Source organism: Babylonia areolata, chromosome 21, assembly GCF_041734735.1.
Source record: "Babylonia areolata isolate BAREFJ2019XMU chromosome 21, ASM4173473v1, whole genome shotgun sequence".
In the NCBI taxonomy this organism is placed as follows: Eukaryota; Metazoa; Mollusca; class Gastropoda; order Neogastropoda; family Buccinidae; genus Babylonia; species Babylonia areolata.
The window spans coordinates 20741887-20813975 of record NC_134896.1 but is presented as its reverse complement, the minus strand read 5'-3'; the positions used below and the strand labels follow the sequence as shown (position 1 = coordinate 20813975).

The following is a 72089-nucleotide window of genomic DNA, read 5'->3' as shown; positions in this document are numbered from 1 at the left end:
AGCACATGCAGTTGATGACCAAGAGTGCTCATTTCATAGGACTGGTAGTTATGCACTTACAGTTAGATGACTGATTACTCTTTGTTTAAAAAAACTAAAAAAAGGAATTGAATTACACTTGCTATACCGTGACCCATTGGTGCAGACTGCTACATGGTTTAAATTCCTGACCTGTGCAAAATACTACTTGGCCAGAGTTGGGAAATCTAAAGTAGTTGCATAATGTTCCTTGGCACAGTGTTGTAGTAGTAGTATAACTTCTCCAGGGTGGATAAGGGTTGGGATGGATAGAGAGAGATAGTAGGAGGTGAGGCGGGGGAGTTTCCAACAATATAGCAAATGATTGCATCATTTCAGAAGGGTTCTTGTTTATTTTGTTGTTGTTGTTTTGCTTGTTTGGTGTTACTGCTTTGTTATTCTTTTTTGACTGAAAGCAAAAGTATTTTCTCCATTTAAAAAAAAATCAGTCTTGAATTCTGAAGAAGGCCATAGCAATAAGAGTATTGATTTACCCTTCACCACTGTTAGTGGAAGTTTTCTTTTAACAGTGAAATTCTTCTTCTTCTTCTCCCTCTTCTTCTGTATTCATGTTCTGCAAATGTCCCAAGTTTACTCCTATGTTTGAGTCGGTTTTTACACGTACAACCATTTTTACCCTGTCATGGAGGCAATCCATTTTTCCATTTTTAGGGTTGTGCAGGCTTGGTTTGTTCTTGTTTCCATAACCCGCTGAATGCTGACGTCGACTATGGGATGTTTAGTGTGTGGATTTGATCTCCTGCATGTGTGTACCATGCGCCTAAAAGGGGTTCAGACTCTAGCAGGTCTGACTGCACATCTTTTGAACTTGGAGATCAGAAAAATCTCCACCGTTAACCCACCAGGTGCTGAGACCAGGATTCACTCCCAGGAGTCCTGTCAATGTCTTCAGTGTCGGCAGATTCATGGGGGTGTGTGGTGGCAGTCTCCACTCTGGGAGGGACGCTCACTCAGTCTGGCTCTGCAACTAAACCATTATTGTTGTTAGTAAGGGGCTTAGTAGGTGGTGTCCTAAGGACGTTAAATCAGAACAGGCACCACTGAACACCACCGAAGTGACTCAGCAGCAGTGCAGGGTCTCCTCAGGTGTGTGGCCTCCTGGCGACCTAATATCGATGGTTCCCTGTGGACTGCCGACACTGGAACTGTGACGGACGAACCTGGGTGTGGTCGTGTATGGGGGAATCTAAATGAGCAGCGTAGGAGTAATGCCACTGAAACAGTGCAGTTGATGGGCCAGCAAAAAAAAAAAAAAGGATTCACTTCCAGCACCCTAGGGGTTTCAATGTGCAGTATTTTAACCACTTGGCTGTTGTGCCCTTCACAGTGAGATGAATTATTTTTTCTTTTCCAGGGCAGAAATTCCCCAGCAAAAGCTTGGAAGTGAGCATGACAGCCACTGTCTATCTGGGTGACAAATCCAAAAGTGTCTGCCCCACCTCACCTGAAGACCAGTTCTGTGTCGACCTCAACTCCTACTGCCAGGTGGGTCTTGGTGGGATTTGTGTGTCTGTGTGTGTGTGTGTGTGTCTGTGTGTGTGCGCGCGTGCATGTGTGTCCATAGGTCCAGTGCTCAGCTATATATCACAGATTGATATAAGTTTACAGTTGGGCCAACAGCAAAGTGAGAGCTGTATTATCAATGGTTTCTCTGTCGCAATGGGAAATCATTTACAGCTTAGTCTTTTGTGAAGGACTATGACTCTGAAACTAGGAGGCAAAATTGCACTGGTTCTTAGTGTTGCAGCCTTGGGGGCTAGTTGGCCTTTTGGGAACCATCCCAACGCCAACTGTCCTGAAACCCTCTTGGCTCAGAGAGTGGGGATGTAAGTTGGGCAAGACACTCTCAACAATAATCAAATTCTAGCCCAGATAGTTGGGACAGCAGTTGCCTCCTCTGCTGTTCTGATGGTCGTAGTCAAACACAACTTACTATCATACTATACATACATACTGCATACTGTGTGTGTCCATGCACACATGTGTGTATGTGTGTGTGTGTGTGAATGTGTGTGTGTACATGCATCTGCATTAGTGTGTGCATGCTTGTGAGTGTTAGTGTATGGCTGTGTGGATATGTCTACTTGTCTAGATGTTTAGATTTTTTTTCTTTGAAGTCAGTTTGTGAATGCAGGCTTGTTAAGGATATGGGTATGTGTTCTGAGGGGGGGGGGGTGTATGTGTGGGAAGTGTGAGTGTGTCTGTCCTTAAGAATTTGCACATTATTTGAAGTAGCTTTCCTGATTGTGATACATAATAATTGTAGTTTTCTGATAGTTTGTTATGTGGGAAAGGGCTGGAGAAATTTAATAAGTGATTTAGTGCTATTTTGAGATCATCCACCCATTGTGGTTATTTAGTTCTTTAGTTCTTTTATTACAAATTAATTATTTTAACTCTTTTTTTTTACACATTGCCCAGCCAAGCAACTGTGAATGGGTCACTTAGTCTGACTCAAGCAATGGCATATGCATTTTTGGTTTCAGCTACTTTTTATTTGTAGTTATTGCCTTCGCCCACCTGAAGCAAATTTGAAGGGAGATGGAAGGGAGCGGATGCGCTCAGTTGAGCACCTGGTAATGGTTTGCGTGTTTTCTGTTTCAGCTGTATTTTATGGTGCCGGAATTCACTCATACTGGTTGCCATATTGATTCACGGTCTGTTCAGGTCTCTCCTGCTGCCAAGTTCAAACTGACTACAGGTGTGTGTGTGTGTGTGTGTGTGTGTGTGTGTGTGTGTGTGAACATGTGGAATAAAAAAAAATATTAAGAAAAAACAAACAAAAACACTTGTGTGTGTTTTGCCTACATTGAATAGATGAAAATCTGTGTTGATGAATGTGTGTGTCTTTGGGTAAGCATGTTTATCTTCAGTCACAAAACGATTCACAAAACAAATAATACGTGAATGAAAAAGCTATCTCTTTGACATGATAAATGACAAATTTGTGGGGGACAGACGACCATTGTGTGGAAAGTTGGCTGTAGGCTTGTGAAAGAAGGAGCCAAGCTGTGGCATTGCATAGGGGTTCGCAATGAGCGGCATGATGGGTGTGCCAGTGTTGAAACCTGACATTAAGATGCTCTGTTGTAAGTTCTAAAAGCTCTGGGTTTTCTGAGTGATCTTGATTCAAGATCAGAGTCACAGCTGGGATGTCAGTTTTGTTAGGAGTGAGTGCTGGAAAGGAGTGCTGGGGAAGATTACTTTTTGTCGGGTTGGATTCTGTACATTGATACATGAGTATTTATACCAGCGATGTATAAGCGCTTTGAGGTGTTGAAAAGTGCTGTATTAATGTAGGATTGATGATTGTGTCATGACAGGTCGAGAATACAAGTCGAACGACTACAAAATCTGGAATTCTCTTGGAGAAGCCTTGGTGGTCAAGAGATAATCATTGCATGAAGGTCATTCCTGCTACTGCCAGTTCAAATTCTTTCCCTTTAAACTGCTGTGAGAATAAGAAAGAAGAAAGAGTGTAGGACAGTGAATAGAGACAGTTTGATTTACAGTATAATTACACAATAGCAGTTGTTTTGATATAAAGACTTCTTTTTTTATGTGGTAATCGCTGTCACAGTATCACAGATTAGAGAAAACACACACACAAATTTACACACAGAATGAATTCAAACAAAACTGTATTAGTGCAAGCATAAAATGTGTGTGTGTTCAAAATGAATATTGTATACTGTGACACTGAGAACAGATTTGCATTGGGACTGATAATCTAAGAAAAGAAAAAAGTGTATCCTTCACTCTTGTTTTGGAGTTCAGCATTCTTTGAGAATAAAAAAAAGAAGTAAGTATATAGCTTTGGAGGAAACCCAAGTCATAGCAAGCACAACAGATGGCTTTCTCCTTTGGAAGGTGTTTCAGATGGCCCCATTTGCTGCCTTTAAAGGACTTCAACTCCCTCATCCCCAACTTTCCCTCTCACCACCATTCCCCCACCATCCCCCGCCACGACCCTGATTTTTTTTCACCAGCATCTGTTTTACTTACTGGTGATCAGATTGTAAAAAAGCAACAGCAAAGAACAAATAGCAAACGCACAAAATTGCATTCATTCATGCATTATTCTTTGTGTGTTTTTGTAGTTGTCGGCAGGTGTTCACTTGTGCCTGTGTTTTTCTTGCTGTACGATGCATCCTGTGGCTTTGTCTCTTTCACTCTTTCCCTTGTTCATTGTGTGTATGTGCATGTTCACGTGAAGCGATTGCAATTACTTCAGTCAGAAGTGGGATTTTTTTTTTATCATTGTTCCTTCTTTGCAGAAAACTTGTTACTTTTTATTATCATTTGGAACAGCATCTTTTGAAATTCTTTCCATGACGGAAAAGTTGTTCATCTGCACTGGTTTTGTTCCATTGTCACCTTATTGCCCTAAGAAAGATGCTGTTGCACTTTGTATTAAACACAGATTTGTTTCATTCTGGTTTTGCATTGGGAATAATTCTTGTACCTTTGGATTATATAGGTAATGATATAGAAAAAGGGCGATCTGTTTTTTGTTTTGAAGATTGATGAACTGTATAAACATACCCCCACCCTTAAAAAATTATAATATAAAAAGAAAGGACAGGAAAAAAAGAAGGTAAACTTCATTCTTTGTTTCTTTTGGTGATAAACATTCCATATAAAGACTCTGTGGAAGAGTACTTTGTGACTTTAGAAGGAGGTGGGGGGTGGGGATGGGGGTTAGGTAAGAGATACTTTAAAGATTTGTTTTGATTTGCAAACTGTTGAAGGTTTACTGCGAAACAAAAAGGGTAAGGTTTGTTGTGGCATGAAAAAATGCAGTAATCCTTGAACCACAAGAACATTAATAGCATGAGTCTTTAGTCTTTGTTCAATGGAAAAAAATTTGATGCTATGTGTTTGTATGTTTGTGTATGTATGTATATATGTGTATGTGCACACTTGAGTGTGTGGATGCATGTGTGTATTTGTGGGCATGTGCTGCACACTAGTCACTTGTAACACGTGTAAGTTTATTCATTTATACATATTGGCCAGCTGCAACCATTGTTGTACTTGTAACTGTTTCAACCATTTCTCATTACAATAGACCTGTCAACAATTCATCGTCCTGTTTCTGAACTTTTTGTCTTTTTCACTTGCATTTCTTTCCCAATTACATTTCTTTCATTCTTTTTATGTTACTGATTTTGATTCAAGATAATGTTTGTCAAGAATGCAGTGAAGTCCAAGATATTGTCACTTTCACATCCACTGCATCTTGCGGGTGCTGGGGTGGTATATTTTTAGCAGCTGTTTAATTTTAGCCCACGGTCTTAACAGATTTGTTCCAAGAGCTGATTTCTGTTCTTCCATTGGTACCTTTTGCAACCTGCATCTGTGGGAGTGTATAGAATATCAGACAGGGTTAGTGTTATTTCTATTTTGGCTGCCTTAAGGGCAAGCAAGATTAATTTTGGACCTTGATTCCTAAGATTGTTGGCAACTCATTTACTTGGAGAAACCAGCGTTGTATGCCATGTAATTGTTTCAGTCCCAACAGCTTGATTATTTGCTTATCTCTTTTTCTGTCGCTGTGGTGAAAATGAATTAATGTGTGAATGGATTGTCAGCAAATTGGTGAGCTGGGATGGGGAGAGGAATCATGTTTACTGTTGTGTTTTGATAATGATTTGCCATGTTAATGCTCTTTGTGTTGTGATATTTCCAATTTGTCTTTTTTTTCCTTCTTATGAATGGGTGCAATAAATCATATTTTTGCAATCATTTTGTGTGTGTGTGTGTGTGTGTGTGTGTGTGTGTGTGTGTGTGTGTGTGTGAGTACATGTGCATGTGCATGTTGTTTAGTCTTTTTGTATTTCTTGATATTGTCACTGAGTGACATGCAAGTGTTCAGTATAAACAAAGTAGGATTCTGCATCATTTAAAAACTGAGGCAAGATAAAGGTTAATCTTACGAAATCACTCTGCATTCTTTGACAGACCTCTGTAAAACGTAAACAATGACCATGCAGGTACTGCGACCACAGTTTGTTGTCCTTTGCTTGACAGACTTGGACATTCCTTTTTTTTTTCTCAGCCAGCTGACTGGATATGGTGGTACACACAGGCACACTCAAGTTTCAAGCTTTAATTATCCTTTCACTCCTATTGCAGTATGGAGGATTACTGCAAAAATATTCTTTTCATGCCCAGAACAAACATTTCCAAATACACAACAATGTCACATTAAAGTTGAGAAAACACAAATGTCTTTTAACTCCAAAAGTGTAGCTAGGCAACATTTGCAAATCTAATCATCTTACTTACAGCTAAAATGAAATTTTGCCTCCTCTGAGCATATCACAAAAATTAAAAACCAATTTTGGAGACAAATATTTTTTTAGTAATAATATTATATCTATTTCGTAACTGATCATAAATGGGACATTCCATAAAATGAAACTCATCCCCAATCACAGACATGTTACAAACCTTACAAAGACGTACCTCTCGTGGTATGCCTTTGTTTCTCCCTGTTTCTTTTTCCAGCTTACGATTACTACTTTGAAATCTGAAGAAACTGATAACGTAATTATCACACACACACACACATGCACACTACTTCTTCTGTGTTTGTGGGCTGCAACTCCAGCATTCACTTGTATGTACTTGAGTGGGTTTTTACATGTGTGATCTTTTTTACCCTACCATGTGAGCAGCCATACTCCGTTTTCAGGGGTGTGCATGCAGGGTATGGTCTTGTTTCTGTAACCCATCAAACTCTGACATGGATTACAGGATTTTTGACCTTTGCGTATTTGATCTTGTGCTTGCATGTACACACAAAGGGAGTTCAGGCACAAGCAGGTCTGCACTAATGTTGGCCTGGGAGATCTAAAAAAAAAATCTCAACCCTTTACCTACCAGGCGCCGTTTCAGAGATTCGAACCTGGACCATCAGATTGAAAGTCAATTACTTTAAACACTCTGCTATTGCACCTGTCACACATGCACACAAACACAGGTGATGTGTGACACACCACTTGCACAACTATCGCTATATAAACATGAAAATGCACCAACTGACACAATGACCCATGTTTTTAATGCATAAACATCAGTACGCCACCACGCCTCACATACCTCATCTTACCCTCTTTCTCCCTCTCAGCTGTTTTCCATCACTGCTTTTAAAGTTACTCCATGGCCGGCCCAACAGGCTGGCCAATTTATATATCAAAATCATTGCTGTATATTCACCTGAATGATTATGTGATTGACATCGCTCTAACATCTCCAAAATTCAGAACAGAAATGAATGCAGAGACGCTTCCACACCAAGGCAGTGACCACCTCCCGGTAGTTTTCAGTCTACAGAAACTGTCAGATAAACGCTGTATGAAACCGCGTGATCCATTTCAGTATGAAACCAAAGAGACAACCGTCATCGAAAAATTAAGACGCAGAAGAAACAAAAGAGCGGCACCGAACAGGATGCAAACTATTCAGCCCCCATGGTGGAATACCGACACAGAGAGAGCCTGGATAGAAAAACATGCGGTTGTCAAACTTTGGCAAAAAGAAAGAGCAAAACCATCTCCGGACAAAGATATTGAAACAAAAATGAAAGAAAAAAACTAAACAGTTTGAAACCATTGCTCAAGAGGCCAAAAATGACAAGTGGAAACAGTTTTGCGAGGCACTCAGTTATGACTCAACATTGACAGAGTTCTGGCAATTTTATCGTCGCATGGAAGGGAAAACGTGCACAACAACAACCCCAGACATGGCAGTAGACACTGACGGAACCAAGCTTAAGACAAACGAAGAAAAAGGATCCGCCCTGCTCAAACGTTTCACACAACAGAGCGATCAAAGAAACTTACATGAGAAAAAGAAATACGTTGAGGAGTTAAACCAAACCCTTATGCAAACTGGACCTGATGATGACTTGACAATGAAGCAATAGCTAAATGCAAGAAAGAATCTGCCCCTGGCCCAAAGTTCGCTACTCGGACATCAAGGAACTATCGGAAGAAAACAGAAGCAAACTTTTCAATCTATATCAAAACAGTTTCCACAATGGACATGTGCCGGAGGACTGGACACACAGCTTCTTAAAACCCATACCAAAACCAGGAAAGGACCATCATCAGGTAAGCGGCTACCGGATCCTAACCATGCAAAACATCGCTGGAAAGCTCATGGAACGCATGATAGCCAGGAAACTTGCAAGGGATCTTGAACACAGGCACATTCTCCCTTCAAATCAAGGTGGTTACAGAACAGGCAAGTCCACATGGGAAAATGCAGCTGCTTTTGCATATGAGGTGTATGAAGGATTTCAAAGGAAAGAAGAAACACTAGCAGTAGCAATCGACCTTGAAGATGCCTACAATAAAGTCCAGTTTGCACACCTCGTGGAGCTGCTACTAAGGTATGGAGTAAGTTTGACACTGACAAAATGGATAGCAGCAGCGCTTCAGGAAAGAACCGTCGTCCTACGCCTCGGAGATTGGATGTCTGCACCTTCTAAACTATCCATGGGACTGCCACAAGGGTCTCCGCTCTCTCCTGTCCTCTACAATGTCTACACGAAGGGCCTTGCAGACTTAAACAACGATGGAATAGCTCGGGTGCTTACTCTTGCGGATGATGGCCTGGTCTTCAAAACTTCGAAAGATGCTCAGGAAAGAACCAAAGCCGTCCAGAAACAACTAAACAATATTGCTCAATGGTGCAAAGACACAGGATCTTCCATCAATCCAGCGAAAGCCCAAACGTTGCTGTGCACCCTGAACAACAGAACCGCAAGCAAAGCACCACCTTCTGTGTCATTCGATGGGATTCAGATCGAGAAAACTGAATGCCTACGCTACCTAGGAATACACTTCGACAGGATGCTGACCTTCAGAAAACATACGGAAAATACTGTTCTCAAATGCAAAAAAGGCCTTTCAGTCTTAAAGGCAATGGCAACCAAAGGTATTGAACAACGCCACCTCTTCCTGCTATACCAATCACTCATCCTCAGTATGATCGACTACGGACTTGGGCTAACAACACCGTCTCAAAGCAACCTCTTAAAATTAGAAAGAGTTCAAAATGAAGCTATGAGGCTGATCCTTGGAACAGCAAAAGACACGCCCACAGAAACCATGCGATGCCTGCTTGACCTTCCTTCAGTGCAGGCCAGAAACAAGTTAGAACAGGTCAAGACCTACTTCAAAGCATTAGAAAACCCTCAAAACCCACTGCATGATGCAGTCAAACAACCAAAAGGCAGCCGTCTAGGACGAGGAAGATCATGGATGGGGCAAGCAGAAGACACAATCCAGCTAGTATGCCGACTACAAGACCTGAAAGAAACAAAAGAATGGGAGAAAAACCCCGAAAACCTCAACCATCTATTCAACACAGCCATTTCACCCACTCTAGGAGGACATTGTCAGGAATGGCCAGAGGGCAAAACTGATGCGGAAGTGAAGCTACTCATAGAAGAAAACAGTAAAGAAGAGGACATCATCATATACACAGATGGCTCAGTCACCAAAAACCAATCCGGTTGGGGATTCACTGCGAAACAAAATGGAAAAACAGTTAGGGAAGAGAATGCTGCCTACAAAGTCACAACCTCCAGCCTAACGATGGAAGTTGAAGCTGTGACACATGCCCTCCAGTGGCTATCGTCCATCCATACGCCCGGAAACCAACATGCCATGATTCTAACAGACTCAATGAACCTCATACAGAAAATTGAAAACGGAATGGGAAGCCCAGAGTGGCATAAGGCAATGCGCAACTTTCAGATTAAAAAACTCACATGGTCATACTGCCCGGGACATGCAGGAGTTATGGGAAATGAGCGAGCTGACAGACTTGCTGGTAACGTAACACCAACGAGCGGCCTACATCTAGGAAAATCGGAAATCCTCAGAAAAGTCAAAGAAAATAAAAAAGAACAGGTACAAGGCCATCACACCATCGATCGCCTCAAAGAAATAAAAGCAGAGAGATGGAGCGGCCGTAAGTCTAATCAAACATTTCCAAACCAACATTGCGCAAATTTCTTCAAAACGGAACAGAGTCTCTGTGGGCTTTTCCAAATACAATAGACTGAGCAACACACTAGACGCCACGTTCTTGGCATCAGAGATCTTTTCCCATCCCTCTTGCGGCCAGTCAGTGGCAGCCTCTGTGCGTGTGTGTATGTGTGTGTTTGTGTGTATGTGTGGGTCTGTGTTTTTGAGTGCGTTTGTGCATGCGTGAGAGTGTAAGTGTACACAAGTGCCAGGAGAGTTCTGTGCATGTGTGTGTGTATGTGTGTGTGCCACGTGTGTGTGTGTGGGGGGGGGGGGGGGGGGGGGGGGGGGGGAGGGGGAGGTGGGGGTGCGGGGAGGAGGTGGGGTAGAGGATGAGGTATGTGAGTGTATGCATGCCTACACTGTGGTCTGAGTAACAGGATATTGGAACGTATATATTACATATATATCTTTGTATATATGTGTGTGGGGTTGGTGGTGGGAGATATGGGCGTGTGTGTGTGTGCTTGTACAAGTAAGCGTTTGTGTGTGTGTGTGTGTGTGTGTGTGTGTGTGTGTGTGTGTGTGTGTGTGTGTGTGTGTCGTATGTGCGTGTGTGTTTGTGTGTGTGTGTGTGTGTGTGTGCCATGGAAGCTGCGATACATAGACCAGAAATGAGTGTGTGGAGGAGGGGGGTAGAGGAGGTGCAGGGTAATGTGTGTGTGTGTGTGTGTGTGTGTGTGTGTGTGTCACTGGTGTTGCAGCTCATGTACATTTATATGTATTTGACTGTGCTTTCATAACTGTGAAACTGCATGCTTGGTGCATGTCTGTTATGCATGTGTGGGTGTATGTGTGAATGTGTGTCTTCATGTTTTACATTTATTTGCTTATTTATCATCATTGTTGTCTTATTTATTTATTTATTTATTTATTTTATTATTATTTTATTATTATTACCATTACTACTACCTTTTTTATATCATAATTATTATTTATGTATTTACTTATTTATTTATGTAAGCGTATCTATTATTTATTCACCTTTTTTTTTTTTTTTTTTTTTTTCAAGACCTGACTAAGCGCGTTGGGTTACACTGCTGGTCAGGCATCTGCTTGGCAGATGTGGTGTAGCGTATATGGATTTGTCCGAACGCAGTGACGCCTCCTTGAGCTACTGAAACTGAAACTGAACTCACCTGACGGAAGCACAAGTGTTTGAGACAAAATCATCGCTTTGTAAGTTACATCGATCATGGGCCTATTCATATGGTAAACTTATGGTATGACGCGGATGTCCAGCTGACAGAAGAACAAGTGTTTGCAACGACAACAATAATAAAAGTCTTTTTACTGAACTGAAGCATCAAGCTTGGATAATTTTGTCAGTGTGTGTGCACAGTGTGAGTGTGTGTGTGTGTGTGTGTGTGCGCGTGCGTGCCTCATCGTGTGTGTGTGTGTGTGTGTGTTATGTTTGTGTGTGTGCCAACGTGTGCGTGTGTGTGTCAGTGTGTGTGGCTGCGTGCGCGCATGGTCTTTTATATACATACATACATATATACTGGCATACTAGTACATACATGCATATATATATATATATATATATATATATATATATATATATATACTTCATATTTGTGGGTGTACGTGTGTGTGTGTTTACCTGTTTTTTGTAAATCTCTTTGAGCTCCAGTAGGGAATGGGCGCCTATATATTCACATTATCCTCTCTCTCTCTCACACACACACACACATACAAACGCTGTTGGCAAAATGACTAGGATTTTAAACCCAAAGAAAGTAACACTGTTTTTGTTGTTGTTTTTGATCATTTCAACTTTAATTTGCTATTTGTACTCTAGCAGGAGCCTATGGCAGCCACAGAAGAAACTGACTGCCCATCGATGTTGTCCAACATGAACTCCATCAGAAGCATTATCTGGTTGCAATCATGCGCATTTTTCCAACTAAAAATACTGTGTGACGTACATGGATCAGTTCGCATGCACTGGCAACACAGTAACCCGGATGTGTGCAAGTGTGTCATGGAATTTTAGAGAAATGGCGGCCGATGCAACACAAACAAAATTGCAGGCGGTACTTCCCGGTGAAATAACTGAAACATATCCGGATGTCTTCAACATCAAAGGCATGCCGGAACAACCGTTGGAGAAGAAACCAGGGCAACTGCCAGATCGTATGATCAAGCAGTTTTTTGAAAAGGTCAGTGTTAGTCATCCCCCCCCGAACTCCATCGACACAGGGCTGACAACCTGAGATATTAGAATCTATGTTCAGTGTAATCGCACTTTAGCAGCCTCAATTCCTTGACCTTGACCTTGGCGTTGTAGATGTTTGAGGCCCAATGGGCCAGTTCATCTTTCCAATTTCACGTACATTTTAAGTGGCATGCGTGGCACTGGTACGTGTGGCAAATACTTTGTGTTTTGGAAAAGATACGATTGAAAAGAAGGACCTTCAGATGGTATAAGAAGTATAGGACGACTGAAAATTATAATGCTTATGCACGTGCTCGAAATCAGGTTAAGAGGGCATTACGAAAAGCTACCAAGGGAAAAGGTCAATTGCACCCGGAGAGCGCGATGAGCCACGATCGTGGCTTTCCCGGTAAAGTGCGATGGGCCACGATCGTGGCTCTGTTTACATAAGGTCCGACATCGTAGGCTATACTCGGCAGCCTTCGTAAAACTGCCTCGTTCTGGTGTTACTGCCTCACTGCTTGTGTTTGCACAAAATTTGACCGAGTTTATAAGTCCAGATCTTCGTATTTTTTGTAAACAATGAATGACACTGAAGTTGACAAAGCTCAGGAAATGAGTGACCTTGTCACCAGTGATGATTCGTTTGCTGACAGGGATTCTGGTGAAAACGGCTTTGTTATTTTGACACTTGGGCATGCTGGCTTGCTTGTTGTTCATTCAGTTTTGTGTCTCCAGTCACAAAAACTGGGGGGTGGGTGATGTGGGTGGGGAGGGGTGGTAAAGTGGGTTAGGCATGGGTCTATTGCGATTTCTTGACCAAATCAAGCTAGAAAACTGGAAATTATTTTGATTTAAAGCATTCTTGCTGCTTTTGAAAGCAACATTAGCTAAAAGAAGACATTTATTTCCGTTTTTGCCTGTGATTGCATAAAGTATTGTAGATGTGCGCATGCGTGGCGTCGGTGGGTGTGTCTCAAACAAATAATACATTGCTTATAATTTCATTGTTTCAGTTGTATTCATATCATGATTCTGCAGCCAGAACATTTTTTGTACAGTTTAATTCCAGTTTTGAGATTTTGACTCTGTAAAAGATTTGAAAATACCTATAAACATTGTGGTTGACGTTTTTGGAAAACAAGTGTGCAAAATTTGTTTATTATATCCTATGGAATATCTCCAACTACATACAAGGTGCAGCCTTTTTCTTACTTTTATCTGATTCTTCATTCACTCTACTTTCCAAAAATATATAGGTTTACCTATTTATTCTTACTGATAAGCATACAAATGCCCCAAATCAGAGCACAGGTAGCGGAGGCAAACTATCCCTTTGTTTTAAGCATAATTTCTGTATGTATGTTTTATTATATCCAGCACTTTGAGGGTTAAGAGGGCATTACGAAAAGCTACCAAGGAAAAAGAGATGTCTATTGCAAAGAAGATTTAAAGTGACCCAAAGAGACTGTTTAATTATATTGCATCACAAACTAAACCAAAGGAGATTATTCCGAACTTAAGAACACCTGGTGGAACTTTAACTAACAATGACAAAGAAAAGGCTGAGGTCCTAAATTTGTTTTTCTCTAGTGTTTTCACAGTGGAAGATGTCACCAATGTTCCTTCTTTTGAGTCAGAATGCAAGGCTTCAACAGATTATGTTGAAGTTTCAGAAAAGATTATTAGTGACAAACTTTCACAGTTAAAGGTAAATAAATCCAATGGTCCTGATGGAATGCACCCTTATTTGCTAAAAGAATTGCATAATAGTTTAGCTATTCCCTTAAAGATTCTGTTTGTTAAGACTGTATCATATGGTAAGATCCCACAGGCATGGAAAGTAGCACAAGTAAAACCAATATTTAAGAAAGGTAACAAATAAGACCCTGGAAACTATCGACCAGTAAGTTTGACATCAGTTGTATGTAAAGTTTTTGAAGGTTTCATACGTGATACTTTGAATAAACATTTGATTGATAACGACTTACTGTCTGATTATCAGTTTGGCTTTACCAGTGGTAGATCCTGTGTGACTCAGTTGCTGAATACTGTACATGACTGGATGCAGTCACTTGAAAACAATAAACCAATGGATGTAATTTATCTGGACTTAGAGAAGGCGTTTGATAAAGTTCCACATAATAGGTTAATTGCTAAATTGCAAGGGTACGGTATTTGCGGTAAATTGTTGGAATGGATAAAAGACTTCTTAGATGAGAGAACACAGTACGTATCAGTAGGGACTGAGTCATCGTGTCCTGTTAAGGTGAGTGGTGGTGTTCCCCAAGGCAGTCTTGGGGCCCACACTCTTTGTATATTATATAAATGACATGCCTGACATACTAGACTGTTTTGTGAAAATCTTTGCAGACGATACAAAGATATATGAGGAAGTAGATTATGATGTTAGTAGATTGAAATTCCAAGTTAGTATTGATAATTTAGTACACTGGACTGATAGATGGCAAATTAAATTTAATAACAATAAATGTAAAGTTTTACACGTAGGCAGAAATAATCCACATTATAAGTATTATATGAATGGTACGGACTTGCAGGAGACTTCACCGGAGAGAGATCTTGGAGTCATTGTTGACTCTGGTCTCTCTTTTGATGTTCATGTTAATGAAACCATTAAAAAAGCCAATAGATTGACCGGAATGCTAGTCTTTACTAACAGAGTAACAAATGTTTGGAACAATTTGTCACAAGATGTTGTTTCCGCAGGAACAGTGAATACATTTAAAAATTATCTTGATATTCATTTGAAAAATTTTAAATACAAAACTCGTTTACATATTTATTGATTTTTCAAGCATTGCGCACTCAATGTTGAAAAATGCATCAGACATATGTGGGGACTCTCTTTTTCTTCCCCACATCAAGCGGGCAAAAGGCCTCGTCAGGCCTGCACGCCTTGATATGATATGATATGATATGATAAATACTAATATGATTTCTAAATAATCAGGACTGACAAGTTGGAGTGTAGACACTCGCCAAATCTGTCCAATGAGCGTCGAGCCTGCCTTTGAAGCTGTTCATGGATGGCGCTCTGACCACAAAATCTGGGAGGTCATTCCACATGTTGACCACCCGCTGCGAACATCCAACCTACAATGTTGTTTGTTGATCCTGAGACTGTTTCCTCTTGTTGCGCGGTCACTAATGATCTCGAACTTCGGCCGATCAGAATCGTAGATCCCGTGTATGTATTTATACATATCAATCATATCGCCTCTATTTCTGCGATGCTCAAGAGTAGGTAGTCCCAGGATCGCCAGCCTCTCAGGGTACGGCTTGTCTCTCAGTGATGCCAACAGCTTGGTTGCTCGTCGTTGCACGTCCTCCACTTCACTACAAAGGGTTTTGTGGTGCGGCTGCCACACAGAGTGGCCATACTCCAGGATAGGACGCACAAGGCTCTTATAAAGCTGGACAAAGAGGTCGTTGCTGAGGAAGTCAAAAGTGCGCCGGATGATGCCAACAGCTCTATTGGCTTTTGCAGTACTTTTTGCTACATGTTCCTTAAAGCATAACTTGTTGTCGACATAGACGCCAAGGTCTTTCTCATGTTCATGCTCCTCCAGCACTATTGTGCCCTGTATTCCATCTTGCATGGTGTATTTCACTTCTGACCTTTTGTTACCGAGTTTCAGGATGCTGCATTTTTGCTGATGAAAGCGAAGTAGCCAATCCTGCGACCACTGCTGTAGTTTGTCGAGGTCATCTTGCAAGACAGTCGTGGCTCCTGGGATGTCACTGCGGGTGTACAGTTTTGTGTCATTTGCAAACAGTTTCACTTCACTGGTGCAAATTTTTGTGATTTTTCTCCGTTCATGACTACTCGCTGCTGCCTGCCTGTCAAAAATGTCCAGATCCAGTTGAAGACCTTGCCTTGGATGCCATACGCTGCAAGGTTCATGAGGAGACGTCGATGGGGCACGGAGTCGAATGCCTTCATGAAGTCCATGTATATGATATCGACGCTGCCTCCTGCATCTAGAATCTCTGTCCAGGTGTCCATAACATTCAGTAACTGCGTAACACAGGATCTCCCATGCACGAAAGCGTGCTGCTGCTTGCTGATAAGTTGATTTTCAACCAGGTGCATGATGACCTTTTCTCTGATGAGTTTTTCCATCACCTTACAGAGTATGCATGTGAGGCTGACCAGCCTGTAGTTACGTGGTTGTAGGTGGCTACCTTTTTTGAAGATAGGAGAAACAGTTGCTTTTCTCCAATCCCGTTGAACTTGTCCATCTTCAGCTCTGTGGTCACCGTATGGCACCATGCGGAAAGCGACCCTTGCCCATAACCGAAGCAGTTAACGTTGAAGTGTTTTGAAAAAACACGGGGTGCTGGAGATGGGGTGTGGGGCATGTAGTCCAGGGCAGATAAAAAAAAAAATGGTCAAAATGTGTGCAACAAAACCGTTCTCTTCACGATAAAATGGAATAAATCATACTGATCACACTGATATAAAGTTGACTGCTGTAGGAGGGCAGGAACATAATTAGATTTTGGTTTTTAATAATTGTTTGTCACACTTCTGGCCATGAGAGAGCCCCTTTCAGAGTCGCAAGGCAAGAGCAAGCCAGGGATACGCAAGCGCAGTATAACGGATCGCCAGAGGAAAGCGTTTGGCTCGTTACAGTACTTGTGACTGACTGCTGCCGCGCTGATGCTGTCCTATACCTCCGTTAGTAGGACACTGCGGCAAATGACAGATACCGTACAGAAAATAAGAGAACTCTTTGGGGTCAAAAGGAAACAAACATTTTTAATTTCATCTATTATATTCTAAATTGGTAGAAAACACAAATTTGCTTTTATGAATGTTTTACAGTTTCTTACCATGACATTTCATAAAGAATGAAATCAGTATTATACTGACAGCAAAGGTGAATTTACAAAGGCAGCACGGGATCATTTTGTTCATAAGAACAATTATGTTGACATTTTACGCAGTGCACAACTTGGAAATACTTCATGCTCTGCTTATTAATTTGTAGTATATGAATATCTAAATACGTGTTAACTAGGTTTGTTTCAATGAACATTGTCGGAGCACTGTCCAGACAATTAATTCAGAAAGCATGGAAGGCAGATGATGACAAAATCGACCAACATCATGTCTTGATGTAGAAAGAACGGTATGAAATATATATTTTTCTTTGGAAATGAAGCAGTATTTGCAAATGTGACTCACGAATCCTGGCGCAGTAGACACGTCAGTTTAGCGTGGAAAAGAAAATATATCTGGCTCTAGTATGGTGGCGGCAAACTGAGGTGCATCAGATAGTCATGAAGAGCAAAGACTGTCTGGAAGATGAAAATGGGTCAGTCTCCAAAACTTTGTTCGAAATGGGGTCTCTCAGTCTGATTCAGTATAAACATGTGTTTACAATAATTATTCAAATGTTCTGCATGTTATCAGGATTAATTTTCAGTTCCGCTTTTCTGTGTTACTTCTGTGCATGTAAACGACCCGATAAAAATATACATTTAAACAAAATTAGAACTGTTTTCACATAAATCATGTGGATTCATCACGGGAAAGCGTAAATCAGTTTAACAAACACCCTTCAATCGTGTTTGTTTGAACACAGATTCAGAGAATGTGTTGTTTCCAACAGTGTGTGAAATGTAGATATATATATGTTACATGAAACTTGAAATCTGCGATATGTTCATTTGCACCCCGTGGTTGCTATATTTAAAAAAAAAAAAAACTGTGTATGTTAATTTTGTCATTGTTATGGTTTGTTTGTACATTTTTCTCACATCCGATTAAGTTTAGACACGGCAGTCACTGTTTCTGACACATGGCGAGATGCGGTAATATTTGGATACTGGCGTAAGATTTCGAACCATGTCAGTGCATGTAGTTCGGTAAGACTGCTTTCAGTTGAAGACTTGTTGCATCAAAAGTTCCAAACTACAAAATTCAAAGTAGAAAATCACCCCCTTAAATTATCTTGGTTCTGGCTTTTGCTGTCTTGTGAAGTTTTACTGATCATGAAATGATGTAGTTTATCAGTTTACAAGACAGACGAAGTGTGGAATGAAAAAAATTGTTGTATCCGAAAGACGTTATTCCCTACGCATGCTTATTGTTTTGCAGAATTTGATTGGAACAGCCACATTTTACATCAAACAAGTTCTGAAAATCAAACTCTACATTGATTGTGAATGAATTTCTTAAAATTAATTAAGTTTGAAGCATTTCACGTTTAGTAGTGCTTGAGATGAAGTCCAGTGTCACATTCGTACACGGAACACATGTTCTTTGGTTCTGCTTTACGCAGATAATAAAATTCCTTATTTTTAGTTGTTGTTTGTTGTTGTTGTTTGGTTTGGTTTTTCTGATAGTCTTACATTTATTACATTTTGTTTTTCTGCAGTCCTATATATGTGTTCACTGTGAGGACATGATTAGTGTTCACTGTGAGGACATGATAACACTAATCAGTTTTCTGTTGATTGATCGAATAGAAAGATACAAAGAATCCTGTGTTTTGATCACAATTCTTCAGATAAAGAGGAAAACTTTTGCCAAGTGGTATAAATCATACAATTCCCATTTCATAATAAGATGAACAATAGTACATTAAACAGTTAAACACTGGGGAGAATTGATGTGAAAATGGAGTGCCTGCAGTGTTCTGAAAAATAAAATCATCCAGGGTGGGGAAGTTAGTTAAGTATTTTGGGTTCCATGTTACATGTGTCATAAGGTTTTAGGTAATCATTGATAAAATACATAATTTTGCACAGGCTTTGTTTGAATGGATTGCATTGGCTACTGAAGGATCGCTTGATATATTCATTACTATCATTATTATAAATCCTGTAATTCAAACATCTGTGTCGGGAAAGTTAGTTCTGGTAACTTGGATTCAATGTTACACATGTTACAACAAAGTTTTACATAATCATTAATAAAATTTATGATCCGCTGTTATCATTATGATTATTATTTATGTCCCACGCTAAATTGACGTCTACTGCGCCAGGGTTCGTGAGTCACATTTGCAAATACCGGTTCATTTCCAAAGAAAAATATATATTTCATACCGTTTTTTTCACATCAAGACATGATGTTCAATTTTGCCATCATCTGCTCTCCATACTTTATGAATTTATTGTCTGGACAGAGCGCCCATAAGTTTCATTGAAACCAAACCGGGTTAACACATATTTAGATATTTATATTCTACACGTTAATAAGCAGATCATGGAGTATATCCAAGTTGTGCATTGCATAAAATATCAACAAAATTGTACTTATGAACTAAATGATCCTGTGCTGCCTTCGTAAATTCACTTTTGCAGTCGGTATAATACCGATTTCATTCTTTATGATATGTCATGAATGGTAAGAAACTGGGAAACATTCATAAAAGCGGATTTGCGTCTTCTACCAATTTAGTATAAAATACACGAACTTGAAAATGTTTGTTTCCTTTTGACCCCAGAGAGTTCTGTTCCTAGCTTTCTGTTCAGAATCAGTTGTCTGCCACAGTGACCTGTTCACAGATCAGCATCAGCATGGCAGCAGTCAGTCACATGTACTGTACCGCGCTGAACGCTTTCCTCTGGCGACCCCTTGTACCGCACTTGCGTAACCTTCGCATGTTCTTGCCTTGTGACTCTTTGTAAGGTGCTCTGACACAGGCAGAAGTAATAAAAGCATTCGATTCTGGACATTAAAAATCAAAATCTACTTATGTTCCCGCCCCCCTATAGTGGTCAACTTTATATCAGTGTGATCAGTATGATTTATTCTATTTTACTGTAAAAAGAACGGTTTTGTTGCACACATTTTGACCAAATGCAAATTTTAATCTAAATTCCCTGGCCTAATAGAGATAAGACTCTAAAAGAATAAAAGAGGCAAGAAGCTTTTTGACTTTAATGGGGTACGTTGTAGGAGCCAGGTCGGCTATATAAATACAACGAGGGGTGTGGGAGGTACACTAGTGTACCTTATTCTTGAACCAAGCATGTGAAATGGTGGGATGAGGTTTCTGGATCAACTAACTGCTCAAACCATTATTATTCAGAGTAGTATTAACGAAGCATAACAGCAGCAATTTATACTTAATTTATACTTATTTTCTTTATATAACTGGTGTAAAAAAGGATGCGCCTAAGCTGCACTGGTTTGTTCATACAATCATAGCCACCCAACCATGAAGAGATAAACCAGGATATTTTGTTTTGTGTTCCTTTGTGTTAGGTTTTGGTAAAGTCCCACTTTAATATCCTAAACTCAGGTACCTATTTCAATGTCAATTTTCATGCATATATGAATGGAAATTACCAATAGTAAATGTTGTGGCCCATTTTCAGTGGTTTTGACTATATTTAGGGTTATTGTGCCTGATTTTGATAAAGATTCAGTCTCTAAACTAATGTGCAGCCATCTTGCTATACAGGTCCGAAAAATGGTCGACAATGACACATTCGTTCAGTCTGTTCTATGCCAGTCAGAGATCAAGCTGTTCCTTCCATTACTGGTCAGAGTCAGAGATCAAGCTGTTCCTTCCATTACTGGTCAGAGTCAGAGATCAAGCTGTTCCTTCCATTACTGGTCAGAGATCAAGCTGTTCCTTCCATTACTGGTCCCCAAAACCATGTAAAGGCAAACTAAAAACATGGTAGTTTGCTACAAGTGTTGTTTCATGTTCAAAATATAGGTCATTTCACGTTGTATATGTTTTGCCCAAAATTTATAGCTTCAGGTACATCTTAAAGCATAATTGTGATCATAGTAATCTATAGTGCCAAAAGGTTATAAAAAAAAAAAAAAAAAAAAAAAAAAAAAAAAAAAAAGGATACAATTCACAACATATCTAGATTTCTGCTCGTGTTTTAGTGTTTTGAATTTTCTTGACTGTGCAACTTTTATGCATTTTTTTCCAATGCCTAGAATTTATAGCTTGAGTTACATCTTAATGCATAATTGTGATAATAGTAATCCATAGTACCAAAAGCTTTTTTTTGAAAAAAGGATACAATTCACAGCATATCTAGATTTCCACTTCAGTTTTATTGCTTTGAATTTTCTTGACTGTGCAGCTTTTAATACATTTAAAAAATTTTTTTTTTTTTTTTACCTATCAAGTATTTTTATATCTATATTCTTTACACTTTTTTAAAAACACTTTATTTTTAACTATTTCAATGTTCCTGTAAATTTCCTCATAAAACTTGATGTCATGCACTGCTTTTCCTTGTATGTCACAGATTAACAGACAACCAATTGAGGTACAAGTTGTGATTATTTCTTTCTCTTGTTTTCTTCTCCATGTCAGTTTATAATTATACAGAAATTTACAGATTTTGAAAAACAAAAGTCTCATTACCATGACATGGTAATGAGAGATGATGATGACTATGTATGTGTGCTTTCTGTGTGTGTTTATGTGTATTTGTGTGAATTTGTGCATGTGTGTGCCCCATGATATGCACATAAATAGATCAACATGTTTATCCTTTCATTCTGTCACTGTTCAAATTCTGAAATTCCAAGTTTGACTTTCACAAACATCCTTATTTTTGACTCACTTGTGTAAACAAAATGAGTCTGTGTTTTAACCCAGTGTTTGGTTGTCTGTGTGTGTCTGAGTGTCTGATTGTCCAAAGTAAAACTAAAAGGTAGGATGTGTTTGAAGACATCATGACCTCATGTTTTTTGTTCACAATTAAAAGGAAAGAAACCCAAATTCTGGACAGAACACTGACAGTGATACAAACTACACCATTGACATGTTTACTGTATATAAATATTCTAAAGTGGACACTGAATTGACTGGAATGAACATAAAAGAAAAATTGAATTAATTGTTTTCTATCAGCCTGTTGTAGACTGGTTTGTGCAGATCTAGAGTCAACCATGTGTTAGTATGTGCTTGAAGGAGATTGCAAGGTTTCATGTGTCATGTGGAAATAAAAGAATAATCTAGATATAATAAAACACAAAAAGCATGATTTTACATCAGGACAATCAGATCTTTTTATACTCCAAGAAGAAAGTGTCAACATTGTTTTAAGTTTTAGATTTAGTCATTTGACATCAGATGTGCCACAGTCTTGGGGATTAGTCTGCTTGCATCCAACTGAACATGACTAGTTTGACCCCTCTCCCATGCCTTTTTTTTTTAATTATTTTTTTCTCCCAAGCTTATCTTATATATCATATTTAATGCAGAGCACTTTTCAGTGAATTTAAAAAAAAAAATTTTCTCCTCATAATTCCTTTACTGGATAAAGTGTGAAGCACAAGTGAGTCTTGAAGGCTTTGCCTCTTGTTATTATTGTGTACAATTATTTTATACATATATATCTACCAGTGCATAATACAGTTTAACACAGCTGTTGAACAGGGAGAGTATCAGTACATGGGAGTATCAAACCAACTCTGAAGAAAACAGCATTTTACTTGCTCATAATTGGCATGTAGTGTGAAGGTAAAAAATCTGGCTATTTAAAGTGAATACAAATGTGGAAAATGAATAGCACACCTTCAGGGATTGTGGCATAAAAGCAATCAAATACAAAGTTGATCATATGTCCAAGGCCAGTCACTGATGTCCACTTTTTTGTGCTCAAGAATTTGGGACATTTTGTTTTCTATTCCAATTATGTTGAATGAGTCCCTACTCATGATGCTGCTGCTGTGGGGATCCATTTAGGTTTGGGACTTCTTGACATGGCTGTGCTCTCATTTCTATTCTGGCCTGAGAGATATAAACACCTGCATTGTTGGTAAGGAAATCTTAGCATCAATTGCAAAGATAGATCTGTTAAGTGGTGTGTGTGTGTGTGTGTGTGTGTTTGTGTGACTTTGAATTAAACACAAAGACAGTTTACCTCAGTGTACTTATTTGTGGATTTTTGTTTTCAGGGGTATGTGATTGTGGAATCATTTTTCAAGAAAGAAGAATTGGATGCTTGTCGTGAATCAATTGAAGTGTTGGTGGATGATCTTGCAAACTTGCTGTACAATGGAAAAAAGATAAAAAGTAAGTCCCTGTGTTTGGAATGGTCAATAGAAGAGAGGGAAAGAAAGAAACTGTTGGCATTATTTTTGCACTTGTGGATGGAGAGAGACAGAGTGTTTGTGTGTGCATGTGTGTTTTGGATGTGTGCATATCATGTTTGCATGTATGTGTGTGTGTGTTAGTATGTGTGTGTATGTTCACATTTATGTCTGTGTAAACACACACACACATGTTCAGTTGCTGTGTTTCTTCTTCTCAACAGATTTGTACAAAGACTACGGTCTGTTTGAAAGATTGACACACATTGAGAAGGAATTTCCTGGTGCTAATATCATCCTCCATAAACAAGGAAAACTGACTCAGGTGAGGGATTTTCACTTCTGCTGTTTTTTGGGTTTTTTTTTTTTTTTTTTTTTTTTTAATGCATTTTGCAGGTCTGTGTAAATAATAAGATTTTATCACAATGAAAATATCTTTTGCGTGTGTGTGCATGTGTGTGTGTTGAGTATGCTATCATTTTTGTTAGCATGGTGTGTGTGTGTGTGTGTGTTTTGGAATGGGCTGTGATTTTGCCCACAAATACTTTTGTTTCATACAGCTCAAATACAATTACAGAACAAAATACAGTCTTGGCAAAGCACTACAGAACAAAATAGAGTCTTGGCAAAGACATGCCACAAAAAGATAAACAAACAGTATGTTTCTTTTTTAGCGACACAAAACTCTTAAATCTTTAATGAAAACAGACTTGCATTTTCTTACAGCAATAGACTAAAATGAAGCAAACATGTGACAGGCTTTCAGAGACCTGTGGTCAAGCCCACGTCTGTTGAATGTGGTGGAGCAACTGATAGGACCTGACATCATGGGTCACCCTGTGTGGAACCTGCGCACCAAAACGCCATGCAACGAAGCCACAACAGTCCCTTGGCACCAAGGTCTCTACTCCAAATAACAGAGTTGTTTCCTTCTTCTCATTTGGGACTTGCTCCTGTCACATTCATTTATCACGGTTGTGTGGGTGCAGGTGTGCATATATATATTTGTATATATGTGTGTGGGGTTGGGGGTGGGGGATATGGGCGTATGTACAAGTAAGTGTGTGTGTGTGTGCCGTGGAAGCTGCGATACGTAGCCTAGAAATGAGTGTGTGGAGAAGCGGGGTTGGGGGGGGGGGGGGGGGGGGGGTGCAGGGTAATGTGTGTGTGTGTGTTGGGGCTCATGTATGTTTATGTGCATTTGATTGTACTTTCATATCTGTGAAACTGTGTGTTTGTTGCACATCTGTTATGCATGCGTGAATGTGTGTCTGCATTTTTTACGTATATTTGCTTATTTATCATCATTGTTGTCCTTTTTTTTTTTTTGTGCGCTTAGAGTTGACTTCATCAAGATTTTGCGCCTTATAAATAGTATTATTATTAGTAGTAGTTTGTTTTGTTTTTGTTTTGTTTTTTTATTTTTTATTATTATTTTTTTTGTTATTTTATTTTATTTTATTTTTTATTCAATTTTTTTCTCAAGGCCTGACTAAGTGTGTTGGGTTACACTGCTGGTCAGGCATCTGCTTGGCAGATGTGGTGTAGCACATATATGGATTTGACCGAACGCAGTGACGCCTCCTTGAGCTATTGATACTGATACTGATACTGTGTCTATGTATGGGATTTGACAAGTATTTCCATTATTACCCCACTAATTTGGCAGCCATACTCTGTTTTCGAGGCTGTGCGTGCTGGGTATGTTCCACCTGTTTTTATTTTCATAACCCACCGAACACTGATGAGGATTACAGGTTCTTTAACATGTGTTTTGTATTCCCATGGAGCGAGTTCAGGCACTTGCAGGTCAGCACATGTGTTGACTCAGGAGACCAGAAAAATCTCCACCTTAACGCAGCTGAGATTGGAATTACAAAATATCTTTTATCTCTCAAACTTTTTCAACTGCTTTCTGAGCACTTTAGATCAGCCTACCAGTGATACAGTAACTGTAGATTTTTTAGTGACCTGACTGAAGTTTTTGCATTTGAAAATTGAGGGAAAAAAATTTTAGTTTTTTCAGTTGATTTTTCTTGGTGCAGCACTGTAGCAGGGTCCATACAAGTTTAGAAAGAAAAGTAAAAATTGGCATAATAATAATAATAATAATAACGATAGTATTTATATAACGCTGAATCTTGTGCAGAGACAAGTCTAAGCGCTTTCACACCAGTCATTTACACACATGCATAACTCTAAAACTGAAGACAAGGAAGAGGCAGTGGAGGGAGGCTATCTTGTGAAGAGGTGGGTTTTAAGGCCAGACTTGAAAGAGTTGAGTGTGGAGACCTGACGAAGTGAAAGAGGAAGTTCATTCCAAATGCAAGGTCCAGAGACAGAAAAAGAACGGCGTCCAACAGTCATTAAAAGTGTTTTAAAAAATTATTCAGGTTTGTAAACGTTTCTAATCTTTCCTGTCATCACTGAAAACAACATCGTTTCTATCAGTGACTGATAAAGCACATAAGCAAAATGTTCCACCTGAATTCAGATTTAAGTCAGATAATGATTATCACTCACCTGTTGCCTTCACACGCAGTCATGTGAATATTAGGTATGAACATATTAGCTGGCATTTAGATGTATGCTGTGGCCGGCATCAGATGTGTGTGGTTTCAGCTGTAGCACCAGTCATGTTTTGTGTGTTTGGGTGTGAGTATGAACTGTATCTTATATGTTTGAACTTAAAAACATCACTCCTGGTGAGTCTAAAGTTTATTATTAAAAATAATAACAAGGGATGGCCTAGAGGTAATGCGTCTGCCTAGGAAGCGAGAGAATCTGAGCACGCTGGTTCAAATCACAGCTCAGTTGCCGATATTTTCTCCCCCTCCACTAGACCTTGAGTGGTGGTCTGGATGCTAGTCATTCGAATGAGACGATAAACCGAGGTCCCGTGTGCAGCATGCACTTAGTGCACTTTAAAGAACACACGGCAACAAAGGGGTTGTTCCTGGCAAAATTCTGTAGAAAAATCCACTTCGATAGGAAAAACAAATAAAACTGCACACAGGAAAAAATACAGAAAAAAAAGGGTGGTGCTGTAGAGTAGTGACATGCTGTCCCTGGGGTGAGCAGCCCGAATTTCACACGGAGAAATCTGTTGTATCTAATGCAAATATAAAAACAAAAAAAAAGAAAGAAAGGATCTCATGAATGAAATAACAGTTCTCATCTTTGTAACAGACAGTTGTTCAGTGCCAGCACTCAAAATAGGCTACTGAGCATTTCTTTCAGATTCCTAGCATGATAGTTTTACAGTTTTGACTTTGAGGGTTTTGAAAAAAGTTAAGATTTTGTGATTAAAAACCTGTGTTAACCCTCTTTAATTTGCAATTTGGCTGAAACATTTTTGAAAACATTTGTTGAACCCAGCTTAGGTGCAAAGCCATGATTTTTAACATTGAAATCAAAGTGGGCATCATCTGAAGGCTATAGCCACTCAGCTGCTAGTGAATTCTTATAAGTAAACGTGTCAGATTTTCACTGTGCACATTTTTTTCACAATATATGCTCAGATTTCTTTGGCAAATTTATTGATATTTTGTAGTTAATTACATAAGTAGTATGAATTAAATCTGTCATAAGACCTCTGGATCTAGTTACTTTTTCCTTCTCATAAAATAGGAGATTCTAACTCTTAGCTTTATGCATGTCTGCAGATTGTGCCTATCTAGATACCAGATCCTATGATGTTCTTCAGCCAACAGCTTGGATTCCTCTTCTGGATGCAAACAAGGAAAATGGATGCATGGAGGTAAGTCTGCTGCCAAACTGGGTCACACAAATGGTATTATGTTAATGATAATGACAGTGTGTATACAATATTTCTGGAAAGGACTGAGTCAGTAGTCCACTGACACTGAACTTTGGAAAGACAAAGATGTGAAGTAACTTGTCTACCAGCTGTGGCAAAGAGGTCAAGGTCGGGCACTGAAGGCACTGGGTAGGTGCATATTCAAACCCCATCAGAGGCAAACATCAGTGTGGGATTTGGAGCCTGTGGCCAGCTCCTACCCAAAGTTCAGTATGTTATGGGCTGAAGTGAGAAGACTAAGACCATTCTGTGCAGTGCCATCCACTTCACTGATGTACTTTGGAAGAGATGCTCCAATTTCCTGATCATCGCTGTAAGTGTCGCGTATCTCTTGGACCTGGTTGACACTTGGACATTTTCTGAATAAAAGCGTACAGCTTTGTCACTTAGTCCCAAACCTAAATTGAATAGCAGCAGAGCATCACTTTCATTCTCATTTATCCTCACATACAGAAATATTGTCTGAAAGTCTGGCCATTCATGCCATGCTGGCATGGTGACCTGTTTCATTTTCCCTTCACTTCCATGCTTGTGGTGTTTTTCTGTCATCAGTGTCAGCAGATTCATTGGAGATGTAATTGGTTATTGGAGGGTGGTGGTAATTGTCTCTTCTGGAATGATGCTCACTTAGTTTGGTTTCAAGATAATGCAGTTATTGTCATCAGCAGATGTGCTTAGTAGATGGTGCACTGTGTATGTTGAATCAGAAAAGACACGTCTAATGGAGGATCAAGATCAGGTGTGTGATGTTGATGTCATGGAAACAGTGCTGACAATCAGGCAGCCAAAAAACAAAACAAAAAAAATTACATATGACAAGAACAGAGAGAATACTTGATTGTTGTATGCAGTGGACACCAGCTGACAATACAATTTCTGTTTTCTTGTATACATGTACGAGTTATGTTTTGTATATATATACTTGTGACTTTATATGTGTGTGTATGTATGTAAGTGCAGTTATGTGTTGTGTGTGTGTGCTTGCATGTGTGTGAGTGTGTATATTTGTGAATGTGTGTGCATGTGAGTCTGTGTGTGGAGGAGGAGGAATTTTGTTAAATGTCCCTTCATTCGTGTTGGTGATTATAGACATTTTGTGAAAGATTATGATATCACATTTGAATGTTATCATTCAAAGGTAGAAGAGGAGGGGGGGGGGGGGGGGCAGGAGTGGAGTTGAATGGTGAGTTGGGGGAAACATGGTAGATGAATGTTGGAATTAAAGGTGAAGATTTCAAATAAATATATAGAATTACAGTTAAAGAAAATTACTTACTGGACTTAGTAAAAGAGACATTGTCAGTTTAGGAAGAGAAACAACTGATAATGAATGTAAAAAGTAAAAAAATATCAGTGTTGCTAGTGACTTGTGAAGAGGCACTTTCATGCAGGTAAGGTTTCTTCAACTCATAGTCAGAAATTATATACTCTTTTGTAATATTACTGAAACAAAAACAAATGCACATGAGTGTATGTGTGTGTGTGTGTGTGTGTGTGTGAATGTGTATGATCATGTTTGTGTATCTGTGTGTGTGTGTGTGTGAATGTGTATTATCATGTTTGTGTATCTGTGTATCTCTGTGTGTGTGTGTGTGTGTGTCCTGTGTACCTACACCACATTTGAAAAGAGCAGTGGGTGGTGGGGATGGAAGCTTTACGTCATACGGAGAAACTGAACTGAGTCATATAAGGAAAATGCATTGCCATTGATGAACAAGTTTAAACTGAATTCACGGTACCTTGCTGCTGCTGCTGCTGCTTCCTTTTATTTTTTAATTAAAAAAAAAAAAATTGGGAGGTCAGTGGTTTGAAAAAGGAAAAAGAAATACCGGACACACAGACGCACACATGCTCATATATCCTGTCTGTCTGTCTAAAACATAGGAAAAAGAATTGTTTATCACATGCTGTTATTGAAATGAACAATTGATTAATTTTCTTTTATTTTTATGTTTAGGTTGCGGTTGGTGGGCATCTGAAAGGCAAGGTGGCCAAACACCAGTGTTGCTGGGGAGCCACGTGGTATGTTCAGCTGCTGGAAGAGGAAATGGTTAAAACCCTTGGTGAGAAGCAGTCAGCATTTGTTCCAACCTCTCCTGTACCTACTTACTGAGAGGATTTTGTTGCTGTTTTGTTGTTGTTGTTGTTGTTGCTGCTGCTGCAGTGTGTTCTCAGCAGTCAGTATTTATTCCAACTTCTCCTGTACCTACTTACTGAGAGGATTTTGTTGTCATTGTTGCTGCAATGTATTCTCAGCAGTCAGTATTTGTTCCAGCTCCTGTATTTACTGAGAGGATTTCGTTATTTTTGTTGTTGTTGTTGCAATGTATTATTTTACTTCCTTGTCTCAAGGAATATCTGTGTGAGAGGTGGGCCTATCTCCCCATAGGGTTATGATAATCATAGTGATTTGTGCTGTTGTTTTTTCATGTCTTTCGTAGTTTGCTTTTTTCTTTTTCTTTTTTTTTAGGTGGAATTATAAATGTTTTTTTGTTTTTTTTGTTTTTGTTTTTTGTTTTTTTGCTGCCCCATCATCTGCACCATTTTAGTGGCATTACTCCCACGCTGCTCATTTAGATTTCCCCATACACGGCCACACACAGTTCCAGCGTCGGCAGGGAACCATCGGTGTTAGGTCGCCAGGAGGCCACACGCCAGAGGAGACCCTGCACTGCTGCTGAGTCACTTCAGTGGTGTTCAGTGGTGCCTGTACTGATTTAACGTACTCAGGACACCACCTACTAAGCCCTCTACTAATGACAATAATGGCTTAGTCGCGGAGCCAGACTGAGTGAGTGTCCCTCCCAGAGTGGAGACCACCACCACGTCCCTCAAACAACAGCCTCCCATGAATCTGCCAACACTGAAGATATTGACAGGACTCACCCCAAGCACAGAAGTGGAGGGGTATCGAAACTGAGGTCACCATGAGAGCAGGGCATGAAAGGCTACAGAGTTTGATACTTTTGTTTATATTGATGATGATGGAGGAGGACGATGACGATGTTGCTATGGAGGTCCATTTTGGTTTGGGACTGTGTGACAAGGCTGTACTCTACGCTTCCTGTCATAATGATATCCTGGCATTAACCAGGCCTGAGAGATACAGACACTTGCAGTGTTGGTCTGGTAATTAGAGCAGCACACCTAAAGACTTATCCTTGAAGTGGATAACACTCGACTGTGTGGTCCCAATCTCCCCATTTAAGCCCACAGCACACTCAACTCTGGGTAGGAGCCAGCCACGGGCCAAAAAACCCACCTCCGCTGGGATTCAAACCCACGTCCTTCCAGCTGTCAGTCCGTGACGCTAACCACTTTGCCACGGTAGCTGGTTATAATTGATTATTGGTCTTGTCTTTTAATCATTTATTTCCTTTTATTGTTCCTTTCAGGTATTGACATGGACAAAGATGTCCAACTGTGCTGTGTCCCGTATGGTGGAATGCTTTTGATTAACAATCTGATTCCGCACAGAAGGTAAAGCTTTATGCCCAAAGACGTGTTTGATAATAAAATAATATACAGAATTTATTTTTCCCCAGAATTGTAGCTGTGGTTGATTGTTGAATCCTGACAGCTGTGATAAGTAAGTGGCTAAAGTATTAGACATTTGCTCTGTGCACATTGGATTTGTTTCACAGGAAGTGCTTGGTTGGTCAGCATAATTATATGCAGAGCTGCCAGTGCCTTAACTGACTTTGTGTGTATACTCACACAGAAGGTCAAGTACACACATTAAACATCCCTTAAATGATGTAGGCATCAGGTGGGTAATGTAAAGATTAATACATTCAGCATGCCTACCATCACAAAATGGAGAATTGTTGTCTAAATAGAGGGGTAAAAATAGTGAAACACATGAAAGCCTACTCATAGATATGAGTGAATGTGTGAGTTCCAGTCCACAAGTAGAAAAAGAATGAACAGATCCAGAACCTCTGCTTTAAATGAAGAGTTTCCAAAGCCACCAATACTTGAAAGATATCAGTCACTCGATCAGTCAATACATCTTTACTGAATCCATTCACAGAGATTACATTGGGTATTCACAGGGCTGTTATTTTACATTGAACATGACAGGTGCAAAAAATGCAAACCACAAAAATAAAGGTGGAGAAATAAGACTAAACAACTGCATCCCTCAAGGCATCAAGCATATCATCATCAAACACCATCCCAAGAATGCACTTTGTGATAGATGGGAACAAATCAGCTGTTTTTACCCATATTGCAGTACAGATCAAGATACCTGGCTGGTACAGATTACTTGGGATGTGACTGACTGCTAGTGATCAGTATTTTTGTTTTGCTGCAGTGTGAACCATATTCAGAGAGTAAATTAATGGACATTTTTTGGCATTGTGTTTATTTATCTGTTTGTTTCTCTATTTGTTAATGAAATAATTTGTAAATTTATTATTTCTTGATTTGTTTGTTTATTTTGCGTGCATTTTGTAAGATCTGAATTGGGACATCCAAACAGACATGATGGTTGAAAATACTTCTGCGTATTTTATCTCATTTTAAACGAGTAAATTCAGTTTTATTAGTTTCTTTGATTTATTAATGTATTTGTCCTTTCTTTAATCAATCCTTTTCTATATCTTTATTTCTTTATCTGACTTTACCAGTTGTAAATTACATGAATAATCCCCCCATACCCCCACCCCACCTCCACACCCCGCCCCCACTACCCTCTCCCCCTCCACCTTCCCTTGCCGTCAGTTTACCCAACCTGTCAGATCAGATTCGGTGGAGCCTTGACTTGCGCTGGCAGCGTCCCAATCTCCCTGTGGGTTTCTACGACCTGAAGGAGGGAGTGCTGATGAGGACGAAAGAGAATCCAGACATGAAAATTGACTGGGACTGTTTTGACAGCGTGGATCGCCACAACATGGCTTTGAAGGCAGTGGCCAAGGACTGTGCTGTGAGAGGCTCTACAAATTCATCTAGACATGCATCTGTGGCATACATTTTCAGAATTACATTTTGCGTCTGCATGTGATTAGATATACAGACAGACGTATACATAGCAAGAGACTGACACACAAACGTAGCACAGACACTCAGACGTATACATAGCAGAGACGGAGACATGCATTATCTGAGTTTCTTCAACTCAAAACATATGTATGGATATACTTAAAACATAACACACAACAGATAGATATGTATATATAGATATATATAACTTTCAAAAATGTAAGCTAAAGCATCACTTCTAGATTACATGTTGATATTCAACTTAGAATGACATTTTTCTTCATGAAGGAAATGTTTTATTTAACAAGAAATGTACTACTACTTTGATCTTTAGAATTTGATTTTTCTTCATAAAGGAAAGTATTCTTTTAACAGTAGATCAAGTACTATTTTGATCTTTAGGGAAATATTTTTCTTCATATTGGAAAGTATTCTTTTAATGATAGGTCTACTACTATTTTGATATTTGGAAAATTATTTTTCTTCATAACAAATGTTTTTATTCATTCTCCATTCAATCAGGAAGAAGAGAACCCTGAATTCGACACAACTATCCAAGGTCCATGGATGAGAAAGTGGGAGTTGGTCCATATGAACAGACACACTGACGCACTGGAAGAGGACAAGCTGACTTGGCACAAAAGCTAAATCCTGGAAATTGTACTTACTTGCAAAACCTTTTTTTTTTTCAAATGGAAGTTCCTTTTTTTGTGTGTGGTGATCAGGGGAAAATGCAAATGAAAGGTAGAATTACAAACCATTGCTCTGGCCTTAGCACTTGGACAGGTTCATGACCCAAAGTGTCAACTCATGTAAATCATGTTTTTAACTGTTGTTTGCATTGGTGTGTGTGTGTGTGTATGTATATATATATATATATATATATATATATATATATGTGTGTGTGTGTGTGTGTATAATATTCAGATTTGTTACTGAGTTGTTCACCTCTCAGGTCTAAGGGGTCTGTGCCACACAAAAATAAGCAAAACACACACATGGACACACACAGAAAGAAAAAGTAAAAAATATAGCTGGTGCAATGTAAAACATTATTCGGACAAAAGAATCAAAAGTAACTAAAAATAACCACAACTTGTTTCGTAATTGTTCGTGTTTATCGTTGCCATATGCAGGGTTTGTTTTAGAGGTATGCCATTACCAATAAAAAATGGAAAGACGGGGTCATTGGGCACACTAGTGACAAATTTTAATTGTGAAAATGGCCCTAAACACCATTGAAATTTAGTTCCCTCTTTAGAAGTTGAACAGAAGGATATGTTGAACATCAATTTGAGGCTCCTTAATGGGCTGAATTTGACGAAAAATAATGTTGAAATGCGTCATCCAGAGATGCCTTTTAAGGAATTTCTTTTTTCCTCCAACATATTGTGGCTAAAATTTTGAGTCCTAGCAACAGCATGTATTCAGCTTCTTGGTGAAAAAAAGACTTCATTGATGGTGACTCAATGCAAAATATTGAAGGTTTTGCCTTGGAATTTTATGCCATTATTTTTATCTGGTCAGCAAATGCTTGGACTTCAAGGCAGCTTTCTTTTCATGATATGCGTTGAACTTAATGCTTTTGCCTTAGTAGTTTTTATATTTGCAATTTCTTTGGTTGTTTTTAATATGTAATTGTTAGATATGTTTAAACTGACAATGTTGAAGAGCATCTTCACTCTTTTAAGTGAATCTGTTTTCCATTCATTTTATGACTTATTTCATGAGTATCATGTGATTTATTATGTTTTAGAAATTGACATTGTTGAAGAGTACCATCTGGTCTTTTTTAAGTGAATCTCTGTTTTTCATTCAATTTATGACTCTTTTTTCATAAGTGTCTTATTGTGATTTTTGATTTGTCTTGGTGATGGGGAAAAAATGTCATTCACTATATTTTTACCTGAAAGAAAAGTTGAATACATGATTCTTTTTCTTGTTGATTTTTATGCTATAATTTATAATGGAATATACATGATAGTGAAACTTGGACAGAACACTTTTACATTGTATATGTGAACCAGTAGAATTCTTTATGCCCTTTTTAGTGACCTGCATATAATGACGAAATATTATAGATAGTGGTGTGAACAGCTTACTGAATTCTGAGTGAATTGAATTGCTTTGAATCAGCCATATTTGCTAAATAAAGTTGTCACGTTCATGATAAGTTAATGTTGTTTTTGTTCTGTATTGCCTTGTCCTGTCCCATTTAGTTCTTACATGCACACACACAAACACACATGACCATCTCTGCACCTATCTCTTGATGTCATCTTAGATGAACAGACTATAAATAAATAAAATTTATCTGTGTCACACACACATACACACACACACACACACACACAACTGGCGCCATGGCAGTTGGCAGAATTTAAAAGTTAAAAGTTCTAGAGAACTAAAACGGGGCCATGTTTTCAGTGAACAGCTGGTCCAACCACGCTTGTAGAACATCTGATAAGAGCAGCATCCATTGCTGCTGGGCCAGACTCAAAGCCATCAAATATAACAGTACATCATTGGTGTTGTCAACATATCATATACTTTGTAGATGGTTAACACTTTTCATGTCAACTCCAAGAGGACCATGATCCAGTTTGACCATCTCTTTACCACCTTCTGCCAGTGGAGGGTCATTCTTTACCATGTCTCTCATAGTTGGTCCATTGACTAAAACAGAAGTGGATGAAATCCTGAAAGAAATGACAATAAAATCCTGTGAACTTGATCCTATACCAGCCTCCGTCTTTTCCCAATGTGTCTCACAGCTTCTCCCCACAATCACCAATATTGTCAACTCATCCTTTCTTACTGGAACGTTTCCATCCACTTTCAAAACTGCAATCGTCCAGCCTCTTCTGAAGAAACCCAACCTTGATGCAAATATTTTGAAAAATTATCGACCAGTTTCTAACCTTTCTTTCCTGCCCAAACTCCTTGAAAAATCTGTCCTGAAGCAGCTCAACAACCACCTTTGTTTCAACAATCTCCTTCGCCCTTTTCAGTCTTCATATCTTCATATCGTGCTGACCACAGCACCGAAACCACTCTCCTTCACATTCTGAACAATCTACTGCTAGCATCCGACTCGGGGGGGGGGGGGGGGGGGGGGAATTTCCCTTCTCACTCTCGACTTGTCAGCTGCCTTTGACACGATACACCATTCAATCCTCCTTTCCTGTCTTCATTTACATTTGGCATCAACGGCACTGTTCTCAACTGGTTCAAATCTTATCTCACTGATCGATTCCAGTCTGTCATCATCAATAATTTCCAGTCTGAACCTGTTAAAATCAAACATCACAGGGATCTGTTTTAGGCCCAGTTCTCTTCACACTGTACACTGCTCCTCTCACTGAAATTATCAACCACCACAATGTCAGTCATCATTCCAATGCTGATGATACTCAACTTCAGAAGAGTGATACCCCTGAAAAATTGTCCTCGCTCTTGCAAGAAACATCTTAATGCTTCCTGGACATTCAAAACTGGATGACTCTTACAAGTTACAATTGAATGCAGACAAAACCGAAGCAATGATCATAGAACTAAACAAAAACTCTCTTCCATCTCAGCTGACAAAATCAAACTTGGCAGAATATCCATCCCTCTTTCCAGCTCAGTCAGTAACCTCGGCGTTGTTCTTGACAACACACTGTCCATGCAAAAATTTATTAGTCAGACATGTCAATCCTGCTACTGTCAATTGCGACGCATCAGTTCCATTTGGAAATATCTGTCCACCAATGCAACATCTAGACTTGTCGTTTCTCTCATTGACTACTGTAACTCCCTATTGTCTGGTTTGCCTGCTTCATCCATTCAGTCCCTTCAGCGCATACAAAACTCTGCTACCCAACTCATCCTCAGAAAGAAAAGATCTGAACACATAACTCCTATTTTGCAACATCTCCATTGGCACCCTGTCTCACACAGAATAAAGTATAAGATCAGCACTCTATGTTATAAATGTATTGAAAGGTGTGTGTTTTGCATGTGGAAGCAGGATTTGAGTTTTGATTGTATGGGGTGAGTTTGTGAAGTGATTTCACAGCCTGGGTCCGGTCAACAATTTGTCTCTCTCACAAAATAATAATTTGAAATGCAGAATGGAGTTTACAATAAATTCATTTCTACTCTTATAACAATGCTGGTGCAAATCATCTAACGTGTTATCAAGAGGGGTGACCCCAGTTAATCAGAATGACAAAAATGGATTAAAAGTGGTGGTGGTGTGTCCATCGAGATCGATGATGACTATCGTTGTCATCCAGCTGGGGGATGGGGGGAGGGTGGTGGTGGGGTGTGGGGGGGAGGATGCTCATGAATCTATCTGTGAATGCGCAGATGGCTGAATAGTCCAATCTGCGCACGAAATGTTCGCTGACAGTTGGGGCAGACAAAGACAGGCATACCATTGTCAGGGAGCTTGTTTGCCCGTGACTTTCTGGCCTGCCTCTTCTGAACAGCTGCAGAAGTCCTGTTGGCCTCGCACAACTTGGCGCCTTTGTGCACAGCAGCGCACCATTTGTCACGGTCCACTGCAGATTCCTCCCAGGAGTCAGGGTTGATATCAAACGCTTTCAGAGAGACTTTCAGAGTATCTCTGAAGTGCTTCTTCTGACCTCCGTGTGATCTCTTCCCTTGTTGCAGCTCGCCAAGAAGAGCCTTTTGGGCAGCCGATGGTCTGGCATGCGCGCCACGTGTCCAGCCCAGCGAAGCTGGGACTTCATCAGGATGGTGAAGATGCTGGGAAGGGTGGCTTTTGCGAGCACCTCTGTGTCTGGGGTCCTGTCTTGCCACTTGATGTTCAGTAGCTTCCTGAGGCATGTTGTGTGGAAGTGGTTCAGCTTCTTGGCATGTCGTTGGTACACTGTCCAAGTTTCGCAGGCGTACAGTAGTGTGGGGAGAACTACTGCTCTGTAGACCTTTAACTTGGTCTCAAGACTAATGCCTCTTCTGTTCCAGACATTTGCACTGAGTCTGCCAAAAGTTGCGCTTGCTCTTGCAATCCTGACGTTCACTTCATCGTCGATGGTCGCATTTCGTGACAGTGTGCTGCCAAGGTATGTGAACCGCTCCACCGCACTGAGTCTCTGACCGTTGACTGTGATGTTGGGCTCAACGTAGGGTTTCCCTGGGGCTGGCTGATGAAGAACTTCAGTTTTCCTCGTGCTGATGGTAAGGCCGAAGTTCCTGCTGGCAGTGGCAAACTTGTCGACGCTGAGTTGCATGTTAGCTTCAGATCCAGCGTTGTGGGCACAATCATCAGCAAACAAAAAGTCTCTGATGATGTCTGTCATGACCTTCGTTTTTGCTTGAAGCCTTCTGAGGTTAAACAGCTTGCCATCTGTTCGGTACTTTAGGCCGATTCCATCATCGCCATCTCTGAAGGCATCAGTAAGCATTGCAGAGAACATGAGGCTGAACAGCGTTGGAGCCACGACGCAGCCTTGCTTGACACCATTTGTGACAGCAAAAGGAGCAGATGTTTCGCCATTGTCCTGGACTCGAGCCTGCATGCCTTCATGGAATTGGCCGACCAAGGAAATAAATTTCCTAGGGCATCCGTACTTGGCCATGATCTTCCACAGTCCCTCTCTACTCATGGTGTCGAAGGCCTTAGTGAGGTCGACATAGGTGGAGAACAGATCAGCATTTTGCTCCTGACATTTCTCTTGCAGCTGCCTTGCAGCAAACACCATGTCGGTGGTTCCGCGCTCTTTCCGGAATCCACATTGGCTCTCAGGCAAATGACCTTGGTCAAGGTGTGCTGTGAGGCGGTTTAGTAGGATCCTGGCAAGTATCTTGCCTGCGATGGAGAGCAAGGAAATGCCCCGATGGTTATCACAGGCTTGCCGGTTCCCCTTTCGCTTGTACAAGTGAATGATAGATGCATCTTTGAAATCCTTGGGGATCGTCTCTTCTTTCCACATGAGTGAGTACAGCTGATGGAGCTTCTCAGTCAGCACAGTGCCTCCATCCTTGTAGACCTCTGCTGGTATGGAGTCTGAGCCAGGTGCTTTGCCACTGGATAGCAGACAGATTGCTTTCTGGGTCTCAAGAGGTGTTGGCGGATCGTCCAGTGCTTCGTTGATGGGGACTTGTGGGAGACGGTCTATGGCTTCATCATTTATGAAGGAAGGGCGATTTAAGACACTGTTAAAGTGCTCAGCCCAGCGTTCGAGAATGTTCTCCTTCTCGGTGATCAAGGTATTCCCATCTGCACTGAGGAGGGGGGATGATCCTGAGGATGTGGGGCCGTAGACTTCTTTTAAGGCATCATAGAACCTCTTCATATCGTGCCAGTCAGCATATCCCTGGATCTCATCAGCTTTGTCACTCAGCCACTTATCCTGCATCTGGCGTAACTTTTGCTGAACAGTCCTGCAGATGGCATCGTACGCATCCTTTTTTGATGTGGACTTTGGGTTTCTCAGGTAGGCTTGATGCAGACGGCGTTTCTCATCCAGAAGCTGCTTGATTTCATCACAGTTTTCATCAAACCAGTCTTTGTGCTTTCTGGTCATGGGTCCCAGAGTCTCTGAAGCTGTACTATAGATCAGCTCACGCAGGGTCCTCCAGTCAGACTCCACATTCTGGTTGTCCAGAGAGGCGGATTCCAGACGATCTTCCAGCAGCTCCACAAAGGACTGTTTGATGGTGATGTTTTTCAGCTTAGCGATGTTAAGCCGTTTTGGAGCCTTCTGGCCTTGGGGGCGTCTCTTGGGATGGATTCGAATATTCAGCTTCGAGACTACAAGGCGATGGTCTGTCCAACACTCGGCGCCGCACATGGTCTTTGTTACACGTACATCTTGCCTATCCCTTTTCCTGACGATGACATAATCGATGAGATGCCAATGCTTTGAGCGAGGGTGCATCCATGACGTCCTGTTACAGATAGGGAGGCAGAAAACTGTGTTGGTTATCAGCAGTTCGTGCTCTGCACAGGTCTGAAGCAAAAGCAATCTATTTGGGTTGCAGTGGCCCACACCGTGCTTTCCAATCACTCCATCCCAGGAGATGTAGTCAGAGCCAACTCTAGCATTGAAGTCCCCAAGAATGATGAGCTTATCTGCTTTAGGGATAGCAGCAATGACAGAGTGAAGGTCCTCGTAGAACTTCGCCTTCACTTCATCCGGGTTGGTCATGGTTGGGGCGTAGGCACTGACAATGGTGAGGTGCTTCTGGCCAGATGCCAGTGGGAGTTTCATGGTCATAAGCCTATCGTTGACTCCCTTTGGGATTCCAGCTAGCTTGCTGACAAGTGCTGTTTTTACTGCAAAACCAACGCCAGCCTCACGTCGCTCTTCGCTTCCTCGTCCACTCCAGAAGAAGGTGTAACCAGATCCCTGTTCACAGAGCTCGCCTTCGCCTGCAAGCCGAGTCTCACTCAAGGCTGCGATGTCAATGTTGTATCTGGCGAGATCGGATGCAACTAGTGCCGTTCTCCTTTGGGGTCTGTCCGCGTTATCTCTGTCCAGGAGAGTCCTTATGTTCCAAGCACCAATGGTGAGAGGAACGATCCTTGTTTTTTTCTTTTCTTTCTTGTTTCGACCGCTGATGTAGGGTCCCCGCCAGCCGCGGTATACTGGCCAGGGTGATATGGAGCAGGCTATTTTTAGGGCACCTTTTCTAGCCCCTTCCTCATGCCAGGGAGGTGAGCAGTGCATTCCTAAAGAGGGCTGCTCAGACGCCCAGACGGCTGCCGAGCTCCATCGCTGCTCCTGTCGACGAAGAACGACCCTATGGCCTGAGCCGCCTGCGTGCAGGTCTGCGGCTGCGACTGCCAGTGTACCCACACCTGTCGTTTCGTCGCTCGCCTGTCGCCACAGGACTTGGGGGTGATGAAATGATGAAGGATGAAAGGTCATTTTGGATGACTGATGACTTGCGCGATGAGTTTGTTTAAGTGAAGAGGAGTTGCGCAACGCCGACCTCACTCTCTCGTCCGGGTCCACCAATTTCCAGTGGCAAGACTAAGTCGAGACGACTGGAGGATGAGCACGGATGCAGTGGATGACCAAGATATCCTTTCGGTGTCTCATCTTGCTCTCTGCACTCCACAGTGCGTTGCTATAACCGCCTTCCTCTCCGTTGAACCGATAGGTTTCTTCCGCAGATTCTGCCGGATCCAGACTACGCATGCATGGGTAGACACACCCCAGGGGCCAACTGCGTGTGGCATGCACACAGCACGGTGGAGCTAGATGGCCGTCGGTGGCTCTCCTGAGCCAACGCCCTTTTATGGATCTCCATAAGGGTGTCTAGCCACTCGCCTCACCAGTCCCGGAAGGGAGCGGTGGGAGTGCCGGTTTAGTCGCCGGCAACCCGACCCTGAACAGGTTGTACTGGATTACAGGTTACCAGTAGCAGATCTAATGACCTGACCTGACTACAGGATTAAAAGTAATAAAGTGGAAAGCAACAACAACAACAACAAAAAGACAAATAAAACACCCCAAAACCCAGAATATTTGTATATAAGTGTATGTGTTATAGTCAGTCGTGTTTGACTGTGACCATCAGAACAGCAGAGAAGGTAACTGCTGTCCCGACTATCTGGAGAGTGCCTTGCCCAGCTTCCATCCCCACTCTCTCGGCCAAGAGGGTTTTAGGACAGTCGGCCTTGGGATGGTTCCCAAAAGCCAACTAGACTCAAAAGCTGCAGCATTAAGAGCCAATGCAATTTTGCCTCCTAATTTGAGAGTCACAGTCCTTCACAAAAGACTAACCTGTGAGTGATGTCCCATTGCAATGGAGAAGCCATTACTGTATTTACCAACATACACACTACCGGAGATTAACAACTTCCAGTCAATTAAGTTAATCCCCATGCGCTCAGCTGAGTGAGCATTTTCTTAAATTCTGACCTATCAAATTAGTTCATTCATAACATCAATATTTATGATTATTCCTATAATAACATAATAGAAATAATGCCAATGATAATAAAATGATAATTACAATGAGAAGAATTTTGTGATAAATAACCAAAACCAGAATGAGATACAAATATATATATATATATATATATATATATATATATATATATATATATATATATATATATATATATCACCCTTTGCATCGACATGCATACCAAATTTTACAACACATCATTCCATATTATGCATTACCTCCTATGTGTCACTTCATCCAAAACAAGCGCTACTAACTCAATGAACTGGATAATTCTTTAAAAAATATTAACCGTATTTTTTGAGGGTTTCACGACTCGGAATAGATACTGTAAATGAAGCGAAGAACATTGACCAAAATCTCTACCAAACTATGTTATGAAACAAAAGACTGTTTAACTCTCTCCATACGAACGGCGAAAGAGAAGACGTTACAAGCGTTTCACCCCAGTTACCACCATCAAAATATTGCAAGCGGAAGGCTCTTGTACTGAAGAGGTGAATGTTGAAAAAGAATACCACAATTCTGACGACGGAAGCTAAAGGTTGGGTCATTGAGACACCCACTGGACATCCGAGGGGTCTGTGTTGAGGAGATGTTAATGTTCAGACTGTTCAGTCCAGTGTTTAACATCATGATTAGTAAAACAGCAATAACTTACGGATGTTAGCGTTACAATGTCGTAAAGTAAAATGTCAGAAAGTAAGATATATCTATGCATGATCCATGCGATTCATAATGATTGTTTCCGAGTACCGAGCCATGGCACAGCCATAAACATGAATATTAATATGATTACAGCTGGTGGCAATGCATTAACGAATAATGTATTGTGTAACTTAGTGTGATTATCGTATCGGAGTTTTGTCACTTGAAACTGTTCATGACATTGTTCAAAATATGATTAAAGTTGGTGGTAACAGTAGTCGTAGGAGAAGCCACTGAGACATATGGTTATATATGTGTTTATACTATATATGTCTGTGGATAAAGCAAACTTTGAAGCATTTAAAATTGCACTTGTTCTGATAAGTTAAAAAAATCTGCTCGATATAGTGATCCCAAAAGCAACAGAGTTTTCAAAATTTTGATGAGTAGGATTTTCTTTCATTGTTGATAAAATAAAATTAGGGTAGGCATGCAAAGCAAACCACCACTGAAGTACTCAAGAAACAATTAAGAAGGGGCGTAAAAGGACTGACAGGTAAAAAAATAAAATAAAATAAAAAACCTCTGCTGCTACTGCTACTGTGCCGGGTTTACGGTCGTTTCACCCCTTTGTCGGTTTGCCCCCGAGCCGGCCAGTTCGCCCAGTTTTGCCCTTTTCAGTCGCGGTCGTTTCGCCCCCAATCACTTCATGAAATATAAACGTTTGATTGCCAGTGTACTGTTTTCTTTGAATTCGCGGAAGGCTAGTGTTAGTAGGCCTAATAATCATTGCCAAAACAGGGGATGGCTATATATAGGAGCACAGAAAACAGAAACAGTAGTAGTAGTAGTAGGGAATGGCATTTTTGGCTTTAGGCCTCGCGAGTTATAAACATCCCCTCATTGTATCATCTTTACTGGTTTGCATTGCATGCCAAATTTAAAAAATGTTAAAGCAATTTTATTCATCCAATTCATAAAACATGTTGCCAAACTTTGGATCGCAGTCCAGAAAGTTCTTAAAACTGTTAGTATCCGTTCAGGCCCAACACTCGGCTTTTTCACAGATTACATAAGTTTACATTTGGGCCAACAGCAAGGTGAGAGCTGTATTATCAATGGTTTCTCCAGTCAATGGGAAACCATTTACAGCATAGTCTTTTGTGAAGGACTATGACTCAAACTAGGAGGCAAAATTGCACTGGCTCTTAGTGCTGCAGCCATGTGGGCTAGTTGGCCTTTGGGAACCATCCCAACTTGAACGCCGACTGTCCTAAAACCCTCTTGACCGAGAGAGTGGGGATGTACTTGGGCAAGACTCTTCACTATAATCAAATTCTAGCCCAAATAGTCGGAACAGCAGTTGCCTCCTCTGCTGTTCTGATGGTCATCGTCGGACACGACTGACTATCATATTTCTTTTGCAAATTTAACCGAAGGTGGTAGTGAGTTCCACATGTTAACAACAGGAACAGAAAGGTTATATTTTCTTTTGTTAGTGCAAAATGATTGAACAAATATTTTTCCTTCTTAATTTCTTGTTATATATGCTTGACTGGCGAAGAGTAAAAAACAAAACAAAAACAAAATGTTAGTATCAGTGTCCTCAATGTTGTTAATAATTTTGTAAGTCTGTATCAAATGTCCTCTAATCCTTTGTCCCTTCAGAGACTGCAAATTGAAATACTTTAATCTTTATCAATATGTCATTTTCTGGCACTGTTCCTTCAACATTTTAGTAGCTCTCCTTTGAACTCTTTCAATAGCTATTGATTGATATTTCCTACCACACAACATTTACCATTTTCCAAATGAGGTATAACAAAAGCCTAGTATAATTTCAAAAGGGGTAATTTTATCTTTAAAAGAAAAAAAAACTCTCGTTATAATTCCAATCGTTTGGTTAGCTTTATTTATAACTCTCTGAATGTGAGGCCCAAAGGAAAGTTTGTCATCAAACGTCACTCCGAGATCTTTTTCTTCTTTACACACATTTATAGTTTGAACATGATTTCAAGTATTCATAGTGTAGCCATAACCAGGATTTTGTTTGCCATTGTGCATTACCGTACATTTTGATACGTTAAAACAGAGGTTCCATGTATATGACCATTATTGCCGCAACATCTTTAAGTGTTTTTGAATGACACTATCATCAGCTGCTTTATTGTAAGTTTTTGTGTCATCAGCAAATACTTTACACATGCTTTGAATTTTATCTGGCAGATGGGACCCAGAATACTGCCTTGTGGGATGCTACTAGGAACATCAACTTTATTTGATAAACATTTACCCACACGTACCCTTTGAGAACGACCATGTAAAAAGCTGCTTATCCACTGAAATAGACCACCCACTGGATACCATATAGGATTGGAGTTTTACTGATCAATAGCCGTTTATGCGCGACAGAATTGAACGCCTCAGTCTTGAAATCAAGATAAACAATATCAACTGGTTGATTATCATCAGTTAAACTGTTAAGGTCTTCCATAACTTCAACTGCTGAGCATCAGAGAACGTCTTTTTCTGAAACTGACCACGCTGACATTCTGCATACTAATTATTATAAGTAAAATGGTCAGTCTACTATGGCATCTCTTATAACAGACTCCAGCGCCTTACATACAATATAGGTTAAGTTTACTGGCCTATAATTACTAGCATCTGACTTTGTACCCTCAGTTTTTGAAAATTGTTGTTACTTCAGCGCTTTTCCAATCGATTGGAAGCCGGCCTGTATACCACTGAGTTTCTGCTTAGTGACTTATTAAAAAGCTGACACAGCAGTATGGATAACTCCCTGCTAACCTCTTTTACTGAGCACTTCAGATGAAATCTTATCTGGTCCTTGAGCCTTATCACTGTCTAACTCTCGTAATTTCTTCTATGACTGAACAGCAAGGAGGAGTTAATCTTATATCACTATAAGTGCTGTACCATTACTGAGATTTACAGCCTTCTTCAAAGTCTGGGATATTTGACGTGTTCTCACTTGTGAACACACTTGAGAAAAAAAAACAAACTTTTAAGAGTTTCTGCTTTTTCTTCATCAGACACAGTCAGGGATCATTGCCGGTGTCGAGTACCATCTTGTTTTCTAAGAGTACTGATACCGGCCGGCCATGTTTGTCAGTATAATATGTATACTGATATAAATTCTCACCGTGTCGCTTTTTTATTTAACGACACAGGTTTGATTTGTTTACCATTATTCCGCAAATTGACTGATTTCACTTCTGATATACAAGATTCCATACCCGACATGAGAATATCTTTAATGTAGTTCCATGACAATTCCACTACATTCAAACAGGCGAAGTACAAAATTCAATACGACTATCTTCGTTTGGCCAAGATTTGAACAATGCAACATGATTCTACAGTCAAGGAGACAAGATCGTGGCATGGAGAAAAGGATCATGATGATCAACAAGACTTGACACTAACAGTAAAGTAATTACTAGTATGCTATTTGTGAACTGAGAACTTGGTTTATGATCGCGGTAAGCCAATTGATCAAAATGAAAGGACGGGCCTGTAAAAGTTGTATCCATTCTTTCGGAAAAGGTAAAAAAAAACAACAAAAAAAACAAACAAAAAAACAACAAAAAACCAACAACCCAAAAAACCCCGTAAAATGTGTAAAAAGGAGCAGAAACCCATAACCCTGTGTGACGGAGCACTGTAACGCTCACTGAAATAAAACCAGGCAGCGTGCGAAAGGGGGCGAACCCACCCCCTTAGGGCGAACCACTGGCGAAACGAGATGCTTCGTCTGCGAACTTAATTTGTTTTCAAAACTTCCCATGTGCATATTATTTTAACAGATGGTAACAACCCACAAAACTAAACTAGAACACATGTGTATATATCCGTTATTTTTCGGACTGGTTACACTCACACACACACCATTTTCATCATACAGGGCATTTAGGATAGTGTAGATATTTCAGTTGAAGCTATAAAACTGAAAAGTAACTTAAAACTCTGAATCCAAACAAAGCTTGTGGTCCTGATGCCATTCCTTCAAAAATACTAAAAGAGATGAGTGAAGAGATTGCAGTCCCGTTATACATACTCTTTAACAAATCAATTGAGGAGAAGACTGTGCCCATAGACTGGAAAACAGCAACAATTATACCAATTTTCAAAACTGAAAGGACCAATAACAGACCCAGGGAATTACAGGCCAGTGAGCTTAACATGTATCATATGTAAATTATTAGAATCATTCATAAGAGAGGCTATTGTTAGGCATATGACTGATAATAAATTGTATGCTGAGTGCCAGTATCGATTCCGCAAAAATAGGTCATGTGTGACTCAACTTCTGGAAGTGATGGAGGACTTTACAAAAGAGATACATAAGGGAGAAAACATAGCTGTGTTATATTTAGACTTCCAAAAAGCATTTGACTCTGTACCACATGAAAGACTACTAAAGAAACTGGAATCTTATGGAATAACAGGAAACATACTTGGGTGGATAAGGGACTTTCTAACAAAAAGAACTCCAAAGGTTAGGATTGGTAGTTCCTTCTCCGGTAAAGCTGATGTTATAAGTGACATACCACAAGGTAGTATATTAGGACATGTACTATTTACTTTATTCATAAATGATCTCCCTTGCGAACTAAAGAGTACATGTAAAATTTCTGCAGATGACACAAAATTATACAACTCTCCAAAATTCTATCAGGATTTACAAAAAGATATTGAAACATTAGTAAAATGGTCAGACACATGGAATTTATATTTTAATGCTTAAAAAAATGTAAAGTACTTCATATTGGGAAATCAAACCCAGAGAAAGAAGACACAATGAAAATCGGAGAAAAGAAATAAAAGTATCAAAATGTGATGAGGAAAAAGACTTAGGTGTCACATTTGACAAAAAATTATCATTTGACAAACATATAACAAATAGTATAAACAAAGCGAAAAGAATGATTGGAATATTAAAAAAGAACATTTACATTTATAGATAAGGTTACTTTTTTACGGTTATATAAAACATTAGTTAGACCTATCCTGGAATATGGAAACACTGTTTGGTACCCAACACAAATAAAGCAGTCACAAGCCATAGAAAGGGCTCAAAGAAGAGCAACAAAGCTGGTCCATAGCATAAAAGATTATTCATATCAAGAAAGATTAAAGTACATACAACTACCATCACTTAAAGCAAGAAGAGTAAGAGGTGACTTGATACAGACCTACAAAATATTAAATGGGTTTGACGATGTAAACATAGCATGCTTTTTTGTACTCCAAAGGTAGACACTACAAGAAACAGTACAGACAAAATATTTAAACAGTATTCCAGAACAAATCTCAGAAAGTTTACATTTAGTAACAGAGTAACAAATTATTGGAACAAATTAACAAACAATATCAAACGTGCACCCAGTATAAATACTTTTAAGAACCTCATAGATAAACACGAGTTATTGACAAAAGCGAAATATGACTTTGATGGATAAAATGACTGAGCTAGTCAACGACCTGACCAACAATGTAAAGGAGTAAATCTGAAGTGGTATAAAAAGCCAAAAATGGCTGAGTTGTATAAAACAACGCCCCAAATCCTGATCCTGATCCTGATTTATAAGATTACGTCATAAGCTTAGTTTTTGTTTGCGCGCCATACCAAAAGTGAATCTCCACCACGTTGGCAGCGGAAACGGGCTATTTTTGTGTGGTTTGGTTGAGCTGAGAGAACAAGTAGGGTAGGCATGCCTAATTGCTAACAGCATGTAATTGCGAACGGTTCGTGTACCGCTCCACTTCGAAGCGTTCTAGCCACACACATTTCACGTCTGTTTCGACTTCGTTAATCAATGCATATCAATTTCCAAGAACAAGTGAAACTTGCTATTCCAACCATTTCTGCGCTCGCTCTTCTCTTCGCGCACCATTGCCGATCAAATTCACAAACGTGCTCCCAGAACCTTAAATGAAAGGAAGCCAGCAGTTGGACACAGTTCAAAATAACCAGCTGATTTTGTAAGTTGAATGCGAACGATGCTGCACAGTTACTGAGCGCTCGCAAAAAACTATAACTACACATTCCAGTACAGCAGTCTAGTGCGATGATATGTTGTTTCTAATTTGTTCAAGACCTGTATCTGTTTTTATTGCCCACATGTCCCCAAACTCATCGTTCGGCCGTTTGCAGTTACCCCAAGGCACCTCTGGTATTTCAACTGTTGAAAAAAAAAAAGTTGAAAAGAGGGAGTAGACGAACTTTTTCTGGTGCAGCAAATTGGAGAAAGCCTTCAAAAACAGAAGCATAACTATAGACGATCGTGCAACTTGTTAAGTTATCTGTACAACACATAGGCTACGTTGTGCTGGTTGCTTTGACTGGATCGTTCGCAATTAGGCCCACCAATCTTGTACATTTTCAGGGCCGCGAATCGCGGATAACATCAACGGGGTGTGTGTCGAGATGTCAACCACCTGGCAAGCAGTACGTATCATTTAATAGATATGTTGGAATAATTAGGCTTCGATACTGTTTGTAACGCTTCATTGTTATTTTGTTATTGTTTTCAAGTTCATCATTTACAAGGTTGTCTACCTTATGTTTGATGGAAGCAGCTGTCAAGTCTGTATAGCTGTACTTGAGCTAGTCCCTTACAATAGCTGTTCTACAATACACTAACATCCAAAAATATTGCACCTAATTTACCGGCAATTTGTGTGCATGTATGAAACAATATTACAATTAGCAGATGTTGTAACCCATTTTAGGTGGATTTTGACTCTTATTTTGTGCGTTATTTTACTTAATTTGAGTGCATATTCAGTCACAACACTAAGGTGCCACCATCTTGCTTTTCCATTTTTTTGTCCCACAAACCATGGAAATGTAACCAACAGGTGCAATAAGTTACAATGTTAAAATTGAACATTATCAATTTACCTTCTACAGCTACAAGTAGTAAGTATAGTTTTGACCACATGTAAGTATTTCATAAATTTATATGGAATAGCACAAGTTAAACTAATAGTAAATTTATTTAACTAAGTCAGTTTAACAAAATAAAAAATGCTTTTAGAATTAAAGATATCTAGAGAGAGTTGCACAAGACAGAGTGAACTTTATTTAAATTCAACTTTATTTAAATGTTGAGATGGAACATGGATTGTACTAATCAGTAATTCATTAGGTGATGGGAGCATATCTGAAGAGCTGGAGAGAGACTGAGAACCATGTAGATGCCATAGTCATATGTATAGACTTCTTTTAAGCCTTTGACAAAGTCAGCCATGCCCTCATTTATAAGCTATGTTGCTAGGGCATTGCAGTCCACATTATGCTTTGACAAAGGAATCTCCAAAGGAATGTGCAGTAACAGACAGCAGGCATTCTGTCAGTGAGTTTCCACTTGCAGAAAAGTTTCACCTTTTTAATAACTCACAAAGGAACCAGCGAATGTGATATATAACCACAGATTGGAAAACGTCAACAACTTCAGTTATCTTGGGTGGTGTACCATGTACCATCCAGGATGATCTAAAATGCAGAACATGCATCATGAAAACAAGGAAATCCAACAAAACGATGGGCTTCTTCAGATGGAACCTCAAGATCAGAAAAAAGGCAACAGAATGCTTTCATGTCACCATTGATGGCCTTTTCCCACTGACAACAGTGAAACAGTTCATTGTCACTGATTGCCCTGAAAAGCCAGAAATATTGTGAAATTTTGGGCAAACATTAAAGTGGGATTATTAACAGGTCTTGTGCTTTACTAGAGTTCTTATCCTTTGACTGTCTCCTCCTGTCTTCAAAGGTGCAGTGCCTACACTTGTACTTGTAGGGAGAATGAATTGTCATTTTTTATGTATAATAGCTCTCCTTGAAGTCACTCAGTCAGTATCATCTATTGGTCAGTTATCCTTCTTCTCTTCATGGGCTGCAACTCCCACATTCACTTGTATGTGTACACAAGTGGGCTTTTACGTGTATGACCGTTTTTACCCTACCATGTAGGCAGCCACACTTCATTTTTGGGGATGTGCATGCTGGGTGTTTTTGCTTCCATAACCAGCCGAACACTGACATGGATTACAGGATCTTTAACTTGTGTACTTGATCTTCTGCTTGTGCATACACACGAAAGGGGTTTAGGCACGAGCAGGTCTGCACATATGTTGACCTGGAAGATTGGAAAAATCTCTACCCTATTACCGAGATTCAAACCTGGGACCCTCTGATAGAAAGTCCAACTCCCATGCAGCTATTGCGACCTCCTGTCAGTTGTAATTTGTATGGAATAAGCTCATAACAGACAATGAAACCATTATATATTCTTTAGATCAACATTTAAACGATAAAATTTGAAGATGTAACATTGTTCATGGACTTAATGGACTTAGGAGGCTTGAAACAGATCATAGATTGCAAAGCTGTTTCAAGGAAAAAAAACAACAAAGAAACCAATCTGGAAAAGTAGGCATGTGTGTTCTAATAATTGAACCCAGTCAGACAGCTTCTGGATGAAACATTTTGTGTAAACACTTGGGTAAAGAGACTAAATTAATTACTGCAGTGGTTCAGTCCAACCCAGCCTTGGTGTGTCATTGTCTATAGTAATGTGTGTTGTGGTGGAAGGTATCTTATGTTGTGTCAAAAAGTGACACTTGTTGTGAAAAGTAGTGCTTTTGTGGTGAAAGGTATTGCAGGTATCACTTGTTGTGAAAGATGTCACTTGTGGTGGAAGGTACCACTGTTGTGGTGAAAGGTATTACTGTTGTGATGAAAGGTGTCACTGTTGTGGTGAAAACTATCACTTGTGATGAAAGGTACCACTGTTGTGGTGAAAGGTGTCATTTGTGGTGAAAGGTGTTACTTGTGAAAGCTTTTTCTGTTGTGGTTAAAGGTGTCACTTAAGTTGTCCGCCTTTTGGTGAAAGTTGCCACTTGTGAAAGTTGTCACTGTTGTGGTGAAAGGTATTGCTTGTGGTGACAGGTGTCACTGGTGATGAAAGGTGTTATTGTGGCGAAAGCTTTTGCTGTTGTGGTGAAAGGTGTCACTTGTGGTGAAAGGTGTCACTGGTAATGAAAGGTGTTACTTGTGAAAGCTTTTGCTGTTGTGGTGAAAGGTGTCAATTGCAGTGAAAGTTGTCTCTATTTTGGTGACAAGTGTCACTTGTGGTGAAAGGTGACACTGTTGTGGTGAAAAATGTCACTGTTGTGTTGAAAGGTATTGCCGTTGTGGTGAAAGGTGACACTTGTGGTGAAAAGTGTCACTGTTGTATTGAAAGGTATTGCCGTTGTGTGAAAGGTGACACTGTTGTGGTGAAAAGTGTCACTGTTGTGTTGAAAGGTATTGCTGTTGTGGTGAAAGTTGACACTGTTGTGGTGAGGTGTATCGTTGAGGCATCCTTTGATCATTGTGATGAGATGACCTTGTGTGCTGCTGTTAGTTGCATGGTGTTCTTGTGAAAGGATATTAAATTTAAAATGTTCTGAATTTTGTCAAAGTGAACTCTTCAGCTGCCGCTTGTGTTTTAGTTGATCCTTTTAGTCCCTCTTGTTTTGATTGTATTCTCAGCAAGTTGAAAAATGGTGGAAATGTAATCAACACTTTTTTGCTTCCCTTACATAGAAAAGTTTGAAGAGGAAAATGCATTTGGGTAAATGCATTTTCAAGTTGCCTCACAGATATCAGTGAAATCCATAATATCACAAAAATACCAAATAATTTCTTTTTTTTTTCTTTTATATATATATATATATATATATATATATATATATATATATATATATATTATTAATTAGTTGCTATAATTACACACATTTTGATTCTTTAAAAGTTTGTTGCATCTGTTCCTTTTCAGCTGTCTTGGTAGTGGTGGGGTGCCATTTCTAATGTGTGTTGCTACCAGTATCCAAACATCATCCACCTGTTTACAGCGTCATTGGTGTCATTTGTAAAGTCTTGATCTCATACTGATTAATGGGAATGTGATTAAAACTAGTGTGAGGAAAACATTGTGATTTATGCGCACTTGTTTTAAATTCACATGTACAGACTTGTGGAATGATTATAATTGCAATACACTTAAGGGCTTATGTAATATGTTTAGTGTGTATTTGCATGTGTAGTAAATACATATATTTATAGAAATATTATGAAAAGTGTCCCCTAGTGCCCCTCTCTTTCACCCCTTTGCTTCTTCTGTTTCAGTAACCATGGTTTATGTTTGTTTCAATGTTCATTGATTTGTAACTGTCAGTATTTGTGCATATATATGTGTAATGTTGCAAAACTTTTGTTGTTACTAATAAAACAGAAAAATTATTTTAAAAAAAGAAGAAAAAAGGATAACATAGCAGAATTGGACAGAAACAGATAAACTATACCTGAAAGATAAAGCAGAATAAATAAACTTGAATACTGTGGGGGTATGCCAAAACCAGTCATCAATCTAGTGTTCATTAAACATGAAGTAAATGACATAGTATTTGTTGTCTACAGGCACAGAACAACCCAGAAGACGTATGGATGCCTTTCATTAAACACCTTTATCCCAGACTGCAAGATGAGGTCTACCGCCTTCCCCCTCTTCATTTTAACAGTGTTCCTCGGTCTGTCGTTAACATTGGTGGGCTGACTGTCTATGTCAGGGACAATCCATCTAAGAAATGTGGAAAACATCCACAACCACCACCAGCTCCACAGGTGGCAGGAACAGTATTCACAACTCCCCCTGACTCTGAGCCAGTAGGTGTACAAGACACACATTTTCAAGATGATGCAGCTCAAGAAAGGTGTTGCAAGGCTCTTTTGAAAATCCAGGGAGGAGCCATGATTATCTCCCAGCTTGTTTTCAAGAAATATCTTGACAATAAAACCAATCCAGAGAGGTATTCTACCCATCTCCATGATGCTGCCATTAGTAAGCTTCCTAATGTCAAAGGGCCACACCTTCCCAAAAACATCAAAGATGGAGAGTGTGACATTCTAATAATTCACAGACATTATGGTCTGGTTCTGGGGGAGATCAAATCAGTTGGCAGCCATTCATCCGTCACCAATAAGGCAATTGTTGACAAGATTGGTAAGGCAGTGAGACAGCTGGATAATCAAGAGCAGGCACTGAGGTATCTGATGAAAGACATTTCCCAGGGGATCAGGATCACCAAGAGTGTCTTGCTGCCAGAAATCACCTCAGATGAACTTCTTTCAGCACTAAGCACATCACCGGAAATCAGACAGGTGAGTATACATCACAACTTGTTTGTAGTTTGATATCACAAGTGACAAGTGGTATACAATGCTGTTGACTTTGATAACTAAACATGCTAACCAGTGCAGACCTGCTGTGTTTTAGAAATAACCATGGTAAAGTGAAGTTTAAAAAAGAGTTTGAGTTTTATGGCCTATTAGTGTAGTATTGCAGTAATTATTACTATTTTTCTATTTACAGGAGGCAAAGCTTTCATGGCTTTCATGGCTCATATGTGATTCCTGCAGAACAACCAAAGTAGAAATGCAGGGGGAGAGGGAGGATCAGGTTTCCAGTACTTACATATATTGATCCTAATCATATTTTTGCTCACCACCAGAAACCAGTGTTTGTCAAACTGTAAATTGTGCGGTGGAAACAGAAAAATGCTGTCCTAAGCAACCTACATCGATTGGCATATCAATATTTTATGATTGTAATTTTGATCTGTCAGAGTTTCAAACATTCTCAGTGTTCATAACCACTTTCTGACTTTGATCAATTGTAAAGAAATCACCAAAGACATTTTCGGGTGAAATGTACCAGATAATTACACTTTGGTCAAGTTCAATTCCTTCAACAAAATTTTGGTGGATCACATGCATCCTACAGCTCCAAACATTGCAATCATGTCATGTTTTCTCCATGGATTTTCTGTTTTAAATTACTGACTGTAATATCCAGTTTGAACCTCTCTTTGCACTATAGCTTCAGCACAAATGCCGGAAAAGGGCTATTCATTGTTAAAAACTGTAAAAATGCATATCACCTTAAAAAGTTTTTCCCCTGATTAAATTTGAGACAAGAAAAACCACTAATTTTTTGTGATTGGCCTGACATCAGACAATCATGCGCAGTGAGAGTGAAGCCCCAGATGTCTGCCATTTCTTGTGTTTGTGTACTGATTTCCAGTGTCGTTTGCGGACATTTTACATTTTGATAAGGCCCGTGCATAAATCAGGCTGTGAATAAAATCAGCAGACTCCTTCACCTCTTTTCAGTAATGTGTTCTCATAAACTGTCAGTGTGATGTGGCACATTCTCATAATTGATATTAATGAAAGGGATTACACTATAGTATTTTTTGAGTGAAGATCACTTGGGCATAAGACTACGCTATAGTATTTTTAAAAAAAATCTGTTTCCATAGAATGATGTGGAGCAAGTCGAGGAACTGAACTTCTGTGTTGAAAAAAGTATAAAACTGAAAAATTAAAGTGTTAAGTTTGAAAATATACTTAGGACTTAAAAGTTTATGAAGAGGCAAAAGATATTGTAATTATTGATATCACACCACATGGCTTCCCCTTCCCAAAATTTGGAGAAACATGGTCCACATTAGCTTTTGCTCACAGCTTTTATGCTCCAGTTTTTCTGCTGCTGTGGCCCACAGCATTGTTTTTATGGCAGTGTCTTACCATTCAGGGTGCTTCATCAAGAAACACCCCTTATGGATAGGCATAATAGTTGAATGGTTAAAGTGTTGGGCTTTCAGTCTGATACAATGATGATGATAATGATAGTAAAAGCATGTATATTGCACTTTTTAACGTCTGAAAACGATACACTTGTTAATGTTGCTTAAGATACAATAAAAGGTAAAAAGTATACTGAGATACAGTTCCAAATGACTTGAAAGCAGAGAAATGAGGTCTTGCACTTTATTCTCTGTTCAACAAAAAGGTAGTGGAAGGCTTTCAAGAGAAATACACAATGCTGGGACTTATATGCCATGACAATGAGTATGGCAGCAGATTTTTTAACTTGTTGGGGGGTAATGGTGGGGGTGGGGTGAGGAGCTTCTGTAGACAACTGGCAAGAAGAGAATTGCAACAGTCTAATTTGACAGAATGTTTATGGGCAACAAATGTTTTGGTTACAGCCTTGTGTAGTCCGCTGAACTGTATGCAACAATATGAGATTAAAAGGAGGAGGAAAATGACCCCACAAAGCTGTCCAAGAAGGATAGAACCAGAATTGAAGAATACAAAACAGAAATATTTTTCAAAAAGGAATGTACTTTCAACTGATGGATAACTCATTTTGGCCTTTGTGCTTGGGGACCTTAACCCTTTGGTTGCTTTTGTAAATCTTTGGCAACAGTGTGCACCAGGCCAAAATTTTGAATTCTTCAAAAATTAAACTGTGCACAGCTGATTCATTTATTAAGGCTGGTATGTTTTTTTCCTTATACCCTTGCTTGTGATGTGGCAGTATATTATTTGATGTTGTTAATGATTGCTGTGGTAAAAACTTGGAATTTTTATGTTTTTTTAATGACAGTTTTGGAACACACACACACACACACACACACACACACACACACATGACATTGCAAAGCATTAGACAAACAAGCAACATCAAAAAAGAAACACACACACACACACACACAAAAAAACAACAAACATTGCTAAACTTGTTTTTGACTTGAGAATGAAGAACTGATAGTTACTGCCAGTTTACAGGTTTGGTATCATAGTCATTGAAACACAGTAGATAGCAGAATTTGGGTCTGGTAGGACAGGGAGGGCAGTAATACCTCACATGATATTCAGACTGATTGAGTGATTCCAGGAGCAATTAAAGGGATGAAACTGCAGTTTTACATCTCTAAACCTGTGTTATTTTCTCCCATGCCCCCCCCCCCCCCCCCCCTTGACCCCCCCAGCCCCGACCTCCCCCACCCCTCCCCAGATCATTGACAAAATTATTGTGTGTGATACATACACAGGCTCACAACATAGATATAAATAAATTTGTTCATATAGCATATGTAAGAGGCACTTAAGGTGTAAAAGGATGCAAGGGTGCTCAAATGTGTGTTCAGCATGAGAGTGCTTAGCTGCAACATAATCGAAACATTGTCAAGCAAGAAAAGAAAGAGAGAAAGTATAAAGGCAGATGACATTTGTTGCAAGAAATCAGTGTATCGTGCAGGAGCTGATTTGGTGTACAAACAGCAAACATGAGGCAGAAGCAGTGAGGAAATGTCTGTGTCGTGACCAACTGACAGAGCCCTCCACCTGGTGGGACACACTGCATACCTCACTGGGCCCAGATCTCATCATGACCCCTGAAATATATGAACGCATTGTGGCCAGGTAAGATTATAACTGAATAAGCTTGACAATTGTGACCCCTGAAATATATGAACGCATTGTGGCCAGGTAAGATTACAACTGAATCAGAATGAGTTTGATGATCATGACCCCTAAAATATATGAACGCATTGTGGCCAGGTAAGATTACAACTGAATGAGCTTGACGATTGTGACCCCTGAAATAAATGAACACATTGTGGCCAGGTGAGATTACAAGTGAGTCTTGAGATCATGACCCCTGAAATATATGAATGCACTGTTGCCAGGTAAAATTATAACTGAGTGAGCATTATGATCATGACCCTAGAGATATATGAACACATTGTGGCCAGGTACTGAGGTAAGATTACAAATGAATGAGTTTTATCATCATGACCTGGATTGGCTAAACTATATGAACACCTTGTAGCAAGGTAAGATTACAACTGAGTGAGTTTTATGAACATGATCCCTGACATTTTACAAATGATTTTAAACTGGACATGATGACAGTTGAATGAGGATTATGCACATGATAATGGACATGTATGAACTTATTATAACCAGGGTTATTTTTTTCTTATACAAACAATAGATGTAGTGTGCCACAGACATCTATTTTTCATGTGCTGTCTTATATTTTTCTTTTGTTTTTTGTTGTTGTTTTTTTTGTTCACTTGTGATTTTACGTTGGTCAGCTCACCTGCAGTTGAGTTTCCTTAACTCACTCAGTACGGCCAGTCCTCTCTTCTCCTCTACACAGACCCCTTGGATGTCCAGTGGGTGTCTGAATGACCCAACCTTTAGCTTCCATCGTCAGAATTGTGGTATTCTTTGTCAACATTCACCTCTTCAGTATAAGAGCCTTCTGGTTGCAATATTTTGATGATGGTAATTGGGGTGAAACGCTGTTAACGTTGTCTCTTTCGCTGTTCATATGGAGAGAGTTAAGTCGTTTCCAATCCTTTTAATGCTTTTTAGACTGCTTTTAGTGCTTTTTAGGCTTCTGTACTCTATGTCCAGATAAATTAGATATGCACACTGGAATGGGCACTAGCTGCCCATTCTGCTGTGGTATTTTGGCAGTATGTCCATTTTAAATCAGTCTTTTATGTACCACTTGGATTTAAATGAAAAAGTTTAAGCCTTCACAGCAAAATCAATATGTACAGATGACTAGAGTACAAGGTGTTGTTCGCGACCTTCAACTCATCTCTGCCGACGCCCCGTGTTTTATTGTTGGAGATTTTAATCACTGTGATTAAAAGAAAGCCTTACCTTCTTTTAAACAATATGTTACCTGCCGGACCCGACTGGACAAGACAATCGATCTGTGTTATGGGAACATTCCTAATGCCTACAAATCTGTTCCCCTTGCACCAGTGGGTGTATCTGATCATGATGTTGTTAATTTAATCCCAGCCTACAGACCAAAGATACAGACAGAGCCGATTGTGAAAAAGAGTGTGAAAGTTTGGACGTCAGAGAGAGTGGATGAACTGAGAGGATGTTTTGATTGTACTGATTGGAGTGTGTTGACTGACCCATGTGAGAATGTTCATGAAGCAGCTGATGTTGTTACATCTTATATCAGTTTCTGTGAAGACATGATAATTCCGACAAAAATAATTAAACTTTTCCCCAACAACAAACCATGGATCTCAAGTCTCTCAAAACAATTTTAAATGAGAAAAAGGTAGCGTTTCAGTCAGGGAACAAGAAGGATAGGAAACTGATACAAAAGAAGCTTAGAGGTGAATTACGAAGGGGACAGAGGGAATTCAAATCAAAAGTAGAGCAACAGTTTCAGACAGGAAAAATGGCAGATGCATGGGATGGGTTAAAAATTATCACTGGAGAAACGAAAAGGAAAACAGTAGCTTGTAAAATGAATAAGGATGAACAGATTGATTTTTCAAATAAACTGAATGATTTCTACTGTCGCTTTGAAAGGAATGATCTGGGAAGGGAACTGGATAGTGTTATCTCACAGTTGCAGGAAAAGATCAAAGATAGGAACACAGGTGAAGACTTTAAGATCGATGCAAAAGTTGTTGAATCTTTATTTTTAAAACTGAATGTCACGAAGGCAATTGGCCCCGACAATATCTGCGGAAAATTACTGAAAACATGTGCTTCCCAGTTGTGTGACGTGTTCTGTAAAATTTTCATCTGGTCTCTGAAGGACTGCTCTGTCCCCAGCATCTGGAAAAAATCTACTATCTGTCCTATCCCCAAGAAAAAGAACCCAGCCGCACTAAATGATTACCGTCCTGTTGCCCTGACTTCAGTAGTGATGAAATGCTTTGAAAAAATTATTCTCCAACATCTTTCTTTCACTGAACAGCAGCTTGACTCTCTTCAGTTTGCTTATAAAGCACACAGAAGTACTGACGATGCTGTCCTAACTCTCCTTCATAATGCTTTCCTTCATTTGAATAACACGGGATCTTTTGTTCGTATCCTTTTTGTTGACTTCTCTTCTGCTTTTAACACAATACAACCTCATCTCCTTGCCCTCAAACTGCTAGGCATGGATGTTGATCCGAAGCTTACTCTTTGGATAGTAAGTTTTCTTCTCAATAGAACTCAGTCCGTCCGCTTTCATTCTGCCCACTCTTCTCTAAAATCTACTTCTACTGGTGCTATCCCCTGTTCTTTTTACACTGTACACAAATGACTGCAGAGGCACGGAGGAAACTCCTGTCATAAAATATTCTGATGATTCAGCAATTGAAGATCTGTCCAACTCTGATGCTGTTTATTTCAGTGAAATTAAAAAGTTCTGTTCCTGGTGTGAGGAAAACTATCTGGATCTCAACGTATTGAAAACAAAAGAAATGTTAATAGATTTTCAGAAAGGCCTCTTGCCTGTAGCTAACCTTGTTATTGATGGTCAAACAGTGGAGAGGGTCAATGAATATAGATATTTAGGGACCATCTTAGACAATAAGCTGACTTTTGACAGAAATGTTGATTCCATTCATAAGAAATGTCAATCTAGAATTTTTTGTTTACAGAAGCTTAGAAATGTTGGTATAAATTCAAATATTCTTCAAAGTTATTATCGATGTTGTATCAAGTCCGTGCTCACAGTTTCATTTATGTGCTGGTATGGAAGTTTGGGAGTGAGGAGTAAGCGTGTTTTGAACGATGTCATGAGTGTATGCAGTAAAATTGTGGGAGTGAAACAAGCTAGTATGCAAGAGCTGTATGAAAGTCGAGTGGTTAAAAAAAGCAGGCAGATAGCAACTGACGACACCCATATTTTAGCAAACTATGATGAGCTGTTGCCATCAGGACGACGCTACAGAACTTTTAAGTTGAAATCCAGAGCTCTGAAGACTTTTATTCCACGTTCAATCCACCTTTTAAATTCTTGAGAACTGTGTGTGTGTGTGTGTGTGCGCGCGCACACACTCTCATGTGAGACGTGTGAAAGTCCGTGCATGATAGGCTGTACCTTGTTCTAGTTGTGTGTGTGTGTGTGTGTGTGTGTGTGTGTGTGTATTTACTGAGCTTAAAACGTGACAATTGGTTATAATGAATGTGCAATATGTAGGAAGAACAATGTGCAATATGCAGGATGAATGTACAATGGAATATGTCTAATGCTAACGTCCATATTCTAAATATATTTCTGTTTAATAATTACGATGTAATAATTAATTGCAATGTTTTTAAAAGCGAATATGTGAAATGCTTTTATTTGAGAACATATGTTTATTACTCTTTGTTTAATCAAGTTATCCGTGTGTGTGTGTGGAGGGGGGGCGGGGGGCGGGTGTGTGCTGATTATCTGGTTGTGGTTTTCCGCAATTCATCTTTATTCTTATCTTATCTGTCTATTATAATCAATGTGCAGTATAGTAGGCTATGTTTATAATTATATTCAAATAATGTTTCTTAATTCTTTCTGTTTTTACATTAAGAATGCTAGTTATTACCTGCAGTGTGTGGATATATGTATGAAACGATGTATGTGATTTTTTTTTTCTTTTACATTTGTATCTTCGTAATATTTGTAGGGGATGTTGTTGGCTTTTACAGTTATGGTCCCCATGTTGTTTACTTGTCTATGTTGTGATAATGCACCTGATCAAATTTCTCCAGTTGGAGATAATAAAGTTATCTTATCTTATCTCATCTTATCTTACAATTGTTATGTGTAACCAGTTGAGAAAAAGAATAGATATACACACACAGTGGCAGTCCAGTTTAATGGTTCTCATAAATGCCTATGTTAGTGTACTTGTGATTAAAACAGTGACTGGCTACTTACTCTCCAAAGTGATTGACATGAGGGATTGTTTCAGTGCTCATTTCCCTGTCTTAGAAATAAGTGGAGAATGGTTTATTGTCTGTCAGAGAAGACTTATTGGTAATTGTACCAGTGATAATCCTTGCTGCCAGCGCTAGCCCTGTGTCAAAAACAACACAAACACGGAAATATGATGAAGATGGTGAAGAAATATATGTTGATGCTGATGAAGGTGGTGAAGAAAATATATGATGATGCTGATGAAGGTGGATAAGAAAATTGATGATGATGATCATGGTGAAGAAAGTTGACGATGATGAATATGGTGAAGAAGCATATTGTGAAGGTGGTGAAGAAATATATGATGATGATGAAGGTGATGAAGTTTGTAATGTTGGTGAAGGTGGCGAAGAAACATATGATGATGATGAAGGTGATGAAGAAGCTTGTAATGATGGTGAAGGTGGCGAAGAAACATATGATTGTGAAAGTGGTGAAAAAATATATGATGATGGTGAAGGTGGCAAAGAAACATATGATGATGGTGAAAGTGGTAAAGAAATATATGGTGATGGTGAAGGTGGCAAAGAAACATATGATGATGGTGAAATTGAAGAAATATATGATGATGGTGAAGGTGGCAAAGAAACATGATGATGGTGAAAGTGGTGAAAAAATATATGATGATGGTGAAGGTGGTGAAGAAACATATGATGGTGAAGGTGGTGAAGAAACATATGATGGTGAAGGTGGTGAAAAAATATATGATGGTGAAGGTGACAAAGAAACATATGATGGTGGTGAAAGTGGTGAAGAAATGTATGATGATGAAGGTGGTGAAGAAACATATGATGATGTGATGGTGAAAGTGGTGAAGAAACATATGATGATGGTGAAGGTGGTAAAGAAATAGATGATGATTATGGTTGTGAAGAAATTGATGATGAAGGTGATGAAGAAATAGATGATGATGATGAAGGTGATGAAGAAATATATGATGATGACAATGACGGTGTTGAAAAAATAGATGATGATGAAGGTGGTGAAGAAATTGACAGTGATGTATTGAAATATATGATGAAGGAGAAGGTATTGAATTATATGACGATGAAGGTGAAGATGAAATTGATGATGAACATGGTGAAGGAATATATGATGATGAAGCTGATGAAGAAACTGATGATGAAAGTGATGAAGAAATATATAATGATGATGAAGGAGAAATGTATGATGATGATGGTGAAGGTAGTGAAGAAATATATATAAAGGTGATGAAGAAATATGATGATGAAGGTGATGAAAAAATATGATGATGATGATGATGAAACTTGATGATGATGAGGGTGGTGAAGAAATTGCTGATGAAGGTGATGAAGAAATATATGATGAAGAAGAAAAAACTTATGATGATGATGAGGGTGGTGAAGAACTATGATTATGATGATGATGATGAAGGTAGTGAAGAAATATATGAGGAGGAAGGTGGTGAAGAATGATGATGATGATGAAGGTGAAATAGTAAAAACTGAAGCTGACTGGCCCGAGGGCAGGAGAAAAGGCAGGAAGAGCCCCAGAAGGAAGCACAGTAGAACAAACAGAAGCCTCACCCGAGACAGAAACAAAGGGATTCCTTTCCTGCTGCAGTTACTGAATCTCTGTCAGTAGTGTACAGTGACAGATCAACTCTTCTGTCAGCACTCTTCTCAACTGATACAGTTAACAAAATTTGATTTAGGTACTTCTTATAAAGTTGATACAACTTCAGTTGGTTCGGATACATTTTAGAATATTGTACATTTTTTCACTTAATAACATAACAATTGATACTATTACCAATAATTTTATATTGAACAACAATGTAATAACTTGCTGTTAGATCTGACACAGATACAATGAGGTAGAGTGATGACATGTTTACATCCTTTCATGCCTTTTGCATGGTTTGACAGTCCTGATATGGCCCTGTGCAGTTGGCTGGACTATAATCACCAAGAACAAGAACATCCTTTCATGCCTGAGTGTGGTATCTGTTTTCGGCACATTATTTGCCCATATTTATACATGAAGTGAACACTAGAACCAACATGATGTATGCATGTGTCCCAGGTTCTGTGGTCTTGCAACCACAGTCGATGTTCCTACAGCCTGCCCCCCACATCGGAAGGTAATACGATCCATGGGGGAAGCCGTAGCGGAAACTGGACTGAGGTTTTCCTACCTCACCCTCACACCAGATCAAGTGAAGCTGCTCACTGCTCAGCCAGAACTGCCATGGCAACAGTTTGAGCACGTGTATCTCCAGGGTCCGCCAGGCTGTGGGAAGACGGTGGTGCTGGTGTTGAAGGGCCTGCAGTGGGCCCAGGAAGGAAAAAAGGTCATAATTCTCAGTGTGAGACCCCAAGCACATGCAGTGACCCTCTTGATGGAGACTCAAATCCGCAACTGTCTGGGGGAAGCAGCTGCATCTTCCAGCATTCATCGCCAGCGCTTGGATTTCTCAGATGAGTCATTTGATGTGGATGTGGCCGTATCAGAGTTGCTGCCACAGCTACGAGCTCGTCCTGTCCTCATCCTGGTTGATGAGATTACAATTCACTTAAAGTTAGTACTGTGGCACGTTTTGATGCATTCTTCTGTGACGTGTGTGTGTCTGTCTGAGTGTGTGTATTTCTCTGTGTGTGTTTGAGAGAGAGAGAGATAGTTCTGATCATGCATACACATACCAAGACATTTGTATGTGTCAAGTGTTTATGTGATTATGCTCTTGCATACCACATTGAGATATGATCACAGTTTTGCATGAGTACAAGCATTTTTGCAAGTGGGCACATTAACAATGCAGTAGTTTGTTTATTTAAATGTATTTTTCATATTTAATGGGTGCAGAAACTTGATTAACATCCTGCTTTGACAATAGAGCTCATTCAGAAGAGGGTGGAAAGAGTAGCTCAAATCAAAAGACTGCAAAATGACATAAAAGTAAAATGCATACAGAAGAGAACATAGACTTGCCACATAAGCAAACTTTGTGCTCCAAAATTCACTTGTGCAGAGAAAAATTACCCTGCCCACAAACTGAGCACCATAACAACCGTGAAGGTGATCCATGCCATCCACATCCATTACCCATTGCTCTGATCAATTTTCACCTTAAAGGCTCCAATTCCAGGCGAATTTATTGCACATTATGGCCCATGTCAGTAGCCTAGATAAGTCATGAGGAGCAGATATGACCAACACATTTACCAACCCTGTTGGTTGATAACTTGCAAAGATCATTTCAGAAAAAACAAATTGTAGCAAAGTTGAAATATTTGAACTATCATAATGCTATAGTTTTTGTTGATGTATTTATTATATCTTACATGTAAATGTTACAGGGCAGAAATACTCAAAAGAAGGGGAAATGTGCAGCTCAAAGTAAAAGCACAAAAAAATCATCAAAATGATACCAAGTGCATACAGACTTACTACATAAGCAGAGTGCACACTCCTAAGTTCACACACAATTGGACCTCAGTTGTCTAAACCACAAACTGAGCACAGTGCCAGCCATGGAAGTGATACATGCCTTCCCCTCACATAGACAATAGAAAAGGTACAGGTAAATTATGAGCTGGGACTGTAATCTTTCACTATGTTCATAGTTTATCTGGTTTTGTTTATGTCTATATGATGTACAGGTAAATCATAAGCTGAGACTGTAATCTTTCACTTTGTTCATATCATGTCTGCATTTGTTTATGTGTATATGATGCAGTGAAGAAAATTTGAAAGTGCCATGTTACCCACAGGAAAAGAAGACCGTAGAAAATTAAGATAAAACAAAAAATTGTCTTTACTCCTTGAGGACAAGGCATGAAAGGTCACAGATGATAATGACAACAATGCTGCTTTGAAGGTCTAAGTTTAGAACTACATGATCAATCTTTGCTCCATACTTCCTTCATTGCTATATTCCAGCATCATTGAAGCTTGAGAGATAGAAACAGCCTTCATGGATGCTTACGTTTGTGCATGCATGTGAATACACACACACACACACACACACATACATACACACACACACACACACACATGTGACATTGGCATTATCTCATCCAGAAGACATACCTTAAATAATCACTTACACACTACAGCCTGATCTTGTGTCCTGTGTTGCAGAAAGAAGTTCATGGACTGGCTCGGAAGGATACGAAGGTTGCGACCTGATACCTGCGTATGGGCAGCTGGGATGTGGCGGTTTGACTATCATGGGGATAGTGTACCATCCTGGCTAAAGATCCAAGAACTCCGTGAAGCACTGCGCTTTCCGTCAAACATCATGAGAGAAGTTGAGTTTACAAATCTGATCACGGAGAAGAACATTGTGCCCCCATTTAGTGCTTCGCAGTTTCCTGGACACACTGACGGTCCAGAGGTAATGAATTTGTCACATGCTGGTCTGTGGGAGCATGATGGGGACCATCCTCTAGAATGTGAGAAATGTGCTGATGATGTGGCTTCCTTCATCAATCAGGAGCTGCGTGTGGGGCAGTCTGGTAAGCATGTTGTTTGATCATCATCATCATCATCATGGGCACTGTCACTGTCGTCATTGCTTGTTATTGTTATCAAAATATTTTTGTTGTTTGGTGCTGTCATGGTGGTTGTGTATGTGATGTTGTCATTCTAGTTTCAGTTCCAAGGAGGTGTCAGAGTATGCAGGCTGATCTATATACGCTACACCACATCTGCTGTGGAACAGAAGCAGATGCCTGACAATAAACAGAACATGCTGAACAGGTTTTGCTGTTTTAATGTCAGTATTATTCATTAAAGACCAACCAGCTTACCATTGCATAGATATCTGCAAAAGAGAAAATCTTATCAATATCACTTACTCAGTGTGGATGAGCACATTTTTTGATAGCCAAATTGTCTGTGTTGAACTTTCAATTTGTAGGTCCTTAGTAGGATTTCTTATAGCCAAATTATTTGTTTTGAACTTTCAGTCTGTAGGTCTGTAGCTGGATTTTTGATCGCCTAAATTGTTAGTGTTGAACTTTTAATCTGTAGATCTTCGTAGGATTTCTTAATCCCAAATCATTAGTGTTGAACTTTCAGTCTGTAGGTCTGTAGTTGAAATCATGATGGAGCTGCCTGGTGGGTCACTGGTGGAGACTGATTTTTCCAATCTGTTGGCCATACAGACCTGCTAGAACCCCTTCATGTGTATACACATGTAGAATATCAATTACGCACATAAGGTGGATTGTGGAAACATGACTGTAGCAGCATGCACACTCTTAAAGCTGAAGTATGACTGCATAAATCAAGCATATTGACTGATCCTTATCTGCAGGGGCAGTTATGCCTGACCTGTGCATAAACTCAACATGCAGGTCTGACCTTGAGGGCTTTGATTCCAAAGGGCTTTTCATTTTTGCATTCATTTATTTCAGAGATTGAAAAGGTGCAGAATTAAGCCCATGAGTGTATAAAAAACCCCACATTCTTGATGGAATGCTGAGAGAGTGCACACAAATACATACATTGGTGTGGTTCGTGATATAAGCGGTGCATTAACTGATTCTGTTTTTTGTGAAACCGACAATGGGAAGGTGGGCAAAACAACTAGTTTGTCAATGAACTGTCTTGCAGTTGAAAAGAATCTGTACTTGATGTCATGATGTTCTCATCCAAGTGGTTCCAGTTGATTAATGTCTGATAGAAAAAAATGTGTGTGTATGGAATTGTAAATATATGAAAACATAAACATTGTTTGCTCATTGTGCCAGTGTACGCTGGTGTATAAGTATGCATGTGGTATTCTCTTGCAGATAGTACTGTCATTGAAGAAAACCGAATGAACTGTTTATGAAGCTTATGGAAAATCACCATGGAAGAAGGCCCTGAATGCATTACTCTCATTCTCCTTTTCTCCATTATCTGCATAGTTCTTTAAAGGAAGGGTGGTACAGAATTCCATCATGGTTAATGAAATGAGAAATGAAATTGCCATTTGGATGAGACAGTTAACTGAGGTTGTGTGTGCAGCATGCACATGTAAAAGACCCCATGGCAACAGGGTTGTCCCTGGCAAAATTCTGTAGGCAAACCCACTTTGATAGTAAAACAAATATATTTGCAGACAGAAAATAGGGGTTGGTGCTGCACTGTGGCGATGCACTCTCCTCAAGGAGAGCAGCCAAGTATTACACACACAAAAAGTAATCCAATTCAATACAAAATAATACAGTAATGGTGATGTCTTCTTCCAGCAGAACAAATGAGTACATCAATTGTTCATATAGAATGATGTGAATTTATTATGAGCATAATGTGTTTATCGTACAGCAGCAGAGATACATGTGTATGCAGAGAGTGATGTTGTTCCATCTGTTTTCAGATCAGCCTTTGAAATACAAAGATGTTTGGATTCTGTTCGATCGTACTGGAGAGTTTCAGAATCATTCTGAAGTCTTGATCCAGCGCTTAAATGTGCACAAGCTGCCAGTTAAGGAAGTTACATACCCTCTCAGTGTGGATGATGAAAAAGATCTTGCCGAGGCTCGCACGGACCGCATCGTGGCAACAGACTGGAGAGCTGTGCAAGGAATGGAAAGAATGGTAATCATAGGATTGGGGCTTGGTGGTGGCAGACTGCACATAATGTCCAGATGTACAAGTTTTCTTTTGTACATAAAATGACCTGAACCAAAGCACTGACATCATCATGTTGCAGAGGTGATATGTTTCAGCTTCACTCTTTCCTATATTTATTTCAGTGTCCTCCACCTGCCTACATCCTCTCTCTCTCTTTCTTTCTCTTTTGGCCACTTGTATAAAAAGGAAAAACATCACCTCTCTATTCCTCTTTCTGCCACTTAGGCAAAAAGAAAATACATCATTTCTCTCTTTCTCTTTTGGCTGCTTGTACAAATTGAAAATACATTCTCTCTTTCTTGGACACTTGTACAAATAGGAAGTACATTCTCTCTTTCTTTCTATTTTGGCCACCTGTACAAACATCAAAATACAGCCTATCACTCTTTCCCTGTCCTTTGGCCACTTGTACAAATAGGAAAATTGACTGGCTGTTTAAGAAACTTGATGCTTGAAAATGTTTTTTTGTTGATGCTTAGAAACACCCATATTGTTGGTGATGAAACGTCCTTTCGCAAAGATGAGAGTGAATATGTTGTGTCTGTGTGTATACATGTGAACATGCATGAATGGGTGTTGACTGTGTATAAGCGCATATTCATGGGTTTATGGACACATGTAATTTTGACAATTTAGTGACCATCAACTGCAGAATTGGTTATTTGTTCTTGCTGTCCTTTGCTTTTAAATTCTGTTGCTACAGAAACAACAGACATTTGAAGTATACTTTGATTGTGATTGTGTTCATCACTTTTGAAATTCTGTATCTGCATAGCTATATAGATGTGTTTAGTATATTCTTTTTTTTCTGTGAATATTATACATAATTATATGTATGCAATGAATCAGTAAGTCGGAATGGCAGTGAGAGTAAACCAGTAATTGAGTGATGCTTGAGATGTATGTTGACCAAATGTAAGCAACCAGTACTGTTTTTTCTTTTAGCCCAGTACTGTGAATGTGTGAGAAATGACACTAATGTGTGTTATAAGCTAGTGTGTATGAAATGTAGTCATGTTATGACCCAATGTATCTTTTGACCAAGCATGCTTGATAACTGAAATCAGTTTCACTGATCCAGTTTGGACTCTTTTTCTTTTGTGCTGACTAATAGAATAGTTACGTTGAAGGTCATAGTGAGTGCACTTGTGAAATATATTATTTAATCTTTTTTAGAAGTCAGTCATAGAATGTCATTTTTTGTTGTTGTTGCTGTTGTTTTACCAACATTGGTGTATGAGACATAGGTATATTTAATGGACAGGGTGGTGTTTACCATATTTGATGTGAAATGGTTTCCCATGCGAGAGGAGTCTTCTCATTATGAATTATATGCTTGCCTTCTGGAACTTCTATGCTGGATATTTCCTCTTGTAAGTTTGTACAGGTACATTTTTATGCTGTCCTAACATCTGAATAATTTTTTGTGACTACAAAATCTCTCAGTGAGTTCAGAAAATAAAATCTGCATTGGCCTACTTTGAATTTGAAAATTGTGCAGTCAGGCAAAGGGACGGAGGTGGACTAATCCAGTCCATATATACTTCATGCTGGTTCTAAGTTTAGCAGCTGTCGTCAGTCTGAAGTAAAGGCACCGACAACAAAAGTAACCCTGTCAGCCAGGTCATGTGGCATCTGGCTGCTTGTGGCTAGAATTTTCAGTTTTGCATGCGCAAGAAATAATGAGAGTAAGTGAGCAAGTGTGTGTGTGCGTGTGTGTGTTAGAGAGAGAGGGACAGACAGACGGATAATGTGTACTTAAGTTATTAAATAACAAAATGTGGTATCCATTATTTGAAATGGAGAAATCTGTGATCTATTGGTGAACAAACAAAAATTTAAAAAGGAAAAAAAAAAGGAAGTTCATATGAGTAAAGAAAAGGACACGCACCCATACAGATACAGAGAAAAAAACAATGAAAAAACATAAATATCTTGCTGTATTCAGCTTTTTATTTGAAGTAATCAACTGATGATTTATAATCGGACAGTAAAAAAAGAAAAAAAGAGAGAGAGAAAAAAAAGAGGAAAGGATGAAAAAAAGAAAGAAAAAAAGAAGTAAATTCCAGTATCAGTTCACCAGTGTCCCTTATATTCTTTTCAGTTATAGGCATAGTAGAATAAACAGATTTGTTGCACATTATGGTGGTTTTGAGAGAGAGAGATGGGCTCAGAAGCTCAGGTTATGGCCCTTGTTTGAACTGGAATGAGACCGAGTGTATGGGTCTGGGTATACAGTGGTACTGGACACTGTTACTTAGTGTAAACGATATCAACAGACCAGATTCCTTCCCCATGTCTTGCAGCCAGAAATAGGTTTCCTTGACTTGTGACAGCCTGTCAGTGAAGTCAAAGCAGGGGTGGTGTTGGACCCCAGGTATTTTTCACTGGCACACTACAGGCCTTTAAAGGCGTTTTGCATTATGTGAGCGTCCTGGATTTTTTGTTTGATTTAAGGGTGTTTTACTGTATGTGTATGTCTTGGTTTTTCTGTTTGATTTAAAGGTGTTTTACTGTATGTCTGTGTTATGGTTTTGCTGTTTGATTTAAAGGTGTTTTACTGTATGTGTGCATCATGGTTTTGCTGTTTGATTTAAAGGTGTTTTACTGTATGTGTGTGTCATGGTTTTACTGTTTGATTTAGGGGTGTTTATGACGGATGTTATAAGCATTTTCTCCCTAAATTGTTCCAGTGTCAACAGAACATGACTCGCACATTTTGCAGTAAGTGAGTGTCATGGTTTCGCTGTTTGATTTAAGGTTGCTTTACTGTATGTTGTGGCAGGTCCACTTCCTTTGCGTTAGCTGTGCTTGACTATGTGTGTATACATATGTATGTGTACATAACTACATGCATGTATATGAATATGTATTTGTGTATGTGTGTGTGTGTGTGTGTACACGCACATGCATGTGTGTTTATGTAAGTTTGTGCCTGCCAATGTGTGCGTATGTGTTGAGGGTAGCTGTTAGATACACATGTATGTTAAAATGTCTGTATGTAGTGTGTGTGTGTGTGTGGGGGGGGGGGGGTCACATTTTGGTGTGTGCATGTAACATTGATGTAATGTGTTATGGTAACAACAGTGTTTTTGTAAAGCACCTATAGCAGATTTCTGGATAGTGTGCTATAAAAGTAGCCATTATTATTATTATATTATTATGTGAGTGTCATGGTTTTACTGTTTGATTTAAGTGTGTTTTACTGTATGTCTGTGTCATGGATTTGCTGTTTGATTTAAAGGTGTTTTACTGTATGTCTGTGTCATGGTTTTGCTGTTTGATTTAAGGGTGTTTTACTGTATGTTCAGTTGTGGCAGGTCCACTTCCTTTGCGTTAGCTGTGCTTGACTATGTGTGTATACATATGTATGTGTACATAACTACATGCATGTATATAAATATGTATTTGTGTGTGTACACGCACATGCACATGTGTTTATGTAAGTTTGTGCCTGCCAATGTGTGCGTATGTGTTGAGGGTAGCTGTTAGATACACTTGTATGTAAAAATGTCTGTATGCAGTGTGTGTGTGTGTGTGTGGTCACATTTTGGTGTGTGTATGTAACATTGATGTAATGTGTTATGTTAACAACAGTGTTTTTGTAAAGCACCTATAGCAGATTTCTGGATAGTGTGCTATATAAGTAGCCATTATTATTATTATTATATTATTATTATTATTATTATTATGTGAGTGTCATGATTTTACTGTTTGATTTAAGGGTGTTTTACTGTATGTCCGTGTCATGGTTTTGCTGTTTGATTTAAAGGTGTTTTACTGTATGTCTGTGTCATGGTTTTGCTGTTTGATTTAAGGGTGTTTTACTGTATGTCTGTGTCATGGTTTTGCTGTTTGATTTAAAGGTGTTTTACTGTATGTCTGTGTCATGGTTTTGCTGTTTGATTTAAAGGTGTTTGCAGTGAGTGTCATGGTTTTGCTGTTTGATTTAAGTGTGTTTACTGTATGTCTGTGTCATGGTTTTGCTGTTTGATTTAAGGGTGTTTTACTGTATGTTCAGTTGTGGCAGGTCCACTTTCTTTGCGTTAGCTGTGCTTGACTGTGTGTATACAAATATATGTGTACATAACTACATGCATGTATATGAATATGTATTGTGTGTGTGTGTGTGTGTGTGTGCACGCGCACGCACATGTGTTTATGCAAGTCTGTGCCTGCCAATGTGTGCGTATGTGTTGAGGGTAGCTGTTAGATACACATGTATGTTAAAATGTCTGTATGCAGTGTGTGTGTGTGTGTGTGTGTGTGTGTATGTGTGTGTGGTCACATTTTGGTGTGTGTATGTAACATTGATGTAATGTGTTATGTTAACAACAGTGTTTTTGTAAAGCACCTAGAGCAGATTTCTGGATCGTGTGCCATATAAGTAGCCATTATTATTATTATATTATTATTATTATTATGTGATTGTCATGGTTTTGCTGTTTGATTTAAAGGTGTTTTACTGTATGTCTGTGTCATGGTTTTGCTGTTTGATTTAAAAGTGTTTTACTGTAAGTGTGTGTCATGGTTTTGCTGTTTGATTTAAGGGTGTTTATGACTGATGTTATAAGCATTTTCTCCCTAAATTGTTCCAATGTCAACAGAACATGACTTGCATGTTTTTTTGCACTTTTTCTTGCTAGCGATGCTTTTTCTGCATGTTATAATATTTTCTTCTTCGTTCATTGGCTGCAACTCCCATGTTCACACATATTTACATGAGGGCTTTACATGGATGACCATTTTTACCCCACCATGTAGGCAGGCGTACTCTTTTTCTCGGGGTGTGCATGCTGGTAATGTTCTTGTTTCCATAACCCACTGAATGCTGAAATGGATTACAGGATCTTCAACGTGTATATCTGATCTTCTGCTTGTGTATACACATGAAGTGGGTTCAGGCACAAGCAGGTCTGCACATGTATATGTTGACTGGGAGATCGGAAAAATCTCCACCCTTTACCCACCAGGCATCGCTACTGTGATTCGAATCTGGACCCTCAGTTCGGACCCTCAGACTGAAAGTCCAATGCTTTAACCACTCGGCTATTGGGCCCATTGGCAGAATATTTTAGATTGCTTTTTGATTCATTGTGTCAGGCGCAATAGCCGAGTGGTTAAAGCGTTGGACTGTCAGTCTGAGGGTCCCGGGTTCGAATCACAGTGACGG

The 72089-nt window shown here is 39.4% G+C and overlaps 3 protein-coding genes across 5 annotated transcripts in view; all 3 read left to right on the top strand.

The window, feature by feature from the left end:
- The window catches only part of LOC143296187 (AP-5 complex subunit mu-1-like), a 22492-nt gene extending 18413 nt beyond the window's left edge, over positions 1–4079 (top strand). Inside the window, exons 13-15 of the mRNA XM_076607997.1 lie at positions 1394–1524; positions 2644–2740; positions 3363–4079. Coding sequence (XP_076464112.1) covers positions 1394–1524; positions 2644–2740; positions 3363–3433 — 299 coding nt within the window. The 3' untranslated portion in view covers positions 3434–4079. The remainder of the gene's footprint in view (positions 1–1393; positions 1525–2643; positions 2741–3362) is intronic.
- A 7976-nt stretch (positions 4080–12055) lies between these two features.
- Positions 12056–34275, top strand: LOC143295888 (phytanoyl-CoA dioxygenase domain-containing protein 1-like). The gene is made up of 9 exons (XM_076607562.1): positions 12056–12247; positions 23162–23279; positions 23521–23621; positions 24055–24196; positions 26962–27056; positions 29074–29179; positions 30512–30596; positions 31845–32046; positions 32625–34275. The coding sequence occupies exons 1-9, from the start codon at positions 12086–12088 to the stop codon at positions 32748–32750; spliced, it is 1137 nt and encodes a 378-aa protein (XP_076463677.1). The 5' UTR covers positions 12056–12085; the 3' UTR covers positions 32751–34275.
- Positions 34276–47325: 13050 nt separating this feature from the next.
- On the top strand, positions 47326–71695 carry LOC143296378 (uncharacterized). 3 transcript variants are annotated; one of them, XM_076608256.1, is made up of 7 exons: positions 47326–47413; positions 48095–48156; positions 52177–52917; positions 55865–56028; positions 62375–62869; positions 64433–64809; positions 66660–71695. In XM_076608256.1, exons 2-7 carry the CDS (start codon positions 48136–48138, stop codon positions 66959–66961), a joined length of 2100 nt encoding a protein of 699 aa, XP_076464371.1. In that variant the 5' UTR covers positions 47326–47413; positions 48095–48135; the 3' UTR covers positions 66962–71695. The 3 variants fall into 3 exon arrangements, with proteins under 3 accessions (XP_076464371.1, XP_076464373.1, XP_076464372.1); XM_076608258.1 differs by having other exon boundaries at positions 47341–47408; XM_076608257.1 differs by having other exon boundaries at positions 47352–47690.
- The last annotated feature ends 394 nt before the right edge of the window (positions 71696–72089 follow it).

Excerpts from the sequence above, each read along its gene's own strand:
- LOC143295888 (XM_076607562.1), top strand. The coding sequence starts at position 12,086 with ATGGCGGCCGATGCAACACAAACAAAATTGCAGGCGGTACTTCCCGGT. Across the intron at positions 12,248-23,161 it reads TCAAGCAGTTTTTTGAAAAG|GGGTATGTGATTGTGGAATC; the intron begins GTCAGTGTTAGT and ends TTTTGTTTTCAG. Across the intron at positions 30,597-31,844 it reads AATCTGATTCCGCACAGAAG|TTTACCCAACCTGTCAGATC; the intron begins GTAAAGCTTTAT and ends CCTTGCCGTCAG.
- LOC143296378 (XM_076608256.1), top strand. The coding sequence starts at position 48,136 with ATGTCAACCACCTGGCAAGCA. Across the intron at positions 52,918-55,864 it reads CATCACCGGAAATCAGACAG|GAGCTGATTTGGTGTACAAA; the intron begins GTGAGTATACAT and ends TGTATCGTGCAG. Across the intron at positions 64,810-66,659 it reads GCTGCGTGTGGGGCAGTCTG|ATCAGCCTTTGAAATACAAA; the intron begins GTAAGCATGTTG and ends ATCTGTTTTCAG.